The sequence below is a fragment of the Lathyrus oleraceus genome, chromosome 1, assembly GCF_024323335.1.
Source record: "Lathyrus oleraceus cultivar Zhongwan6 chromosome 1, CAAS_Psat_ZW6_1.0, whole genome shotgun sequence".
NCBI lineage: Eukaryota > Viridiplantae > Streptophyta > Magnoliopsida > Fabales > Fabaceae > Lathyrus > Lathyrus oleraceus.
In genome coordinates, this window is record NC_066579.1 from 83,900,119 (window position 1) to 83,972,207 (window position 72,089).

A 72,089-nucleotide genomic window follows, 5' to 3' on the forward strand; every position below is an offset into this window, starting at 1 on the left:
CAAATTTCAATGACTGGTAATCCTCCAGTGGTTGGTGAGCAAGATGGTCTGCTAGTATGCTTCCCTTGATCGCTTTTTGTGCAACATATTGGATATCATATTCTGACAACAACATCTGCCATCGAGCAATCTGTAGCGGTGTATTCGTTACTATATGATCTATTGATTAAATCATAAGCAATGTATACAATGAATATAGAGTCGCCACCGCACTTTTATTTATCCTAAGGACTGGTTAAAAAGCGAACAAAAACCTAAGAAGTTTTACACGTAGAAAACTAATGAAAAGATCAGAGATCGGGGTAAGGGGTAAATTACGCAATGGGAAGGTGTTAGGCACCCAATGCGTCCTAGGTACTCCTAGGGAGCCCTTTTCACACTTTGTTGTTTGAAAATTATTATTTGTTATGACATAAGCATTGTGCAAACATGAATGGGATGATGGGAAAAGAATGTACAAATTAATTATTTTTGTGTTCGAACGGATGAACCCGTTGCCTACGTACCTTCCATCAAAGGTAAGGATCAAAACGCCGTAGTTCGGCTAAAAATTTTCAAAAGTTAGTAGATTCAATTTTAAACACGAGCTCTAAGGTTTTACGTTACCCACGGGAGAAAACTCAACCTTAAGAAACAACAAGTCCACCATGTGAGAAAAGCTTCAACTTGCTAGAGAGGGGTTAACCCTATAATAAGCAAGGAAGACTTACAATTCAATCAACTAAGGACAAATAGGTGAGATTAATATCAACCAACTAGGGTAAATCAAACCTATAGCTAATGTATGAAAACTTAACAAACATGGACAAAGCCACAAAATCATTTGAATGGGTGAAGTTATTTGGATTATTTACAAAAAGGTCAAAGTATGATTAAAGTCAATTCAAAATGAAGTATTTACAAAAATGAAGTTTGGAAAAATCATGGACTTAAGGTCCAAGTTTCTAATTTGGAAAGAAGGTGAGAATGTTTGCACAACACTTATTTCAAGTTTTTAAAACATGTGTGAAAAGGTAGGACACAATGAGATGAATGGAAGGATGGGTATGTAAAACTTCTTAGAAGGGTCCGCCTCTTGAAATCATATGGGAAATGATTCAAGTGGGTCCTTAGGAATAGGCTACAAATGAGCAATAATCTGAACATGGTAATAGATGAAAATAAATAAAAGCGGGTACTGGATGCCACTCAATGGTCTTATACCTGTCTCCTAAAACAAGTAAGGATATCAGAAGCCACTCTATGGACTTACACTAATCTCCATCAGAATAAAACAGAAACAAAACAGGGAAGTCAACTGCCAATCTATCTGGACTTATGTTAACCTCCACAGTATGATCATAGGAAAACAAATGCCACATCACAGGGACTTACAATGAATCCTCACATACACAAGTAAACGCACTAGGCAATGGGTATGAGTGACCAATGAGGTCTTACACTCTACCCCTTCCATGTCATGGGAACAGATGCCACCTTACAGGGACTTATAACTGGTTCCTCAATGGGTAAGCAAACAATGTCACAAGGACGAATGACATGAACATGCACTAATGGCAATCAAAGGTAAAATGCACAATGGCAATCAAGTAATCATGTATAAATGAATCAAGTAATCAATCACATAAATTCAAGTAGCACACGCTATAACCATTCATGAGGCTCAAGCAAAAGGGTTTGACTATGAAAGTCCACTGTAAGAGGTAAGTGTCGCTCTTAACCTGGCCATTGAGGGGCTAAGGTGAAGCAGATGAAAGGATATGAGGGGTGTGCCTCATTGCTTCTATCTCAGGTCCGAGAGAGCATGTAAATATAAGAATGTGGGGGAGTTCAGAAAGATGGAACTCTTTCCCCAATTGACTCGATAGATCTTGGGCTTGGATCTCAATGCTGCAACCATGTAATGGGAGCAATGAGAAGACTCACTGAATAGTGGGAGATAGGCTACTTATCTCTACCTTCCACCAATTGCCTCGAATGAGGACTTTTCCTGCTTGGGACAAGTATAAACATACACAATCAATGCCTCTTAAGGGGGACTTCAGACAATTTGCCCGGCCAAATAACGAGCCGGGTCTCCAGACTACATGAAGAAGAAGGTTTTATACCTCAATGCAAGTTGCTATTCTAGCAAAGCAAAGCAAGTTCTTAAGAGAACTGAGCGGCTAAAGGGTACCTGGAAACAATCCAATAATATCAGCATCCCATTCATAAACAGATAACAATGTAAGAATCAATTAACAATGTACAAATATACAAACAATGATGTGCATAGCACAAGGCTCACATGGACCAAACACCCTACAAAACAAATTGGTTAGTGTATAAGTCAAGCGAAACAAATCCAAAATGTGGAGCAAATCTCCTTAATCATTATCTTTAACCTGAAAAGGCACAATCACACCCAAAGGTAAGTACTATGACCACTAGGACTAGCCTAGGGTCAAAAAGATGGAAAAATCCTAAAACAGCAGCCAATTCATGATGAAAACCAAGTAATATCAAATACAAAGGGATCCCAATTGGTCCCATATTCAAACTATGTTCCTATTTTAAATTATGCAACCTAGAAGGCAAAAGGTGCAATATTAAACCACACACAAGCAACCAGCAAGATCATATCCAAATAAATGCCAAAATGGCACCAAAAAATCCACAAAAATTATGTTCTAACCAGAAGACATTCAGCAAGCCACATGTTAATTTTCAAGTCATTTGGACTAGTGGATCAATAGGAATTAATTAAACATGGTACAGCATGCAAAAACTACATCAAATGAAGTCAAAAATTATACACCAACTTCCATCTAATGGCAAACAGCAATTGTTACCTTCAAAATTCATGGGACCAAAGCCAAAAGCTACCTTAACATGTTAAGAACTATCCTACAAAGTTTCATGTCCATTGGATTAATTATGAGGATATGGCAACATAAATGCTAAAGGTTATACCTATGGAATTCTAACATGCTAGGCAGCAAGAAAAAATACGAATCAATTTGAAAATTGATTGTAAAAAATCCACAAAAATTATCAATGATAGCTAACATGTCAAATAAACTTCCTGCAAAAAATTAGGGCCATTGGCCAATGGGAAGCATAGGAAAATATTTGGGGAATTCAGCATACCAAACTATGTCACATATATACATGTCCAACTTCAATAATTCGTATATAATAGACCATAGACTAAAAAATTCCCAAACCTATGTCAAAAAATCCAGAAGGATGTCTAGAACAGGTGTCTCAATTTTCACTTAATTAGGATGGACTATGTGAATTATAGAATTAAAATGGTAATGTGTATGGAAATAATGCACATTTTAGAACATTCTATGGCTAATTAATATTTATTCAAAGCACTATTTATTTTTCATTTTTATAAAATAATAGAGGAAAAAATGTGATTAACAAAAAAAATCATGGTATTTTTTGGATTATCTTTAAGTGTTATATGAATTTTTTAAGTTTCTAAATATTTATTTAATAATTATTTAGAATTAATTTAGGATTTTATTAATCAATATTGGAGCCAGTGGCATAATTGAAATATTTAAGCTACAGCCTAAAACGCCGCCGTTTCGGTTAGACTGGATGGACGGTCGAGATTGATTCTGGCCAGGAAAAACACTGAAGCGCAGGGCAAACGCGGACTGAAGCGGATCGAAGAGCATTTTTTCCAGAAATTTCCCTGTTCATCGTCTTGCTCAATGTGTTCTTCGTCTGGATTTCTAGGTTTTGAGCAAATCGTAACGGAAATGCATAAACTATGTACCGATCGGACCGGTTCTTGATCGCGAGCAAGGATATGGATGCGATTTCCTCTATAGATTAACATACAGCACGAATCGACAGCAAGAAGGAAACGCATCGAAACTTAAATTGACAATAACTCACTCAAATCGCAACGAAATTACAATCCAAAAGCTGTTATACAATCTACGAGCTACAATCTACAACATCCCTAACTCAATTTGACGAAACACAAGATTCGATTTCCAACCTTTCTTGCGATGCGATGCGGATTCGGCGCGATATGAAGCTTGAGATGGCGAAACAGATACAGAAGATTGCTCAGGAATGCGAACGGCGATAGATCTTTAGCTCCAGCACGCTCAAATCCAGAAGATTTCGTGGACTGTTCTTGGAAGGAAAGCTTTACAACAGTCACAAATTTGCCGCAATTTCTTCTCAATCTTGCTCAACAGGAATTGGATTTTACCTGCAAATTAGGAATCAACAGCCAACACACATACAGATTGAAGAAATTTGTGTGAAATGATCCAAAACTCTCTTATCGAAATTGGAGTGAGAATGAGGATTTTTGAGAATTCTCTTTTTGATTTTCTGTTAGAGTTGAAAATGATTGTGAAGAAAAAATGATTGTGAGAGAGTGATAGTGAGAGTAATTGTATGAGAATGATTATGAGAGAGTGTGAAAAAATTTTTGCAGAGAGTGATTTTTTGCTGTTAGCCTTTCTTTTTATATTTATTATTTCTGTTAGTAATTTTGCTTATATGTCAAAACACTAATCCAAGCATTAGCATAATTAATCAACATGAATTAGTAGGAAAATGGTTTATGTGCAATTTGGAGTTAAGCTCTTCAATGCTTAGAAGCAAGTTCAGCAGAAAATTAACACTTGAAACAAGTTGTAAATCCCCATGGGAAGCTAGTTGCATTGACCTTGTTTCCAAATTCTCATTATTTCCAAAAATGGACCATTTTGCCCCTCTCTTTAAATTGATTCACTTCAAAAATGGCATTTTGCATGGAGCCTTTTCCAAAAAAATCCAATTATGCAACTTTGAAGTACACATTAAATGGAGTTTGTGCATATAAAGAACTTGCAATTTGGATAAACCATGTGGTAGTTATGCCCTCCCGATTACGGGTCTTTTTGAAATTCATCTGACCATATCTTGCAAACCACACACTGGATTTTTGAGTTCTTGGACTTTTTGGAAAGGTGAGATCAAGATCTTCAACTTTCATGTTGGACAAAATTTGATTCGAAGCTTGTATCATGAAGTTATCTTGAGGGGAGGAACTTTCCATTTTGGGCAGCTGAAAATACAGGTTCATTTGCCATTTTGGGAAACTGTCTGCCTGAGCTCAATTCTTTCAATCTTGGTCTTTGAAATGCCAAATGAAGTTTATATAGACATGAATGAGACATTTTCAACCAATTCCAATCATCAAATCACTGATTAAATGCACAGTTGACCACAGTTGACTTCCGTTGACTTTTGGTTGACTGGGCCAAGTTCTGATGAATTCCAAGCCTTTTTTACTTGAGATATTGATTCCGAAAGATATCACAAGTTATATGAACTCTTTATGAATGATCATGGTGTCCAAATTCTTCAAGAATGGTCACCATCTATTGCTCAAGGCCTGATTTGACTGTTTTGGCCTAGTCAGCTTCATCTGCAAGCAACATGGTTAGATGACAATATTTTTGTACTTTTGGTTAGTAAACATATGAAAAACAATGATATACAATATGCTATACATGCTTGGTGATCAAGAATCACACTCACAAGGTATCCCACCCACTAGGAGGACAGCTAGGGTATGCAATGATCCTTGAGGCCATGATATGATATGATATGGGCCATGAGGGATCTTAGGGCCAAAATTGGGGTCTTACAGATGCCCCTATTTAAGGTCATTCTATCCGGAGAAGTGAAGTTTAGAAATCTTCATCTCGACGCGGTAGAATGGGCTTAAATAATAGTAATGAGACGAATTTTGGTCCCTAAGAGACCTCATGATGCAGATGTATGCATGCAAAAGCAAATTCTGTGGGGAATATGGTTCACACAGAAGAAAAGACGATCCATCGGAGTAATACACTCACCAGGAACAGAGACTCTAATAAGATTCTTATTAGGGGGTAATAAGAAAAAGAAATGCGTGAGCAGGACACGACTTTGATTAGGGAAAACAAAACTGACACAGCGTGACTGAGCACGACTCCGAGTGGGAATAATAGACATCGGACTGGAGAGCTTGCTGGGGAAGCAAAGGACCCACACCGGGGAATAAGGAACTCCAGAGGAAAATAATATCCATTGGAAAGACATAAGCTGACTCAACTTATCCATAAAGGATACTTCGGATAAAAATCCGGACTCGGACCAGGAAAAGACTCACATAGAATCTCCCTGCCGGGAAAAGCATATACTGGGGAATAAACACCCATATAGCAAAGGTAAAGATCACCAAAGGAAAGTCCGCAGGGGGATGTCTAACAAAGAGACTCTCCTGGGAAAAGCAACAAGAAATGAGGTGTTACCGGTATAAGGGTAACAAACTCAGGAAGAATGAATATCTAAGACCGGTATAAGGGTGAGAGATATCAATCAACCCACATCTGAGAAAGACCAACAAAGGTATAATACTCAGGAAAATCTGACTCCACAAGGGACCAAGGTCATAATAGGGAGTAGAAAGGAAGGAACACCAGGGATACCGAAGTATATAATAGGTGACCGACCGAAAAAGTGAATTGGTATATATGCCAAGACACTCATCATCCGAAAGGAGGGCTTGAAAAAGCAAAATCGACTTACAGGATGGACATTCGAATCCACAACGGGAAAACGAACCTTACTCAACTGGGGACACAAACCCAAAGAGCGCATGAGGTATAATATCCATTACCGGCAGACCGTGGATAAGAATACTCGCATGAGATATATTATCTATTACCGTCGGAACGTAGATAATAAACTCGCATGGTAAGAAACACCAGAGATACCGAAGTATATAATAGGTGATCTACCGCAAACGTGAATTGGTATATATGCCAAAACACACATCCGAAACACAACTGGTTAAAGGATGAATATTCGATTCTACAAAGAATACGAATCTTGCTCAGTTGGGGGAAATCAACACAGGATTCCAGCTAAAGAGCGCATGAGAAATATTATTCATTACCGGCAGACCGTGAATAATATACTCGAAAGGAAAAGACACCAGAGATACCGAAGCATATAATAGGCGACTAACCAAAAAGAGAGACAATCGTTACCAAGCATCCGGGTAAACGAAAGACAGCTCAAAGGGATAAATTGCAAGCATCCGGCAATTATCCAACACAAGGAAGAATATTCGACTCCGCAAAGGGAAATAACGAATCTTACTCGACCAGGGAAACACAAAAGGCTTCAACTGAAGAGTGCATGAGATATATTATCCATTACCGTCAGAACGTGGATAGTATACTCGCATGGAAGATTATCCACAACCGGTATAAGGGTTAACAAAGGATAAATCGACCGAAAGGAAAGACATCGGGATACCAAAACTAGGTATATAATGATGACCAATCAAAGGGAGTAACAACATTACCAACAAAAGGGTAAATGAAAGACTCACTGGGGATAAATTGCAAGCATCCGGCAATCATCCGCAAAACTGGGAATACATTGATAAACAATCAATGATCCGGGGAACAGATCACTAGCAAACGGTGAAAAGACCCACTGGCGACTTCAAAAGGATAACATTGCAAGCATCCGGCAATGATCCAGGAGACTGCTGGGAATACAAGTGCTTACTCAAGAGCAACTACCCAAAGCAGGAAGGAATATCAACATCGAATATTGAATGAAGATAACCACAAAGGAGAGATTAGGGTTTACATCTACCGAATACGGGGCAGAAGACCAAAAATCTAGCTGAGGAAACAAGAGGTTTAACAATACCGACTACTGGGTAAGAAACCAAAGACTCAGCTGAGGATAAAATTGCTAGCAACCGGCAATTATCCACATGTACCATAGGATACAACTCCGCTGGAGAGTAACAAAATCACAGCGACATAGGATTTACAACTACCGAATACGGGGTAGAAGACCACAAACTCCACTGGGGATATAAATCACCACAGGAAACAAAACTCTGTTAGGGATAAAGCCACAACAACAGAAGATCCACCAACAACCAGATCGAACCACAAAGGTTACCACTGCTAGGGGAAAAGAGATAGGACTTACGACTACCGGTATAAGGGCAGTAGCCATACTCTGGTGGGAATAACCACAAATTAGGGTTTACATCTACCGAATACGGGGTAGAAAACCAAAAACTCTGCGTGGGGATAGAACAAATCACAAATCCGCACGAGAAACCAAAAATGAGGTTTATAACAGACCACAAACTCTGTTGGAGAGTAGGGAATTAGGATTTACGACTACCGAATACCAGGTAGAAAACCAACAACTTTGGCTGGGGACTAAAAGGTATATAACCACAAGTTCTGCCAAGAAAGCCAGGAAAAATAGGACTTACAACTACCGGTATGAGGGTAGGGGCCACAATCGACTCTTGCGGAGGAATGAAAGGTATATAACCACAAATTCCGCCAAGAGGAAAGGAACAATAGGACTTACAACTACCGGTATAAGGGTAGAGGCCCGAAACTCCGCTGGGGAACAACCCACTGGGAAGCACGATGAACAGACGACAAATGTCAATTCAGGAAAGATCTGAAAAGACAGACTGAATCAAGACACGTCCTATGAGGATATAACTCAATAGGAACATCCCATCCCGATATATATGTTGGGAGGAAACGGAAGAAACTGTCATCCACGAGGAAATATCTCAGTGGGGAACTGCAGAAGGAAAGACAGACACTTTCTGCTTATGGGGCTGACTCTAAATGGAGAGATTTAACACCCGACATCTGCTTAGGAAGATCTATAACGATCTATATCACCCATAGCAGGAGAACAACAAACAAAGGATATATGGCACAAATGCAACATGGATATCTGAATGTTTTATGAATATGCATGAATATGCGTGATTTATGTTTGATGAATGCTGACAAAACAGACATTTTTAACACAACAGGTCCAGGGATTTAACGCTCGTTATTACACTTCCAGGGGAAAGCCAACTGGAAAGCCAATTCTGCTGGAGATCTATATGCTATAAAGCAAAGATCTGCGGGTACTGCTGGGAAGCAGAAGCAAAAGAATCAGAGATATCTGGAGAATACCAAATCTCTGAGCAATGGATCAACGATCATCCCAACTGGGGCACAGAAAGTCACAACAGGCAAAGAGCCACAAAGACAAATCTGTCGGGGAACAAGAGAATCTCAAAGTCCTGCAGGGGATCCTAGCAAACACTGCTATGGAAACGGATCCAACATAACTCCATTGGGGAACAACCCACTAAGGGAGCAAAGGTCACCCGGATAGAGTTTGGCTGCACAAGCAACTCTACTGGGGATACTGTCAACTACTCTCTTGGGGAACAACCCACTGAGGAAGGAAACGCACCAAACAAGTAAATTCTGCAACAAACCACTCTACTCGGGGCGAACACACATCTGACGGATCACATCAGCAGATTCTGCAACAACATCCGCTCTACTGAGGATCGAAAAGTAATCAGGAAATCAATCCAATCTCTGAATAAAGGAGCCATCAACCGACCATATCGGGGATTGAAAGAGGTTTAACAGGCAATACTGCCACAACAACCGCTCTGCAGACAAATGCTGGAGAGAGATGGATGAAAATACTGGGATATCAACCCAATCAACCACGAAGTAGGAAAATAAATCCTGCTCTGTTGAGAATAACAACCATTCTGATAGAGAGAAAGTAAACAACTCCACTCACGACTTTTCCGGGGAAAAGGTAAAGTACCGGGTATCAAACCACTGACTTACCGAGTCTTCCAAAAGGAAAGCAACCGTGCTGAGAAAACAGACAAATCCGCTGGCAACTGCGCTGGGGAGAGTGACAACAACTCTGCTCGCGACTGCAATGAGGATATCAATAACTGTTCTACTCGCCAAGGAGACAAATAAAGTCTGGGATAGCGACCCACTAGAGAAAGTGACGAGGCACCAAGGTGGCAAACCAATCAACCGCCGAATCTTCCACAAGGAAAGCATCCATGCCGGGGAAAACTGCTGCTGGAGAACAGACTGAGTCTTCAACAATACTCTGCTTGGGGAACAACCCCACCAACAACTCGACTTGCAATTATGCTGGAAACTCACTTGGGGAGAAATACGGGATACGGGGATATCAACCCACTAACCACAAATTTTCTGAACAACTGAGCAATCAAGCCGGGGAGAGACTACTGCTGGAGAACAGACCGAGTCTTCAATTCACAATTCTGCTTCGGGGAGTCAAAATCCACAGAAGCTCTGCTTAGGGAACAACCCCAACAACCAAATCTCTGCTTGGGGAACAACCCCAACAACCAAATCTGGAGAAGAAGGATACAAACCAAACCAGGAGTATGAACAATGTCTTACCTGTTGGAAACCATGCCACCCTTGGGAGAGCACTGGGGAATTCTTTGAGTATCCTTTTATCATTGTGAATGTTCACTTTGTTTAAAACAACAATCTTTGAAAAATTTTGTTTTTTAAAACAATGATATTTTTATCAATTAAAACATGCAAAACATTTGTTGAATTGAAACAAATAAGAGTGCAAATAATTGGATAAAAGCTCAAATTGATTTGATGGAATGGTAGTCTGCAAATGGCAAGACTCCATAGATCTGTACAAATTTGAAATCAGTGATATATATTGGAAGAGGGCTACATTGAACATAATGATCCTTTCTCTACCAATTTGAATCTCGATGTATTCGAAGCTTCAGTTGACGACGAATCGAGAATCCTCTGACGAAAAGACGGCTGGTAAAACAGAAAGTCTTATCAGGATGCAGTTACTTGCCGAATCCCTAACTTTTGCCTAGATTGCCCCAGGGTGAGGTACTCAATCTAGCGGGACGCAAATATGCTTTTTTTTTTTTATCAAGTCTCTAACTTTTGCCTGGATTACCCTTGCGGGTTCTCCACCGAGACGCTCATTTTTTGCCTAAGCCGCCCTTTCGGGTTTTCAACTTAGCAAGCTATTCTATTTTTCATTTGCATATACCTTTTTTTTTAGGCAAAGTATCTCTTAACTGCATCTGAATTCACAGGACGAGTGAAATCCTCCCCATCCATTGTTGTAAGCATCAAAGCTCCGCCTGAAAAGGCTCTCTTAACAACATATGGACCCTCGTAGTATGGAGTCCACTTGCCCCTGGAATCGGGTACGAAAGATAAAACTTTCTTGAGCACGAGGTCACCTTCTCTGAACACGCGAGGCTTGACCTTCTTATCGAATGTCTTCTTCATTCTTTGCTGATATAACTGACCATGACACATGGCAGTTAATCGCTTCTCTTCAATCAGATTCAATTGGTCATAACGACTCTGAATCCATTCAGCATCAGTCAACTAGGGACTTTGAGGGTATCATTTTTCTTTTTTTCTTTTGAAGAAATCTTGAAAAAAATTTGCTGATTTTTGATTTTTCATCTTTTTCCACCCTCTCTTCTTTCATTTTTTTTTTACATTACATTTGTAATGCCCCAGTTTTGACTATTGCTGGGTTCTCATGATACAGCTGAATGAGCTTCTTTTGTGCTCGAGAAGGATAGGAAATCTCATCAGGAATCCCCTTCAACATCATCTTCCTCGGCTTCGAATACAAAGAATTCAAGATTGGGAGATGGCGTTGGATCATTATGTTCAATGGGTTTAGAAATCCCTGCATAATGATTTTGGATAATGAAAAGCTTTTGATTTTAAACAAGCAAATCATTTATGCAGATGAAAAAGCTGTTTTATTTGTTTTTCAGGGTTTTCTGTGATCACTGATTTCATGCAAAAGCAAAAAGTGAAAACAAATGGAAAAACAAATATTTAACAATGCATTAATTGAATGAAAACATCATTGTATATATGAGCCAACAATGTCATCACTTCTCCTTTTGGCATGGGAGAAGGGTTTTAAACAAAGTGAGCATATTTACTCTGATCTATGGATAACTGTAGGAACATCCACAGCGACCCAATTGTGGCAGACACCGCCAGGAATAACAAAATTGTTCAGATCTTCTGCATCTTCTTCAATGATAGCAGCAACTTCCTCAGATTGCTCATCATACGCCCCAGAACAGTAGCCAATGCCAGCCCGGGATCCATCCATCAGAAGCACTCTGTCTGGAAAATTCCTCCTCGAGTTCACAATTCTCTGCTCAAGATGATCCATCAATCTCGAAGAATTGGCTCTGGTATAATACCGGCGAAGTGCGTCTCCAAAATAAATGAAGATCGCAGGGTCAGACCACAGGACGGGAGACCGGAACAAAACACTCGCTTATGCAATGATGCATGAAGTGTTTATGCATATGCTTGTTTTTTATTTCAAAGGAACTCGAGGGTTCTATTTGCAAACTTTGAAATATTTACATTTTGATCGTATATGAGAATATCTCATCAGATAGATCAGGTGAAAAAAATTTCCCGGTTTTTTCATGTTTGAAATTTTTTGCAAATAAACTCCTTTGAGTTCCTTGGAAATTTTCTTTTTATCGGATGACATAGATGCAGATGAATGTATGAATGCATGAATGCAACAATCACACTCAAGGATCAAGCAAAGCACACCAAACAAAGGTCGTGGGAAAGCTCATTGTATCCCTAATATCAATCATCCATTTTGGTGGATTTAGGTTTTCACCTTATCGACACCCAAGTTCCATTGATATTAACGGTACATGAACCGGCTCAACATCCCTAATATCAACCAGCCGCTTTGGTGGATTTTAGGTTTTACACCTGATCCGGGATCCATTGATATTAACGATGTTTGAACGACTCAACCACGAATCACGGGTTTGCTGAGAGTCACGAGCATGGAGTCTTGGTTAAGAACCACCCAAAGGGAGTGTACTAGGGTTTAAACCTGCCAGACATGTTCTATCAGAGGTTCTCATAATCATCGTCCCATCTCTCGGATATTATCGGAGGAACGAATACTCGTATTCCAAAAATATTCTCAAGAGAAACTCTTATGAGTGTAGTATCGCGTGACAATCGCATCAGAACTTACATCTGAACGACCTCCGCACTACGTCCTAAAAATAGGCCAAGATGGGTTTGGTAAACTAAGGTCCTTGGCTTCTAAGGCACATGATTGGAAGAATAATGCCTAACCACAAATAACTTGTGTGACATTATTAATCCAACATGACCTCCACCAAGTGAATGGACTCGCAAGTCAACTGGCTAAGGACTACTCCACACCAGTCGACAAGACTATGCCATTCTCCTATCCTAGAGTGCACTCGAGTTCGGGTATAGAACTCATCTCACAGAGATCACCAAAGCAAACAACATTTGTATATCAAGCAATTCAAACATTACAATCAATACAGTTATCCCAAATTGTACAAAAATATGTCAAATAACAAATAATAATATATCACAACAAGGATGAAAAGTAGGCAATACCACCAAGGACAGCTTTCCCCAGCAGAGTCGCCACTTTTCTGTAGCGGTGTATTCGTTACTATATGATCTATTGATTAAATCATAAGCAATGTATACAATGAATATAGAGTCGCCACCGCACTTTTATTTATCCTAAGGACTGGTTAAAAAGCGAACAAAAACCTAAGAAGTTTTACACGTAGAAAACTAATGAAAAGATCAGAGATCGGGGTAAGGGGTAAATTACGCAATGGGAAGGTGTTAGGCACCCAATGCGTCCTAGGTACTCCTAGGGAGCCCTTTTCACACTTTGTTGTTTGAAAATTATTATTTGTTATGACATAAGCATTGTGCAAACATGAATGGGATGATGGGAAAAGAATGTACAAATTAATTATTTTTGTGTTCGAACGGATGAACCCGTTGCCTACGTACCTTCCATCAAAGGTAAGGATCAAAACGCCGTAGTTCGGCTAAAAAATTTCAAAAGTTAGTAGATTCAATTTTAAACACGAGCTCTAAGGTTTTACGTTACCCACGGGAGAAAACTCAACCTTAAGAAACAACAAGTCCACCATGTGAGAAAAGCTTCAACTTGCTAGAGAGGGGTTAACCCTATAATAAGCAAGGAAGACTTACAATTCAATCAACTAAGGACAAATAGGTGAGATTAATATCAACCAACTAGGGTAAATCAAACCTATAGCTAATGTATGAAAACTTAACAAACATGGACAAAGCCACAAAATCATTTGAATGGGTGAAGTTATTTGGATTATTTACAAAAAGGTCAAAGTATGATTAAAGTCAATTCAAAATGAAGTATTTACAAAAATGAAGTTTGGAAAAATCATGGACTTAAGGTCCAAGTTTCTAATTTGGAAAGAAGGTGAGAATGTTTGCACAACACTTATTTCAAGTTTTTAAAACATGTGTGAAAAGGTAGGACACAATGAGATGAATGGAAGGATGGGTATGTAAAACTTCTTAGAAGGGTCCGCCTCTTGAAATCATATGGGAAATGATTCAAGTGGGTCCTTAGGAATAGGCTACAAATGAGCAATAATCTGAACATGGTAATAGATGAAAATAAATAAAAGCGGGTACTGGATGCCACTCAATGGTCTTATACCTGTCTCCTAAAACAAGTAAGGATATCAGAAGCCACTCTATGGACTTACACTAATCTCCATCAGAATAAAACAGAAACAAAACAGGGAAGTCAACTGCCAATCTATCTGGACTTATGTTAACCTCCACAGTATGATCATAGGAAAACAAATGCCACATCACAGGGACTTACAATGAATCCTCACATACACAAGTAAACGCACTAGGCAATGGGTATGAGTGACCAATGAGGTCTTACACTCTACCCCTTCCATGTCATGGGAACAGATGCCACCTTACAGGGACTTATAACTGGTTCCTCAATGGGTAAGCAAACAATGTCACAAGGACGAATGACATGAACATGCACTAATGGCAATCAAAGGTAAAATGCACAATGGCAATCAAGTAATCATGTATAAATGAATCAAGTAATCAATCACATAAATTCAAGTAGCACACGCTATAACCATTCATGAGGCTCAAGCAAAAGGGTTTGACTATGAAAGTCCACTGTAAGAGGTAAGTGTCGCTCTTAACCTGGCCATTGAGGGGCTAAGGTGAAGCAGATGAAAGGATATGAGGGGTGTGCCTCATTGCTTCTATCTCAGGTCCGAGAGAGCATGTAAATATAAGAATGTGGGGGAGTTCAGAAAGATGGAACTCTTTCCCCAATTGACTCGATAGATCTTGGGCTTGGATCTCAATGCTGCAACCATGTAATGGGAGCAATGAGAAGACTCACTGAATAGTGGGAGATAGGCTACTTATCTCTACCTTCCACCAATTGCCTCGAATGAGGACTTTTCCTGCTTGGGACAAGTATAAACATACACAATCAATGCCTCTTAAGGGGGACTTCAGACAATTTGCCCGGCCAAATAACGAGCCGGGTCTCCAGACTACATGAAGAAGAAGGTTTTATACCTCAATGCAAGTTGCTATTCTAGCAAAGCAAAGCAAGTTCTTAAGAGAACTGAGCGGCTAAAGGGTACCTGGAAACAATCCAATAATATCAGCATCCCATTCATAAACAGATAACAATGTAAGAATCAATTAACAATGTACAAATATACAAACAATGATGTGCATAGCACAAGGCTCACATGGACCAAACACCCTACAAAACAAATTGGTTAGTGTATAAGTCAAGCGAAACAAATCCAAAATGTGGAGCAAATCTCCTTAATCATTATCTTTAACCTGAAAAGGCACAATCACACCCAAAGGTAAGTACTATGACCACTAGGACTAGCCTAGGGTCAAAAAGATGGAAAAATCCTAAAACAGCAGCCAATTCATGATGAAAACCAAGTAATATCAAATACAAAGGGATCCCAATTGGTCCCATATTCAAACTATGTTCCTATTTTAAATTATGCAACCTAGAAGGCAAAAGGTGCAATATTAAACCACACACAAGCAACCAGCAAGATCATATCCAAATAAATGCCAAAATGGCACCAAAAAATCCACAAAAATTATGTTCTAACCAGAAGACATTCAGCAAGCCACATGTTAATTTTCAAGTCATTTGGACTAGTGGATCAATAGGAATTAATTAAACATGGTACAGCATGCAAAAACTACATCAAATGAAGTCAAAAATTATACACCAACTTCCATCTAATGGCAAACAGCAATTGTTACCTTCAAAATTCATGGGACCAAAGCCAAAAGCTACCTTAACATGTTAAGAACTATCCTACAAAGTTTCATGTCCATTGGATTAATTATGAGGATATGGCAACATAAATGCTAAAGGTTATACCTATGGAATTCTAACATGCTAGGCAGCAAGAAAAAATACGAATCAATTTGAAAATTGATTGTAAAAAATCCACAAAAATTATCAATGATAGCTAACATGTCAAATAAACTTCCTGCAAAAAATTAGGGCCATTGGCCAATGGGAAGCATAGGAAAATATTTGGGGAATTCAGCATACCAAACTATGTCACATATATACATGTCCAACTTCAATAATTCGTATATAATAGACCATAGACTAAAAAATTCCCAAACCTATGTCAAAAAATCCAGAAGGATGTCTAGAACAGGTGTCTCAATTTTCACTTAATTAGGATGGACTATGTGAATTATAGAATTAAAATGGTAATGTGTATGGAAATAATGCACATTTTAGAACATTCTATGGCTAATTAATATTTATTCAAAGCACTATTTATTTTTCATTTTTATAAAATAATAGAGGAAAAAATGTGATTAACAAAAAAAATCATGGTATTTTTTGGATTATCTTTAAGTGTTATATGAATTTTTTAAGTTTCTAAATATTTATTTAATAATTATTTAGAATTAATTTAGGATTTTATTAATCAATATTGGAGCCAGTGGCATAATTGAAATATTTAAGCTACAGCCTAAAACGCCGCCGTTTCGGTTAGACTGGATGGACGGTCGAGATTGATTCTGGCCAGGAAAAACACTGAAGCGCAGGGCAAACGCGGACTGAAGCGGATCGAAGAGCATTTTTTCCAGAAATTTCCCTGTTCATCGTCTTGCTCAATGTGTTCTTCGTATGGATTTCTAGGTTTTGAGCAAATCGTAACGGAAATGCATAAACTATGTACCGATCGGACCGGTTCTTGATCGCGAGCAAGGATATGGATGCGATTTCCTCTATAGATTAACATACAGCACGAATCGACAGCAAGAAGGAAACGCATCGAAACTTAAATTGACAATAACTCACTCAAATCGCAACGAAATTACAATCCAAAAGCTGTTATACAATCTACGAGCTACAATCTACAACATCCCTAACTCAATTTGACGAAACACAAGATTCGATTTCCAACCTTTCTTGCGATGCGATGCGGATTCGGCGCGATATGAAGCTTGAGATGGCGAAACAGATACAGAAGATTGCTCAGGAATGCGAACGGCGATAGATCTTTAGCTCCAGCACGCTCAAATCCAGAAGATTTCGTGGACTGTTCTTGGAAGGAAAGCTTTACAACAGTCACAAATTTGCCGCAATTTCTTCTCAATCTTGCTCAACAGGAATTGGATTTTACCTGCAAATTAGGAATCAACAGCCAACACACATACAGATTGAAGAAATTTGTGTGAAATGATCCAAAACTCTCTTATCGAAATTGGAGTGAGAATGAGGATTTTTGAGAATTCTCTTTTTGATTTTCTGTTAGAGTTGAAAATGATTGTGAAGAAAAAAATGATTGTGAGAGAGTGATAGTGAGAGTAATTGTATGAGAATGATTATGAGAGAGTGTGAAAAAATTTTTGCAGAGAGTGATTTTTTGCTGTTAGCCTTTCTTTTTATATTTATTATTTCTGTTAGTAATTTTGCTTATATGTCAAAACACTAATCCAAGCATTAGCATAATTAATCAACATGAATTAGTAGGAAAATGGTTTATGTGCAATTTGGAGTTAAGCTCTTCAATGCTTAGAAGCAAGTTCAGCAGAAAATTAACACTTGAAACAAGTTGTAAATCCCCATGGGAAGCTAGTTGCATTGACCTTGTTTCCAAATTCTCATTATTTCCAAAAATGGACCATTTTGCCCCTCTCTTTAAATTGATTCACTTCAAAAATGGCATTTTGCATGGAGCCTTTTCCAAAAAAATCCAATTATGCAACTTTGAAGTACACATTAAATGGAGTTTGTGCATATAAAGAACTTGCAATTTGGATAAACCATGTGGTAGTTATGCCCTCCCGATTACGGGTCTTTTTTGAAATTCATCTGACCATATCTTGCAAACCACACACTGGATTTTTGAGTTCTTGGACTTTTTGGAAAGGTGAGATCAAGATCTTCAACTTTCATGTTGGACAAAATTTGATTCGAAGCTTGTATCATGAAGTTATCTTGAGGGGAGGAACTTTCCATTTTGGGCAGCTGAAAATACAGGTTCATTTGCCATTTTGGGAAACTGTCTGCCTGAGCTCAATTCTTTCAATCTTGGTCTTTGAAATGCCAAATGAAGTTTATATAGACATGTATGAGACATTTTCAACCAATTCCAATCATCAAATCACTGATTAAATGCACAGTTGACCACAGTTGACTTCCGTTGACTTTTGGTTGACTGGGCCAAGTTCTGATGAATTCCAAGCCTTTTTTACTTGAGATATTGATTCCGAATGATATCACAAGTTATATGAACTCTTTATGAATGATCATGGTGTCCAAATTCTTCAAGAATGGTCACCATCTATTGCTCAAGGCCTGATTTGACTGTTTTGGCCTAGTCAGCTTCATCTGCAAGCAACATGGTTAGATGACAATATTTTTGTACTTTTGGTTAGTAAACATATGAAAAACAATGATATACAATATGCTATACATGCTTGGTGATCAAGAATCACACTCACAAGGTATCCCACCCACTAGGAGGACAGCTAGGGTATGCAATGATCCTTGAGGCCATGATATGATATGATATGGGCCATGAGGGATCTTAGGGCCAAAATTGGGGTCTTACACAATCCTACCAGTGAGAGCTGGTTTCTCGAATATGTATTTGATGGGATCCATTTTAGATACCAGCCAAGTTGTGTGAGTCAGCATGTACTGCCTGAGACGCTTAGCAGCCCATGCGAGTGCGGAACAAGTCTTCTCGAGTAATGAATATCTGGTCTCACAATCATTAAACTTCTTGCTCAGATAATAGATGGCATGCTCTTTTCTACCAGTCTCATCTTGTTGTCCCAATACACAACCCATGGATTCATCGAGCACGGTTAGATACATGATGAGAGGTCTTCCTTCAATAGGGGGTATTAGAATCGGTGGCTCTTGCAAGTATTCCTTGATTTTATCAAAGGCTATCTGACAATCCTCATTCCACTCCCCACCTTGATTCTTCCTCAGAAGCTTGAATATTGGTTTGCATGTTGCAGTGAGGTGAGAAATAAACCTGGCGATGTAATTTAGTCTCCCTAAGAAACCACGAACCTCCTTCTCAGTCTTGGGTGCAGGCATGTTCTGAATGGCTCGAACCTTGTCAGGATCTACTTCAATTCCCTTTTGGCTCACAATAAAGCCTAAAAGCTTTCCAGATCGAACCCCAAATGTGCATTTATTAGGATTAAGTCTCAACCTAAACTTCCTCAAACGCGTGAATAGTTTCTCCAGGTTGGTGATGTGCTCTTCTTCTGTCTGGGATTTGGCAATCATGTCATCGACATACACCTCGATCTCTTCATGAATCATGTCATGAAAGAGAGTCACCATGGCACGTTGGTATGTTGCCCCAGCGTTTTTTAAACCAAACGGCATTACTTTGTAACAAAAGGTGCCCCAAGGAGTAATGAATGTGGTCTTCTCCATGTCTTCGGGATCCATCTTAATTTGGTTGTATCCTGAGAAACCGTCCATGAAAGAAAACACGGAGAACTGAGCTGTGTTATCCACTAATACATCAATATGAGGTAATGGGAAATCGTCTTTGGGACTAGCTCGGTTTAAGTCTCGGTAGTCTACGCACATGCGGACTTTTCCATCTTTCTTCGGCACCGGTACAATGTTGGCAACCCATTGCGGGTATTTAGCGACTTCCAGGAAACCAGCGTCAAACTGCTTTCTCACCTCTTCTCTGATCTTGAGAGCCATATCAGGTCGTGTCCTTCTTAGCTTTTGTTTGACAGCAGGGCATTCTTCTTTAAGGGGAAGCTTGTGGGTCACAATGTCAGTGTCTAATCCGGGCATGTCTTGGTATGACCAAGCAAACATGTCGTCATATTCGTGGAGGAGCTCTATCAGTCTTGTCTTTACTGTATCTTGAAGCGTTGCGCCTACCCTTACTTCTCTCTTATCTTCTTCTGTCCCCAGATTGATAACTTCAACATCTTCCTGGTGTGGTTGAATAACCTTTTCTTCTTGTCTGAGTAATCTGGCCAACTCTTCGGGGAGTTCGCAATCTTCCCCCACTTCGTCTTCAGCTTGGTAGATTGGACAATCAAAGTCATATTGGACCATAGCAGTGTCGTTATCAATAGTCTCAGTGGTGTTTCTGCATGTTATGATTTATGCAGTTTATTTAGAATGTGCGTGCATAAAAAATTGATTGCCATTTTCGTAAATAGATCAAAACGAAAGAAAAAGAACAAAAATTTGAATGCAAAACGTCATTTCATTAATGATAAAAACTCTTGAAAAAGATAAAGGAGGCCCTACAACATGCCACTGTGCCTTGGGCAGAGCACAGGGTTTTGTCTAAAAGTGATAAAATTACTTTTGAAATATTTGGGGAACTTCCACAGCCTTCCAGTTTGTTAGTTCTTCATTAGGTGCGGCTTGACGCATCCAGCTGGACTCCCCCTCCTTGCGGTCTTCTTCACTGATCATTGCCACCTGCTTGCCAAAGATGTGGCCAGCGCTGGTGAATGTTTTCTCCACAGAAGGAATCTTCTCTTTGTTAGATTGGTTACCAACTTTGTATGATGATGGGTCATACCCTAAGCCAAACTTGTCTCGTTTCTCTTTCAATTCCACTACTTTGCCCCAGTCTTGTGCATCTTCACTTTCCATAACGGCTTTAGCTCCTTGCCATGAGGCCATGGAAGGTCCGGATTTCGGGACTTCCAAGGTCTGTTGAACGGACATCATGTTTACCACTTCCAGGGATTGGAATGGTGTCTCAGTGATTTCGCCATCCACCTCGATATACCGAAAAGATGTTAAGTGACTGACCAAGATATCTTCTTCTCCTCCAACCACAATCATTTTGTCATTTGTGATGAATTTTAGTTTTTGATGCAGAGTGGAGGTGACAGCACCTGCAGAGTGAATCCAGGGTCTCCCGAGTAAGCAACTGTAGCCAGGATGTATATCCATGACCTGGAATGTAATATTAAAAATTGTTGGACCGATCTTGGTTGGTAAGTCAACCTCTCCTATCACTGCTCGCCTTGAGCCATCAAATGCTTTTACGATTAGGGTGCTGGGCTTCATACTTATTCCTTCCACTGGCAGTTTTATCAAAGTTGTCTTTGGCATGACGTTCAATGAGGAACCTGTGTCTACCAACACCCTTGACAGTATAGTATCCATGCATTTCAAAGAGATGTGGAGAGCCTTATTATGGTTCTTTCCTTCAATCGGTAGTTCGTCATCATTAAAACCCAAGAAATTTCCAGTAGTCACACAAGCTATTACGTCATCAAACTGTTCTATTGTTATGTCCTTGGTGATATGAGCGGCGCTCAATACCTTCAACAGCGAATTCCTGTGTGCTTCTGAGTTGAGGAGGAGAGATAACATGGAAATTTTGGAGGGTGTTTGGTTTAGCTGGTCCACCACCTTGTAATCGCTTTTCTTGATTATTTTCAAAAACTCCTCAGCCTCCTCATGAGTGACACTAGCTTTAGGAGACAGGTGCATGTCCTGCATCCCCTGATTAGGAATGGGGATCTGGACAGCAGCCTCCTTCCCTTTAGCTCTCTCAGAAGTATCAGCAGTTCTTGGTGCGAACACTCGGCCGCTGCGCGTCATTCCTGCTGGCCCCACAATTGAAGTGACATTTGGTTCGTTAATCATTAAAGGTTTATCTTCCTGCCCCTGCTTAAAAGCTCTGGGCTGATATATCCATGGGACTGCCTTCTCATCTTTATATTCGAAAGGTGCTGGGAACTCTATCACCAACGTATTTATAGGTATTTCTACTCTGACCTCATCATAGGGGATATCTACCACGGCTATCTCTTCCTGGCGCTTGCTCTTGACATGGTAAGTTATCTGCAACTCGCCTCGATCCAGCATTCGTTGTATAAAACTCTTCAACTCTTCATTATTCTCTTCCTCAACCATCTCTTCCAGGATCAAACCACTTTTTAGCAATTGTGCTCCTATCATGGTGATAGGGGTTTGAATCTCTTCAACCTTACGGATCAGTTTGCCTCCATCACTCTCCTCAAAGGCACTGACGGAAGCATCCTTATGCGTCGGCATAGGGTTGGTATTCACGTTCGGGCGTCTTGGAGTGAAAGAAACGACCTTGGCTTCGATCAAGTCTTGTACTCGATTCTGAAATGCGAAACAGTTTTCCAAGGTATGACCAGGTGCTCCCATGTGAAATTCACAATGGGCATTAGCGTCGTATCCAGGTGGATATGGAAAAACAACTGGTTTCAACTCCCTCAATGTTAGAAGGCCCTCCTTCTGCAGATATGGGAATATCTGACTATAAGGTACTGGTAGAGGATCAAGTTGTCTTCTTGGAGGTCTTGGCTTGAAATGTCTTGGTGGTGCGGTATTTTGTTGATGATGATGTTGTTGATGTTGTGGTTGATACATTTGTTGTTGCTGCGTCGGCTGTTGATAAGGTATAGGTACCACGGCGGCGACTTGACCATATGAAGCTTGTTGCTTCCCTTTGTAGTTCCTGGATATAGCGTTTGTTTCCCCTTCTCTTTTCTTTGGGAATCCTCCAGAATATTTCTTTGGTGCGCTAGATGTTGTCACTGCTCCAGGAATTTTTCCATCCCTCAACCCCTTCTCTATGCGGTCTCCAATCGTGACGAGATGTGCGAAGTCAGATGCGGCACTGCTCACTAATCGATCAAAGAATGGGTCCTTCAAGGTGTCCAGAAATATACCGGTCATTTCCTTCTCAGACAATGGTGGCTCTACCTGAGCAGCCAACTCTCTCCACCGCTGGGCATATTCTTTGAATGACTCACTCTCCTTCATAGCCATCCCCTGCAACTGCATTCGGTCGGGTGCCATATCTAAGTTATATTTGTACTGACGGAGAAATGCGTCAGCCAAATCCTCCCAACTTTGAATTCGGCCTTGTTCTAAACTCATATACCATCTCAGAGATGCTCCACTCAAACTGTCTTGGAAACAGTGTACGAGTAGTTTGTCATTTTCGGTATGAGCAGCCATTTTCCTGAAATACATCACCAAGTGACTTCTTGGACAAGTTTGTCCTTTGTATTTCTCGAAATCAGGGGTTTTAAATTTAGCTGGGATGACTAAATTCGATACCAAACGCATGTTCATGGCAGAAGCACCGAAGATGTTGTTTCCTTCTATGGCTTTGATTTTCTTTTCCAGGGCACGGAGCCTATCTGCAGCAGGATCTGAAAGTATCTTGGGCTTTGGTTGATCGGGCATGTAGAATGCATCATACTGGTCATCTCCAATTTCGGATCCATGATGAGTAGACGTATCAGAAGGTTCTGCACGGTCTCCATCTCCTTTGCCTCCTACTGGTATCTGAACCAATCTCTTCTTGGTGGGGATGTAACTTTCGTCTTGGGGATTCGGACCTGGCGTGCCATCATTCCTTTTTTCCCTGGCTTCCTCCTCTTCGCTCCTCTCTCTCTGAGCGATTGCAAGCATCGTCTCCAACAGCTGATCCATCTTCTCCTGGATCGTATTGATGTCTGTCCTCATGGTAACCTGGTTGGCCTCCACTTGTTCTAATGTCATCTTGTATTTGCTTCGCGTCTCGTACCGGTGTCGATTAGTCAGTGTGGCTGGATAAAGGGTAAAAAGGTTGGGTAAGTTTTGATTTTTATGAAGTGTGATGCATAATGAAGATGCGAATGTTATGCATATTTTATTTCCAGGGATTCATTCGAGTTTCATTAGTCGTTAGTAATTCGAAGAAACAAAGAAAATACTTATAATAGCAATAATGGAGTAATTTTTTAAACGTCATTCATTCCAATACATAACATAGAGATCCAAAAAGGTCATAGTTCAAAAGTACATTTGTTAAAGGAACAAAATACAAAACATAAGCAAATTAAACAGCCGGCTTTCTGGCCTGAAGCTCTTTTAGTTCCTCATTGAATCTCTTCAACAACCCTTTGCAGAGTAGAACGAAATTGATTATGGCTGGAGGAGTGCTATCTTCTTTCAACTCTTCGACTGCGTCTCTCAACCTCCAGGGCAAATCTTTAGCTGCCCAATTACAGAATCCTACTAGCCCATCGAGTTTTGCACGAAACTTATCCCTGTCCCCTTGTAAGAAGTCTATGGTCTTCTTAAAGGATTCATAATCTTCAATCACATAGTCTCTCTCTTTTAACCATATGGAGCTGTCCTGGCGTAATGACTCTAGCTGGTTCTTCCAATAGCTTACAGACTCCCTGGCATCTCTTACTTCTCGACACTTTTCCTCCCATACCATGGGTGACACCCTAGAAGCTTCAGTGGCTATTTTCTTGAGTCGGCGCTCCTGATCTACTTCTGCTTTTGCCTGACGAACAGAATTGGTTAGTTCTTTTATCTGAGCCCCAAGTGTATCCCTTATTGTCTTGTTCTCCTTTGTGGCTAGATGCCACCAACGCTCATTGTCTTGACATTCTTTCTGAGCTTGTCGTAGTTGACCCTTAAGAGTATCCAAACAATGATCATCCTGTTCTAATCCCACTTTGATCTTCTTTCTCTTATGCTCTTCCTTGTTGAACTTTTCCACGTGAGCTTGAAGTTGCGCTTCTTTTCTCTCAAGCTCCCACTTCATGTTATTTTTCTCATTGATGGTTTGTTGGAGTTTTGTTTGAAGCTCTTCATTCTCTTTTTCTAGCTTTGCCATGGTGGCCTTGAGTTCCTCCATTTCTTCAATAGGGACATGGGTGAGCTTAGGTTCAGGAAGAGGTATAGGTGTCCGAATGACGAATGGCATTTTAATTATCTGCACCCTTTCCTTTACCCACTGAAAATATGGTTCTTTTGTAATCCCATTTGCTCTCCCTAACTCAACTTTTCCTTTTCGATTGACATTTTTCCAAGCTTCTTTGATTCGTTGGAATAAGCTAGGATTCTCAGCCCCAAAGTCAAGTAACAAGAAAGCTTCCAAAGAATTTGCTTCTGGAGGGCCTTCCATTGGGTAACCGAGTTGTCTGAGTGATAGAACTGGATTAGCATTCACACATCCTTGAGTTCCAATGAGTGGTAGATTTGGGAAATCTCCACAACTGAATATGATGTCTGCGTTGATATATTCTTTGGAGTACCAAGATAGATCTTCAGATCGGAGTGATCCCAATCTCTGAGGCCAACTGATATCTGTCTGTTCATCCCAAGCACCTGTCTTCGGAAGATGTTCTAGAAACCACTGATACAATAAAGGAGCACAACAAGCAATCAATCCCTTCTTCTTAGTATACCTATGACTTATGTGATAATACACATCGGCTAACAAAGTGGGTACTGGGTTCCTAGTAAGGAAAACACAAATGGCAGTCATGTCTACGAAACCATCCATATTAGGAAACAGGACGATGCCATAGATAGCCAATGCAATAGCAGAGTAACAAGCATCCCAACTTTCTGCCTTCAATAGGGTATGAGCTCTTTCCAAAAGAAAACTTAGTGAAAACCCTTTGGTATTTCCTTTGGTCTCTAAATTGTCTTTTGCTTCTTTTTCATCCATGTGTAGCGCACTAGCAATGTCCTCGAGGGGAAAAGATTCATCTGTCCCTTCAAATAGTGACTTGTCCTTCATAGGGATCCTAACAAGACGCTCGAATTCTTTCAACGTTGGTGCTAGCTGGAAGTCTTGGAATGTGAAGCATCTTAAAGGTAAGTCATAAAATTGGGCTAAAGTGATCAAGGTTGTATGGTCCACTTGTTGATTGAGGATGCTGAGCAAATTGCCATAGTTCTTTCCAAAGTTGATTCTGTATACAGGGTGCATCTGAGAGATCAAGCTACGTAAGCTCCTTAGATCGGGATCTTTGAACTTGAATGAGTAAATGTTCCTTTTGCTTGATTCCATGTTTCTTGAATTCCTGCAACTCATGATACTCAGATTCCTTGGAAATAAAATAATATGAATGTTATGCTATGAATGATGTTATGCATGTCACATGTAGGTTGATATACAGGTCATGAGAGCGGGTATTCTTGGTTTCTAAACAAAACCCTTTTGGTAGAATGCTAAAGGTAAGAAGTTCCCAAAGTCATCAATCAATGTTTAAGAAAGTTATTGTCATGATGAAAACTCATCCGCTAACAACATCCCTAAACAGAGTCTCGTTTGGGTGAGGCCTTCGTATAGTCCCAAAGAGGAAGACTCCTAGTGGGTCCATACTAGACAATTCTCGAGTCCAAGGTTCTAATAAGGTTCTCAGAGTCATAGATCGAGGTTGGGAATACCACTGTAAGGTAGTAATACGCCCAAGGGATCTCATCTGATTGGGGCTTTCGTATTACCCTAATAAGTCAGAGACTTTTCAGGTAAATACTACATAACCACCGGATATAATGGGTTAAAAGGTCCCTAGAGTCATTGATCCAACTTGAGAATACTATCACCGTGACGAAAACTCGTCGGGCAATAATATTTCAAGAGAATCTCCTCTAGGCGGGGTCTTCGTTTCTTCCCAACAAGGAAGACTCCTTGTGGGCGCCCACTACGCAACCACCAACTTAATCTTATGGTTTTTCTCAGACTCGGGTGGAGAGCCTACCTCACAAAGTATCATCAACCAGAGCACCCCCAATAAGACATAGTCAATAAATCACAATATAATAATTATGACAGAATAATAATAGCATAATAGAAAAATAACAGACAAACAAACAAGATTAACACACAATACAAAAACTGAACTAGATTAGGCTTCACTCTCTTTTGCTTGGAGCTAGTCCCCAGCAGAGTCGCCATCTGTCGCATCTCGAAAAATGCGATTCCTCGTGATGGTCGCGGAAAAAATTATGTTTGAACAGAGTCGCCACCGAACTTTATTTATCCCAATGAAGGAATAGGAAAATATCGATAAAACCTTTAGGAAATGGAATAATGGTCATCGCAACCATATTCGGGTTCGGGAGTGGATTACGTAAGGGGAAGGTATTAGCACCCCTTACGTCCGTTGTACTCAACGGGAACCTTTTAGTTCTGATGTGCGTTTCGTGTGTTAATTTATGTTTGTTTGTTATCTTTGGGTTATAAAATATTGAAAATAGAAATGGATGAGAACCTCATAAAGGAGAAAGGGGGGGTTTTTTATTAGTGTGCTCGCGAAGATACAGCAATCTCCTGCCTACGTATCCTTATGGTATAATAAGGAAATAAGAGCATTCGTAGTTCGGGGAACTACGGTTGGTTGGTGTTTTTTAGTGAACAATTGTTTAAATCGCATCCTAAAGGTTAAACGTTGGCTTGTCTACTCTCGGCGGAGGCTTAAGCACTGGTTTGTTATGCGCATTAGAAAGGATTAAATAGTGTTCTTTTTGACAGGAGTTTTGATCACGCGAGGGTGACAAGCTGGATTAATATGTTGGATATTTTGTTTAACTGGTTTCGATCGCACGAGGGCGAGGACAGATAAATTTGATGTGTTAAGACATTTTTGTTGGATGACAATTACTCGGATAGTCGAGTAAGACAACTCGTATCCTAATAATCGGGAAAGGGAATAGAAGACTCTAGACCACTTTCTTTTTCATCCTTAATTATAGAAAAGGGATTTGATAATAATTAAAGTGTCTTGAACGGATGACGAATACTCGGATAATCGAGTAAGACAACTCGTATCCTAAAAATCGGGAAAAGGAATAGAAGACTCTAGACCGTTTTCTGTTTCATCTGAATATTTATGAAAATAAGGTTGTATATGGTTGACGTATTTTAGAATGAACGACAAGTACTTGAATGACCGAGTAAGACAACTCATATCCAAGCATTTGAGAAGAGGAATTAAAAACTCAAGACCATCTCCTTTTTCGTATAGCTTTGATTGATTTATTAAGTTGCGAAAAAATGACAATTGTTCGACTGACCGGGTAAGAGAACTCGTATTCAAACAATTGAGGAGAGAAGTTGAAAACTCAAAGTCATCTACCTTTTCATTTAGCTTATTGTGAAAATATTTCGATTTAATCGGGTTTGGAAGTTTTTGGAGGAATGACAATTATTCGACTAACCAAGTAAGAGAACTTGTATTCAAATAATCGAGGAAAAAAATTGAAGACTCAAAGTCATCTCCCTTTTCGTTTTTTATTATAAAAGAATCAAATTTATTTGTTCTTAAGTGAATTAGAAATGACGACCATTTGACTAACCGAGTAAGAAAACTCATATTCAAATAATCGAGGAGAGGAGTTGAAAACTCAAAACCACCCCCCTTTTCATTTTCAAATGAAGTGTTGTTTAGATGTGATTAAATATTTTAATTTAACTTTCGATGTCGGATCGAGGTTTTAAAATTTTGCATTCTTGTGAATGAATTGAATTTATTTAGTGAATGGTCTCATTGTAAGAAGGCCCAAGAGTAAGCCATGTGAGGTTGATGGCGATGCTTTTTCAAGCGATCGACTTACAAAGGCATTTAAAATGGGCTCGACTTTGAATCGAGAAGTTCTATTTGTTTTAAAAATTGGTTTGAATTGATGGCATGAGAATTATAATCTTTTTGTATTTTTAAGTCTTTATTATTTTTAGGTACATTTTAAGATGAGATGAAGAATGTACAATGATATAGCATAAAGCGAAGTAAAGTAAATACACAAAAATAAATAAATATTAGAAGCGGGATTTAAAAGAGTTAGATGTTAATTGCGGAAATTAAAAATTAGAGTTAATCGTTAAATGTTAGGTGTTAGTTGAAATCAACATGAAATAACAAGAGAATTGTAATAAAATGTTAAATCTAAAACAAATAACTAAAGTTTAAACAATTAACAAAAGTATCATTAAATTAAAACTCAAAATAATATTAAACAATCAAAAATCTCAATTCTAAACTATTATCCAAAATATTAATTTTAAAATACTAATAAAGATTAAATTCTAAAATCATTCTAAATTAAATTAAAATTCTAAAATAATTCTAAATCACCTTATAATTCTAATTAATTTACAATCATTTCTAAAAAAAAAAGAAAACTAATTAAATTCTAAAATATTAACAAAGATTAAATTTTAAATCATTCTAAATTAAATTAAAATTCTAAAATAATTCTAAATCTCTTTATAATTCTAATTAATCTATAATCATTCCTAAAAAAGAAATCTAATTAAATTCTAAAATATTAACAAAGATTAAATTTTAAATCATTCTAAATTAAATTAAAATTCTAAAATAATTCTAAATCTCTTATAATTCTAATTAATTTACAATCATTTCTAAAAAAGAAAACTAATTAAATTCTAAAATATTAACAAAGATTAAATTTTAAATCATTCTAAATTAAATTAAAATTCTAAAATAATTCTAAATCAACTTATAATTCTAATTAATTTACAATTATTTCTAAAAAAAGATCTAATTAAATTCTAAAATATTTTCAAAGATTAAAATCTAAAATTATTCTAAATTAAAATTAAAAATTCTAAAATATTCTAAATCAACTTATAATTCTAATTAACATATGAAATTATTCTAATATAATCCTAACATTAATCAAGATAGTGTTCTAATTCTTTAAAGAGATACTAATTAATCCTAAGATTATATCTAATACATTTCTAATCATGAGCCTAACAAATGGACCAAAAAAACAAAAAAAAACACAGGATGGGCCTACTGCCACTTACTAAGCCCAATACAGGGGGTGTATGGACAATGGAGTGGGTATGTGAGATAGCAAACTCACTTGGGCTTGTGAAAGCCCGAAAATGAAAAATGAATAAACAGATACCCTAATCCTATTGCATGCATTCAACATCTTCACTAAGATGAAGATCCGGTAGCGACGGCGAATCCGGTCGCGCTGAGTCTCGTCACCGGCGACGGAGACTCGAACCTCCGTGATGCTCTCCGCTTCTACTCTCCTCCACCGCCGTGACTACGTATTCCACAAACCAATCCCCGACGCCGGGTTGCAACGATATCAAAAAAACGGATTAAACGCGAAGTAGAGAAAAGTCTTACTGATTCTGATATGGAGGCGTTTCGATTCGTGCTCCCGTGGCTCCGGTTTCTTGCTCTTCCAAGATTTCACTGAATCGTGATGAGGAATCGACTGAGATGTACTGAGTGCTCGCGTTGGTGTGGGATTCCGCTGAATTCGCCTTGCCGTAAGTTTCGTCTCCACCTATGCTCGGTGCTTTTCTTCTTTCTTTTGTTCTGTTAAGCGTGTGTATTCTCTTGCTGTTAACTTGTTAGGGCTTTCAGAAAAAATTGCTTTTGTTCTTGCTGTTGTGTTTATGTTGTTCTGGTTTAAGGTTTTTGTTTTTTTGAGAAAAAAAATTGTTTTGCTATGTTGTTACTGTTTAGGTTTTGAGAAGAATTCTTACTGTGTTGTTTTTTCCTGTTAACCTCTCCTCCCCAAATTTATGAAGACCAGATTAAGTCTTAAGAAACTCCTTGCTTTTTTTGAATTTCTCATCCCAGATTATGTGGGATTTGGTTTATTCTGTTTTAAGTTATTTTCAAAAGCGCTTTTTGGATGTTCAAGTTAACCTGCTGTGTAAAGTTTCAAACTGAGTAATTTGTTTAGTTATTTTTCAGTTTTTTAAGCGCTTTTGAAAAGTGCTTTTTAAAATAAGCTATTTTTGTTTTCTGCAGATTACAGGTTTGAAGAGACTTTGATGGAATGGAAAAGTGGTTGCTCCAAGCTTCAAGACAGCATGTTTTTGCACCTAGGACCAAAGGAGTGTTTAACCACTTAGTAAAAAAAAATGTAATTATTTAGCCAAAAAATGTAATTATTTAGTTTTATAATTATAGCTCTGAGATATCTAATAGAATTAGGAACCTGTTTTCCACTTAATCAAAAAATAATGTAATTATTTAGTTTAATAAAAAATTTAAAGACAAAATGTATTTGGATTATTTGGAACCTTTTGAATTAAATTTTAATTATGTAATTATCTTTTAAGCTTTTTTTCAAAATTTAACTCAACATTTATTTATGCTAATCAATTTCTACTTTTAAAAACAACAAATTTCTAACTTAAGTATAATGACTTAGTTTTAAAAAAAACAAATTTCTAATTTAAATATAATGACTTAATGTTAAAAAACAAATTTCTAATTTAAGTATAATGACTTAATTTTAAAAAAATAAATTTCTAATTTAAACACAAAAACTAAGTATAGTAATTTAATTTTTTTAAAAAACACAATTCTAATTTAAACACAAAAAATCTAAATGTGGGACTTTTAATTTTAAAAAAAAAACAACACAATTCTATTTTAAATACAAAAATATAAATATGGAACTTTTAATTTAAAAAAAACACAATTCTATTTTAAATACAAAGATATAAATATGGAACTTTTAATTTAAAAAAGACAATTCTATTTTAAATACAAAAACCTAAATAGGAGACTTTTAATTAAAAAAAAACATACATGTTTCTAAAAAATGCAAATTCTAAATATGGGACTTTTGAAGCAAAGAAATCTCATGGATTAAACCAAAATGGTCGGACAAAATTGGGGTATGACACATGTATTTTGGGACTCAGAGCTGCTATAGACCTAAGAATCAAGTTTTTGAGTGTGTACGGAGACTCAGCATTAGTAATCAGTCAGATCAAAGGAGAATGGGACACTAAACATCCGAATCTCATCCCTTATCGAGAGCAGGTGTTGACGTTAATCCTACACTTTGAAGAGATTACGTTCGAACATATTCCACAAGAAGAGAATCAGTTGGCGGACGCATTGGCTACCATGTCATCCATGTTCAGAGTCAGATGGGACAGTGAAGCTCCCATGATCACCATTGAACGATTAGATGAACCAGCATATTGTTATGAACTTAATACTGAGGGAGTATAGGAGAAACCTTGGTTCCACGAAGTGAAAAGATATTTAGAAACTCAGGAATACCCTGAAGGGGCATCCATCAATGACAGAAAATTCCTGAGAAAGTTCTCCGCTAAATTCTTTTTGAGTAATGGAGTATTATACAAACGTAATCATGATTCGACTTTGCTTCGCTGTGTGGATAGAAAGGAAGCAGAAAAGATTATGGAAGACATGCATGACGGTATTTTTGGAACTCATGCTAGTGGACATACGATGGCCAAGAAGATTCTGAGATCAGGGTATTATTGGTCTACCATGGAAGTTGATTGCCACCATCACTCCAGAACCTGTCACAAGTGCCAGATCTATGCGGATAAAGTACATGTGCCTCCTGCTCCATTAAACGTGTTGACAGCCCCTTGGCCCTTTGCAATGTGGGGCATTGATATGATTGGAGAGATTAAACCTACTGCTTCTAACGGTCATCGTTTCATTCTTGTTGCTATTGATTACTTTACAAAGTGGGTAGAGGCAGCCTCATTTGCTTCTGTTACCAAGAATGTGGTGGCACGGTTCATCAAGAATAGTCTTATTTGTCGATATGGCATCCCTGAAAGAGTTATCACGGACAATGGCACAAATTTGAACAACAAAATGATTACTGAACTCTACACGCAGTTCAAAATAAAACACCATAACTCTTCTCCGTACCGGCCAAAGATGAACGGCGCCGTGGAGGCTGCTAATAAGAATATCAAGAAGATCATACAAAAGATGACAGTAACGTACAAAGACTGGCATGAGATGTTACCGTTTGCTCTTCATGGTTATCGCACTTCAGTACGCACTTCGACAGGGGCAACTCCTTTCTCTTTAGTCTACGGAATGGAAGCCGTCTTACCAGTGGAAGTTCAGATTCCCTCTCTAAGAATCATGAAAGAGGCGGGCTTAGATGAAGATGAATGGATTCAGACTCGACTCGATCAGATAAATTTGATTGATGAGAAGAGACTTGCGCCTGTCTGTCATGGGCAGATATATCAGAAGCGCATGACCCAGGCATTTAACAAAAAGGTCAAGAGACGGGTGTATCAAATTGGAGACTTGGTAATAAAGCGTATCATTCTACCACAATGTGATTCTAGAGGCAAATGGACTCCCACATACGAAGGACCATTTGTGGTTAAGAAGGTATTCTCTGGTGGAGCCATGATACTTGCTACAATGGATGGCGAAGACTTCCCACATCCCGTGAACGCAGACATAGTTAAAAAATACTACGCATAAAAGAGACCCGCTAGGTCGACGTACCTAGGCAAAAGTAAGGGCATCCCGGCGAACCAAAAGGGTTCGGGCAAAAATTAGGGATAAACATGTAAAAATGTACACCCGGCAAGTCGAAAACCTGAAAAGGCGGCTTGGGCAAAAAAGGGTATCCTGGTGGACTGAAAACCTGAAAAGGCGGTCCAGGCAAAAATTAGGGATTAAAGCGTATGACTATGTCCCGTTCTCGGTCAGCTTCACCCAAGTCAAAGGGACTGAACAAGCCAATCATTTTTATCCGACAGCAGGAGATGAGAGGCTTGAAGACATAATGACAGTAGTGGAATTAAAATCAATAGGACTTTTTCTGCATAGCTTTCTCTTCGTTTTCTTGGCAATTTCCTCTTACTAGGATTTTTGTCTCCTTGTACACAAATTTCCTGTTTATAGGCCCTCTTTCAAAATCAACACAATTTTGTTTCCAAAAAAAAATGCTTTTGTTTTACTTTCTCTGTTTTGTTTGCGTAAACGTCCATTGATTTAGATTGAATTGATATATGCATTTGAATATGATCGATGTTTATCAAAAATACATGCATAAAACGGAAATAGCAATTACAAAAGACTTCAGGATCAAGGAGAAAGTCTAACCATGCGTTCCAATGAATTCGGTTGCTAACTCTATTCCCCAACAAAAACCAGCTATTTCCCAGAAGAGGTTGGCATCACCAGACAGACTGGTCATCTCTTCCATCCCCAGCCAGGCTCTGTTGAGTGTTTCCACCATCAGACAGAAATCAAGTATCCCCAGCTAAGAAAGGGTCATCAATACAAGTCTCCAACCAGAAGATGGGGATTTATTTTCCCCAGTGGAGTCGCCAGGAAAAACTTTTCAGACGCATAATTCATTCATTACATCATTTCACAGCATACGCATGCATACATTGTTCGCATTTATTTTCATAAGCATAAAATATCTCATGCATCATGACATGGCATGAAGCTAACTTTATTTTTCAGGTTAATTATCCTCCGGATACAGTCAAAATAAAGATCCATTCAGACGGACATCTTTATCGATTACATTTACATCTTTCAGATATAATCCACATGAACATCCGTTCAGACAAGCACTCTGATATTCTCCTAATGGTGGCATCTTTAAGCCCATCCCAGACATTTATTGCAAATACAACATGTACAAATATTGTCAGATATAGCCTAACGTACGGTTCATTCTGATTCAGCCTAACGAATGGTTCCTCCAACTGCTCCAATACGGTCTAGCGTACGACCCATTTGGATATTCATCCCCTCGGATACGATCTAGCGTATGATCCATTCTGATCTTTATTCCTCCGATACTACCCAGCGTACGGTACATTCTGAAACGTGGTCTAGCGTACGACTACCCTTTCATCCTCAGATACAACCCGATGGACGACTCATTCTGCAACTCGGATACGATCTAACGTACGATCCATTCTGATCTTTCATCCTCAGATACAGCCTGATGGACGACTCATTCTGCAACTCGGATACGATCTAGCGTACTATCCATTCTGATCTTTCATCCTCAGTGAAGTCACCGCCTAAGGGACAACTCACTCTGCTATTCAGATACGGTCTAGCGTATGATCCATTCTGATCCCTTATCCCCAGCAGCGTATGACACACTCTGACTCCCCAGCGAAGTCGACAGCCTAATGGATGACTCACTATACGGTCTAGCGTATGACCCGGTATGACACCCATGTCTTCAGATATCGTCTAATGTACGACGCACTCTGAAGCTCTCATCATCAAACTTCCTGGATGGCATCTTTAAGCCCATCTCCATCAAGACTAACTGTTGATTAACAAGTGAAAATTTTGGGGCATTCTAAGTGTTCAATAATCTTCCACCTCCAGACCATGAATGTCGTACATACCATTCTAACTCTCTCGGTTCAAGAATATTGAACAGGGGCAGCTGTCATACCCCAAAATTTGCCCGTTAATTTTGCAAGATATTTTTCAAGGCACTCCAACTCATTACTCAAGGCATTGATCTTAAAGGAACAAAGACCCAGCACACAGGTGGTCAAATCCAGAAAATGGCTTAAAATGGCTTGCTCGCTAGGCGAGCAAAATCATTCGCCTAGCGAACTCTTCGCTGCACCACTCGCCTAGCGAAGCTTGTGAATACTAGAATTTTTGGGCTTCATTCTGAGCCCATTAGGTCACAAAAACTATTATAAATACCAAGGACCTCATTCAGAAAAAAGGAGATCAGTCAAGACAGAAGGAGACGAACAGAAACCCTAGCAAGGAAACCCTAACAGAAGCAACCAAGCAAACCCTGAAGGCTAACCAAGAGAATTCAGAGCAACCCTAAAGGAAACCCTGAAGACAACTCATCTACACAAAGGTTACCTCCGCCCAACTCAATCCGACACCAATTCTAAGAGTGATTTGCCAATTCAACGTTGCAATTCAATTGCAAACAGGTTTGCACTACCATTACCGCTTTATGCTCTTAATTTACATGTGGCATTATGATTGAATTTATAAAAATATCTTAAGTTTTGCATGTGGATTTAAGTATGCATGGATGTCTTGAATGTTTTACCATGTAATTGCTGTAATGGATGCCATAGGGTTTGGAGCTCGCTGAAATCGTACTGTTCTTAAATTCAAAACCCGCAGTCGTTCGCTACCACATCGCTAAGCAAACCTGTAGAGAGTGTTCGCTAAGCCCTCGCTAGGCGAGGCAACAACGAACGTGACAGTCGCTGACTTTTCTGTTCTGATCTTTGCTAATCTGACATGTTTTATCATAGTCATGCGTTGTTTACCTGACCCTATTACTGTTGTGATTCCTTTTGTTAGGTGCAATCCTCGATTGCACTCTGATTTGGTATTCTGACCTGTTTGCTGAATTTTGTAAGGGTTCACATACTCCCGGAAAAGGTAGCTTGCTAGGTATTCCACTTTATTTGTGGGATACCCTTGTGGAGATTCATCCTAATTACCTAATCGATTATAATATGGAGATTCATCTTAATTACCTAATTGATTATAATATGGAGATTCATCCTAATTACCTAATTGATTATAAAATATTGCCTTTGAATATGTGATCTTGGCCCTCTCTTTGTTGCCTTACGGTATTACGGTCATGTCCCGCGAATGTGGGGATACACTTAGCAAAGACCCTTCAATTAAATCATGATGTCCCTATAAGATAAATCATAGTCCCTCGGATGTTACCTGCGAATATATGATTTTGTCCCTCGATGACCCGTCGCTGTAGCCTACGGTTAAATGATGATCGTCCCTTCGAATGCTAAGGTATCCTTACAAGTGTTGCCTTCAATGACCAATCGATGACCCTACGATGACCCTTTACATCCAAAGGATAGAACTACTTACTTCTCAATAGTAAGGACAGTTTTACCCTCATAAGGATAGGAAATGCCCATAAAGACCTTGGGTAGGTATAACTCCTAAATGCTTGCTCACAACTTAAACTACTTTTCACACCTCACACTTTTCAAAACCTCAATTAGAAAATCACCACTTGGCATACATTCGTACTAGAATCATTGCCAAGTTATATTTTTCTAAACAGCTTTCAAAATTAAACGAGATAAATACTTTGTATACATTCGTACAAGAATCATTACCAAGTTAAACTCTCTTTTCAAAACATTTTCTAAACAGCTCTCACACACTTTTTCAGACAAGAAAAATAACATAAGTAATCAAGCAATTAAGAGCCCATGGATAACCATGGATACAAAGGGTGCTAACACCTTCCCTTTGTATAATGTACCTCCCGAACCCAAAATCTAATTAAGGTCTTTCCTGTTCTTTTCCACCTTTCCTTATGGGATAAAAGAAAAGTCGGTGGCGACTCTTGCTATCCGCGACATTTGCTTTCCAAAGCAAAAACACACAAAGTCAGTTCACCGTATGACAGGGGTGTACTAGATGGACAATTGCCTTCCTTTAGTTTGCGCTTTGTGCATGTGGTCTTGCTTTCCTTCCTCCAACTTACTTCTCAAAAGTTCTTGTGTGTCCACTACTTTGAGTTGCTCGAATAGTTGGTCTAGATGACTTATGATTTTTCTTTTGACAGATTTGTTATTTTTCTTTTTGTGTTATTTTTATCATTGGCCTTGTCAGATTTGTTCCTCTTGAATTTTTTTTGTTTTTTTTTTCTTTTATATTTTTATAAACTTTACTTTTTTTATAGTAATATATCGTTTTAGCTTGACTATTAAAAAAATAAGAAAATAGACCCCTAAAAACTTTTTAGAAAGGAGACTATAATCTAAAATGGTGGATAATTAAAGTGACATCAAACAACTTTAATCAGAAAAGTTCCTTCAAAACAAACTTTTACCCGCATAAATAGTCATCTGCATAGTACTAAGGAGGCCAAATTCGTCCTATTGAAAGTGTCAGCTTATTTAATGGGTACCCTAAAGAACAAAAATAAAGAGAGTATGGTAGTACAATAATAGTATTACCACTTTTCAAATCATGTACAACACACAAGTTTATCTATATTGGTGAGAAAAGAGAAATCAAGGTTAGTGAATAATTAATACTCAACCCAATCACTGAACTTCTGACTGCATAATCAATGGACATCTAGTAAATAATGAGTAAGATAGGATAGTGAGGTAAGTGATCAATTAATTATGATGATAATGATATTATGAATATATTCCAAGTAGGAGAGAGAGAAAGGATTACTTTATTTATATATTTATTTTATAGTATCTAATTTAATATTGATTCTATATACCACAGTCAAATCAAGCGGTAAACTAAGTTTTAAAAACATTACTTTATTGCAGTGATATTGTTATTATTTTAATAGTTTCCACATATATCTTAAAATAAAAATTTAAATAATATTATAAAATATTATATAATAACAATATTTTAAATAAGGTTATAATTAGAAAAAATAATATATCAAAAATTAAATATTCTTTATATGTGTATGTAGTGGTGTATGTATTTAGAAGAAAAAAAGTATAGGTTCTAATTATTATATTTTTTATTACTTTGTGTTATTATTAATAGTACTAAATAGTACTGGGTGTCTGCCACAATGCAAAAAATTCCAGAGCCGTCTCTGCATATTCCAGCCTGTACATTTGATCACCTTCCTTGCTCTTTCACCGCCTCAATCTCACCGTCATATATATATATATATATGGATCATGCTAAGATTGTTCCAGGGCCACTCTTCAAGAATACAATATAAAGAACTTTTTTTTAAAATTAATTATTTTAATTTTGAATACATTGAATACTTTAAAAAATTCTTACCAGTTTAAATATTTAAAGAATACCTCTAGCATCTCTCTACATATTAATTTGTTTTACTTTATAATTTGTTTTCATTAAACACATAGCATTGATTTCTTTACTGTTGGTTCTCGTATATTTTGTTTTACTCTTTCTTGTTTAATTTTTTTAAAAAAATTACGTATTTAAAAGTGGTGTTGTGATATATTTAAAAATTACGCATTACATACATAAACTAATTATTTATATATTATTAATTAAATTATAAATGTAAATAATACTTTATGTTTAAATTCAAATTTTTAAGCGTATTTTTTTCTGTTTTTTATTATAAATCATTTTAAGAAAAAGTACTATATTAAATTATAAATTATTTTATAATACAATAAATTATTAATTTTTTATATTAAATTATTAAATACTTGTTCTTTTTCTGTTCAAATCTTTAAATTTATTAATTTTCACACAATTAATAAAGGATAATTTTGTAAAATTCTTGAAATTTTTACTCAACTAACCCACTTTTTCAAAAAAAACCTCAAAAAATTCACTTTTCAGATTAATTCTCAAACTACCCCACTTTGAAGAGGTGGTGATATATGAATTGGCGCCTGCTGTCTAAGTTAAAGAGGTGACGCCAATTGGATTGACTTATGCACATGGTGCTGCCAATCCAATTGGTGTCCATATTTAAAAAAGGAGATGAGGCGCCAATTGGTCTGACGCCTTTGTGTGTTGTGTAATTTTTTTTAAAAACAATGTACGTTTTAGATAAAAGTCGAAATCAGACCAATTGATATAAATATTAATATTAATATGCGTTTACATACGAATATCATAAAGACTAATGTCGTTGATTAGGATGACCTAACCGACCTCCGGTACCACATCCCTTAGCTACCCGAACGCGTGGCTCTAATCCATGTTGATGATTCACCCCAGGTGTTTGAGGATTTAAGGACCCAGGAACATCACCACCACATGCAATGAAGCGATATCGACATAGTTAAGTTCGTGACCCATGCTAGAGTAGTTGGACTGTGTTTGAGTTATTGGAGGGCGATCAGGATGATTGAAGGGAGATATTGGTGTGAATGATGCGTCGAGGAAAGGTTGAAATGATTGTTATGGTGTTTGGTAGCCATATGGTTGTTGCATCATCCATATGGTTGAAATGATTGTCATGGTCTATATGAAGGTTTCTTTGGTCTGTTTAGCATTCACTCCATGGCCTTACATGTTCATCTTTTGCTTGTCTATGTTCATTTCAAGCTCATTTCCATGGCATCATAACTTCCATTTGATTCAATTCATCCTTAGCACTACATCTGATCATATCCTCATGCTTAGTCCATGTCTAACCTATTTCATCTGGCCAATGCCATTCATATCATTTGCATTATCATTGTTGTTTGGTCCATGAATCTTTGATTATGACCTAGTTCATTATACATCTTAGGCCTTGCTAGAGTTTTTGTTTCATGTTTGGCATTGTTCATCCAAGTTATGGTCATGTTCATTGATCCATGATTAGGTATTCATCAAGTTCATCACTTAGTATATTCCATGTCATTTTCATTAGTGTTTGGTCCATGAATCGTTGGATAGGTCATAATCATTATCCATTTTGGTCCTTAGGTCTTGATTCATTCAAAATTTGTGTCCATTGATTCATGTTATCATGTTCATTCATTTTAATATCTTTCATATCCATACAATTCATTTCAAACAGTCAATGCATTCAAATATCAAATATCATTTTATACAATCACATTTAAAGTCCATACATGCACAAAGGCTACAGAATTGACCATTTATACAATAGTTGACTTTTGGTCAACATTTGACTTTTTGCGCGACAACCACAACATTTAAAAAAAACATTTCTAACTGATTACAACAATCAAACTGATATCATTTGGTCCAAACATCACTTCCTTAGCATCCTTATCATTTTTTACTCGCACCCATCCACGTAAGGCATCGAGTATCTCAAAACTTCTAATTTTTTCGCCTTCAGGTATGTTTCCGTCTAACCAACGAACCAACTCGCCCTGTAGTTGCTCGAAACAACAAATGTTCTACAAGAGCATCTCCATCGGAGACTTGTCTCTCGAATAAATCAATTTTCCATAGCGGCGACGAAGACGAACCATGTCTGCAATATAATGAAAAGAGATGTGGAAAAATGAATCACACAACACCTCTATTTATTAAAAAAAATACGCAATACACAAAGATACCAGATCAATTGGCGTATCCTCTCCTTTTTTACACATGAGCGCCAATTGGATTAACAACACCATGTGCATAATCAATCCAATTGACGCCACTTCTTTAACTTTGAGAACAAACGTCAATTCATCTAGCGTCACCTCTTCAAAATAGAATAGTTTGAAAATTAATCTAAAAAGTGAATTATTTTAGAAATTTAAAAAAAAACTAGATTAGTTGATTAAAAATTTCAAAATTCTTCCTAATCAATTTTTTTATAACAATTTCATAATCCCACTTTTATATTAGATATTATAAAAACACTGCATCATAATCATAATATATAAGATATTACTAACTTTTAAGATATTAGTATGATATCTCACTCCACACTTAACAACCACGTAGCTCCAACACCATGGTGTGGTTTTCAAAGAAGAACCATTCGTGTGGGTCTTTTTTGAGGGGTCCTTAACATTCAAAATATTTATTTATTCAACCCCACGTTTTTCTTTCCTTCCCTAACCCTTCTCTCTCTTTTCCCTCTACTTAAATCCTCCTTCCCCTCCCTCCTTTTTCCACTCATCTCATCTAACACTTTCCCTCCCACACAAAACACTAATCACACCTCCGGCTCTTTCTTACTATCATTACAAACTACACCCCCTCTTACCAAGTGTCCAAAACAACATTATACTTTGTTTCTTAAAATCACCAAAACAAAACAAATAACACAATGGTTGATGATTCACCTTCTTCACCTTCACATTCATCACCACCACAGTCATTGAGTTGTTCAAGTGATGAAGAAAAGAGAGGAAAGAAAAGAGAAAGAGATAATAACAAAAACACAAACACAAACACTAATCACCCAGTTTACAGAGGAGTTAGAATGCGGACGTGGGGAAAATGGGTTTCCGAAATAAGAGAGCCAAAGAAGAAAAACCGAATCTGGCTTGGAACTTTCGAAACAGCCGAAATGGCGGCGCGTGCACACGACGCAGCAGCACTTACCTTAAAAGGCTCATCCGCATTCCTTAACTTCCCCGAACTCTCAACTTCACTTCCTAAACCAGCTTCCAACTCACCAAAAGATGTTCAAGCCGCCGCCGCCAAAGCCGCTCTTATGGTCCCTCCGCCTCTCTCACCGGAACCTTCTTCTTCCTCCTCTTCCTCCTCCACATCCTCCACCTCCACCTCCTCCTCGACAATAGAAGATCTGGTAGAGATTGTTGAACTACCGCGACTCGGAACATGTTTTGAGTCACTCGACCCGAGTAACGAGTTAGTGTTTTTTGACTCAGTTGATTATTCAGAATCATGGTATCATGGCATTTATGATCATGAAGAAGAGAATGGTTATGGTAGTGGATGCAACTTCAACATGATATCAATGCATGACCCAGAAAACACGGTTCTTTCATTGTGGTCTTGAACAACTGTTCTTAATGTCACATACCCTTTTTTGATGTGTCTGTTTTTTTTTTTTTTTTTTTTATTTGAATTATTGCATATAGTAATACTTTTATTACTTTAGTAGGGGTCCTTTGGCAATTTTTATTTCAAGGGGGCTAATATATATGAATATGAATGTAATTTTTTTGTTATTTTTATGTGGTTAACATATTCTCAATTTTGATCAAAATTTTTTATATAATGAGATGTATATTTATGGAATTTATAATACAAATTGTTATTTTACTTTTTTTTCTCCTTTTCAAATCATGTACAACACACAAGTTAATCTATATTAGTGAGAAAAGGGAAATCAAGGTTAATGAATAATTAATATTCAACCCTATCACTGAACTTCTGACTGCATAATCAATGGACATGTAATAAATAAGGAGTAAGATAGGATAGTGAGGTAAGTGATCAATTAATTATTGATGATAATGACATTATGAATATATTCCAAGTTAGAAAGAGAAAGGATTACTTTTTCTTTATATATATATATATATATATATATATATATATATATATATATATATATATATATATATATATATATATATATATATATATATATATATATATATATTATAGTATCTAACTTAATATTGATTCTAAAACCACAGTCAAACCAAACGGTAAACTAAGTTTTAAAAGTTATTTGATATTATATTGTTATTATTTTAATAAGATTCCACATATATCTTAAAATAAAAATTTAAATAATATATAAAAATACTATAGAATAATAATAATTTAAATAAGGTTATAATTGGAAAAAATAATATATAAAAATTAAGTATTCTTTATATGTGTATGCAGTGGTGTGTATTTAGAAAAAAAAGTGAAAATTTTACTCAAATATTCCTGTTTTTCAAAAAAAATCTTAAAACAAAAAATTCCTAAACTACCCCAGTTTCAAAAAAATATATATGTATGGTATAGGTGTCAGATCAATTGGCGTCTACCCTTAAACAATAAGTGGAGGCGCCAATTGGATTGTCTATAGCACATGGTGCTGCCAATTCAATTGAGGCAAATTGGTCTGGCGCCTCAGTGTAATTTGAAATTTTTTGGTTATAAATAGATGTGTGATTCATCTTCCACATCTCATTTCGTCATATTGCAAACATGTTTGGTGTTCATCGTCGCTATGGAAAAATGATTTATTCGAGAGACAAACCTCCGATGTTGATACTCTTCTAGAACATCTGTAGTTTCGATCAACTGAAGAGGGAGATGGTTCGTTGGTTAGATGGAAAAATACCAGAAGGGGGAAAAATTAGAAGTATTGAGAGACTCGATAATATATTTGGTTAGGTGCGAGTCAAAACTGATAAGGATGCTAGGGAAATGATATTTGAACGAGATGACATCAGTTTGATTGTTGTAATCAGTTATAAATGATCTATTTTAAGTTTGCTTATGCTGTAGTGATGTTTGTTGTTAACCTTGTTGTAATAAAAAGATAATGATATATAAAAATTCAAGGTTACAAAAATTAAAAGGAGATATTATTTTATGATGCAGATGTTGCTCATAGATTGGGACAAATGTTCTTATTGTGTCCTGGTTGACGACATATACTACATATTTTTATCATTTTATCAGTCGTATCCATTTCTATTCTCATACGCATGTTGTTTGGTCGCCCTTTTTTCTTTCTTCGCATCTCATCGTTGTGCCAAACTATGTCACCTTCATATGGAGACCAATATTCCTCCATTGGTAGCACTAAGAAGGTTTTGTTATACACATTCATGACGGTAATGACCTTGTAAACATTAGATAGATGGTTGTAAGCGTCCTGGCGAGTATGTGTGTATGCCGCAATGACATGGGAGCAAGGAATACGGAAGGCCTGGAACTTTCCACAATCGCACAAACTTCTGTTTAGTTTGATAGCATAGGATAAATTTGGCATCCCCTCATTGTGGTCCATTGTTTCTTGTACACTGAAATTTTACCTATGATGGTCAAAGATTGTAATCGCGTGTGTGCTAGCTTTGATACTTTCCTCTTTCATCACTTTCATACAACATTCATTGAATATTTGATCTGACATTAACATTGCACTCCATCTTTCACCTCTGGTTGCGAAGGTAGAAGCCAACCTAAAATAGGTTGTCATGACCAAAGCGGTTATTGGTAGATTTCTAATGCCTTTGAATACGCCGTTCATGCATTCCACAAGGTTTGTTGGCATGTGGCCCCATCGACAGCCTCTGTCAAATGCCCTTGTCCACTGCTCTACTGGTATGTTATCCATCCATCTTCCTGAATCTGCATTAGACAATCTAATTTCATCACGATAATATTGAAATGACAGCTGAGTTAGAGCATACCCATCATTCACCACTCTTTTGCGAAGGTTCTTATCTTTGATTGCACGCATGAAGTTTTGTGTGATACGTCTAATGCAATAGACATAGGTAGAAGGAGGATCATGCCATCCGTTATCATGGTTATTGTAAGCACTCTCAATGGCAGTATGTGTATCTGAAATCAAACAGAGATTGGCTTGTGGAGCAACATATACTCTGAGATGTTGAAGAAAGCAACTCCAACCACCAGCGGTTTCACCTTCAACTAGAGCAAAGGTAATGGGAAAGACATTGTTGTTGTCGTCTTGTGCAACAGCCATAAGCAAAGTACCCTTGTATTTTCCGTATAACCATGTTCCATCAATTTGAATAATAGGTTTGCAGAATGCAAAACCTTTGATGCACGATTCAAACACTCAAAAGAGGTAGTGAAATATTCTATTTCCAGCAACACAGGTTCCGTCTGGCGTAAATGCTGGCAATGTCTCCATAATTGCAACAATTCCTGATACGTATGTTTTTAGGGCCCATAAAAACCATGACAATTCTTTGTATGAATCCTCCTAGTTGCCGAATACCTGTTCAACAACCTTTGTCCTTGCAATCCACGTTTTCTTTTAAGATGGAGTATAATTATATCTTGTGACGATATGAGATATTATTATACTCACCTTCACTGATGGGTCTTTGTTAACAAGCAGCAAAATGTCTTGACATATCAATGCAACGCTTAATTTACAGTGATCTTGTTCAACATTAGTTGCAATGCAACTGTGAGGTGGGTCTATAGGAGCTATCTCCCAAGATTCTCTTCTCTTTTTGTGAGACACAGCCAACCAAAACTTGCAAAGGATGTTACAATATTCGATGACATACCTTTTCGAATTAGTGCATTTCATAGTGAAATCAACAGAGTTATTCATGTGAAATTTTTTGATAGCTCGCACACATTCTTCTTTAGTGCGGAACATGTCTCCCACTTTTAACCCACCCTCTGATCATAGATACGGGTTATAAAAAACTTGGTTGGATGTTTCATCGTCATGCAGATCCATGTTTGTCATATGTTGAGGCGGATTATATACATGACTTGGAGGTAACGGCGCTGGATGATCGCCATCTTCAATGTTGTTGTTCAACATATGATCGACCTGTGTCTCAGTCTCTTCTTCATCATCATCAACGATGTTGACTTCTGCTTCTGCTTATAGGTCGGCGTCATCTGAGTTTTCTGAATCAAATTCATCAGATTCAACTTGATTAGTTATCTGAGATTGCTGAGATGGTATACTTGGTTGAAGAGTAATATACAACTCAATAGAGTTGCAACCAAAATGTTCGTGACTAACAAACATATATTCAACATCTTCATCATCCCGTACCTTCAGCGGGAAAAATTTGCATTGACTGTTCTAAAAAAAATGGATTTTGATATTTGATCTGTGACACAAGATCAGATCCTATGCAGGATTCAATTCGTTTTTTCAAATGCAAGAAATTTGAATTTCTCTTGATTGTAAGTCGGATAGTATCGGTGTTTCGAAAACAAAATCCGTATAAATCAGACTCATATGTCTCACCATTGCAGTGAGTATTAATAGTATATTTTGGTGCAGATGACATTGTAATATCTCTTGTGCAGATGAAAAGTAATTTTTTGTGTGCAGATGAATTTGTGTTGATTGTTGGATGTAGATAGTAAGACACTTAAATAGGTAAGTGATGTGTGAAACATGCAAAGCTAGAGGTAAGTGATGTGTCAAACATGTAAGCTAGAGGGAAGTCGTGTGTCAAACATGCAAGCCCTAGCGCCAGTCCAATTGGCGCTAGCTTGTATTCCTTGTACATGAGCGACAATCCAATTGGCGCTACCTTGTCTTCCATGTAGACCTCGTAACTAAGCATGCAGAGTCATGCATGCGCCAGGCTAGGTTAAGATGAAGTATGCATGCAAGCCTAGGAGGCGCCACTTTGATTGGCGCTAGCATGCGACAATTGCACATGGGCGTTAAACCATTTTGCATGAGCATACAATCACCATTATCCATGCATTCGTACTTTTGCATGTCACACCTTATAAATAGCCAAACAAGTCTCACATTTTTTCCTCACCAACAATAACTTCTTCCTTAACAACAACAACTCTTTCATCTGCAACAACCACCGCTTCAAATATTTACTCCGACAAGATGTCTCTCCTCACAATGGGTGAATCTCACAGAGGCACTGTTGCAAACATAACAACCTATGTAAGTGTTTAATTTTTCTATTACTTGTCTAGAATAATTTTTAATAGCAATACTTAATTTGTTGTTTATCTTTTATAAAGTAACGTATTTTGTTGTTTCTTTTATACGATGTTTCTAGGTTTCGAACTCGGGTCTACGAATTTGTACACATGGACCCGATGATTCAACCGTATATCGAACTCGCCAGTTTTGGACATATAAGCAAAATAATGTCTTGGTCGATGGATAATAAATTTATTCTTGCGTTATGGAAAGATGGCGTCCCGATATACACACATTCTGGTTTCCAACCGGTGAATGTACCGTGACGTTAGAAGACGCCTACATGTTATTGGGACTGCCTATCGAAGGTAAGGCGCTAAATGGTAAAACCAACTATGCGAATTCAATTTGCATGGACGTCTTGGATGTTGATTTGTTAGATGATAACTCGAGAGGTCAAGGTATACTCCTTTCACGCCTTAAGGCATATTATAACAACTTACAGTTAGATGAGAATTCTACCGAAGAGGCTCGAATAATAAAAACTAGGTGTTACATTATGCTTTTAATTGGTTCATTTTTATTTCCCGAAGGTAGTGGTTCTAGTATGCATGTTATGTATTTACCTTTACTAAGACATGCAGATAGAATAGGAAGTTACAATTGGGGGTCCTCTTGTTTGGCTTATCTTTATAGCTCTTTGTGTAAAAATGCACACAAAGACACATCTACATTTTCTGGATGTGTTGTTTTGCTCCAAGCATGGGGTTGGTCCAGAATACCATCCCTAGTGACCGTCAACAACAACCCATTCACATTCCCGTATGCACAAAAGTAAGTTCTTCAAAATGGACTATATTTACTTACTTACCGATTATTATCTCTAAATAATATTTTTACTTTTGGGGCGTAGATGGTTGGCACGTGGGGTGACTTATAACAGATGTCCTAGACACTATATTACCCAGTATGACAATCTCTTGGATCACCTTCGACCGACAGATGTATGACCATTAACTTAATTACTTCGTCATAATTTGTTAATTTCTTTTACCAAATTTATAATCTAATATATGTTCACATTTCAGTTCATTTGGCGTCCATATCTAAATTTGGATCATGACCATGAAATCAACGAACAAGACGCAGCCGTTTGGACTGCATGCACACCGATCATAAGATTCACCACTGTGGAGATACACAATAGTGATCGTGTTAAATTGCAATTCGGTATGCTTCAACACATCCCAGATCCCCCGACAAACCTAGGAGAATGACATTTATGCAAAGTCAACGACTAATGGAACTTTAATCCATGGTAAAGCTTCGCTAGATTTGAGGTGTCGCAAATGGAAGCACCGCAAAGACCATGTCTTAACAGACGTTGTGATGCCAACTGAAGAAAAACCAAGTCGTAATTATATGGCTTGGTACAGATCGATTGGATTTGAGTTCACCGCCGATGATATGTACCTATACGACCCACGTTAGGCAACTTACACAACAGAAGGCTCAACATCTAACCCTTAACAACATTGTCAGACCGGCTACTCACAACCCCCTATCCATCAAAATTTCCGATCCACAAACACACAAACATATAACCCTAACATGTCATACACCCAACCACAATACCAAGAGCATACCCCGTACCACCACCAACAACTAGATCATCATCAAGAGACCTAACATCGGTATGCACCCAACACACCACCCTACCATAGTCGCCTTAGCCAAAACACTCAACGATCATTTAACACCAACCATCCCTCCTCCTACCATAGCCAAGAAGTCCAAACATCTCAAATAAAACCTTCAACAACCATATGTCTACCAAACACCACAACAATCATTTCAACCTTTCCTCGACGCATCATTCACACCAATGTCTCCCTTCAATCGTCTCAGTCGCCCTCCAACAACTCAAACACAACCCAACTACTGACATGGATCATGAACTCAACTATGGCGGTACTCCTTCGATGCATACACAAGACTACGCTGATTTATCTTACTATCTCAAGCAATCTCCTGCAGTTGGTGGTGATGCTCCTGGACCCTCAAATACTCAAACACCTGGGGTGATTCATCAACGTAGGTTAGGGCCACGAGTTCGGATAGCTAGGGGATGTGGGACCGAAGGTCGGTTAGGTGATCCCGGTCATCGACATTAGTCTTTTTTGCGCAAACGGATATTAATATTAATATGAATTGGTCCGATTTCGACTTTATCTATCACGTACAATGTTTTTTAAAAAAAAATATGAAACACACACAGGTGTCAGACCAATTGATGCCTCCCTTAAAACTTAACACATAGACGCCAATTGGATTGACAACACAAGGGGACCTAGCCAATCCAATTGACGCCTCCTCTCTAAGTTTAAGAGAAGACGCCGATTCATCTGACGCCTCCTCTTCAAAGTGGAGTAGATTGAATTTTTTTTTGAAAACAATGTTATTTTGAGAAGTTTTTTAAAAAACAAGAGTATTTGAATAAAAAAATTCAAAAAAAATATAGGTTCTAATTATTAGGGGTGTTCAAAACCAAACCAACCCAATAGGAAACCGCAAACCAAACCAAACCAAACCAAAACCGCAAAAAACCGCATTTGGTTCATTCTCTAACAAAACCGCACGGTTTGGTTTGGTTTGCGGTTTGTATTTTTCAAACCGAACTAAACCAAACCAAACCGCATTATGTTACAACTCAAACTTCAATTATCCCACATCCAATCCAAAACTCAAACTTAGTATGCCTTAACCTTACAATTAAAAACGATTTTCTCTTACTCACATTTAGGATTTCAATTTCAACCTTCTTAAATCTCTTCCAGTAGTATCGCACATTCTTCTCATCTTCTTTACCATGTACGTTTCGCTTTTTCTACTCTAATATTTCATCTCTTATGTTCTTTCTTTTTTATCTTTTATGTTACTATTTTCTCTTCAAATTACGTTTTTATCGCACATTTCTTCTCAGTCCCACATCTCATATGTTCTTTTTTTCATCTTCTCTAATCTCTCTTCTCATATATTTTTTGTGTTTTATTATAATGTCTTTGATATTATTTTATTCTACTATTATACATATCTTTTTTATTCCATTTTTGTCTAATCTAAGTTTGTGTATATTGAATGCGAAGTTTTTGTCTAAATATGATAAGTTTTTATGTTATTTAGTAATGTATGAATGACTAAATACAAAGTTACGTTGTTCTCTATAGGTGTATGTATAACTCAATAAAAATATTGTAAAAAACCGAACCAATCCAAACCGCATTGGTTTGGTTTGGTTTGGTTTGTAAAAGTCAACCGAACCAAACCGAACCGCATGCTTTTTTCTCTTGCGGTTCGGATGATTTTTATCGTCAAAACCGCCCAAACCGCACCGCGAACACTTCTATTAATTATTATTATTATATTTTTTATTACTTTGTGTTATTATTAATAGTACTAAATAGTACTGGATGTCTGCCACCATGCAAAAAAAATCCAGAGCCGTCTCTGCATATTCCAGCCTGTACATTTGATCTCCTTCCTTGCTCTTTCACCACCTCACCGTCATATATATACATATTAAACATTAACTCTTATAAAGTTTTGTTTTAGCTTAAAATGAATATTGTATACTTTCTTTTTTTATAATTTGTTTTCATTAAACACATAGTATTGAATTCTTTACTGTTGATTCTCGTATATTTTGTTTTACTCCTTCTAGTTTAATTTTAAAATTTTCTTGATATATTTTAAAAGATGAGACATAAGACAATAGATGTTGCATTACATACATAAATTAATCATTTATATATTATTAATTAAATTATAAATGTAAATAATACTTTATGTTTAAATTCAAATTTTTAAGTGTAATTCTTTCTGTTTTTTTTTTATTATAATTCATTTTAAGAAAAAATACTATATCAAATTATAAATTATTTTATAATATCAATAAATCATTAGTTTTTTATATTAGATTATTAAATATTATTATTCTTTTTTTGTTCAAATAATTAAATTTATTAATTTTCACACAATTATTAAAAGATAATTTTGTAAAACCTAATCAACTTGTTTTCGTATAACAATTTCATAATTTCACTTTTATATTAGTGTTAAAAATGGTAATAGATGTCTATCGGAATAATGATCACCGATAGTTAGTTGTGACGATTAGTGATAGTTTATGGTGGTCGAAATGATGGTTATAATAGTAACTAATGGTGGTGATTAGTGATCGGATTAGTGATTGGAAGTGGATGAAATGCTGATTGACGATAATCATTGTGGTGGTTCATTGTGATCAATCTGGCGGTTAGAAGGAGAGTCATCTTTGAGGCGTGCAAGGCTACTACATATGACCTAAAATCTATAACGATTAAATCTTGACTAAATAGAACCTCATAAAATATTTGTCAGAGTTAAACCATGATTAAATATAATCTCTAATTTGTTTTTCCACGATTAAAATGCGACTAATCTACATAGGGTCTCCAAAAACTTGAGACTACTCTAGGTAGTAGTGACTAAAGTGGTGATTAGAGGTGGTTAGAATGTTGATCATAATGATAGTCATGATGGACCATCATGCGAGGGAAGCATTTATATTAGGTTAAATACTCGCCTAAATGTCAAAGACTCATCCAAACAAGTGAGAGACACACCACATATTCACACAAAACTATAAGGCAATGAGTGTATGAATCCTTTCACTTATAAAGTGTTCGACCTCGATTTTTCTAAACAATGTGAGACTTACACAACTCACACTTGTTTCTAAATAATCTTCCCCTCAAGAGTGTGTCAATCCACTATGTTTCCCATCAAGTGAAAGCTCTTTCGTCCATATATTTGTATCATTGTTGACAAACACCCTTACCACGTCACAAACATTTCAACAAGACACGTCGCCTGATCGCCACCATGTCATAAAGACTTTCGGTACAAGAAGATTGTCTCTTACTCGAACAAACTCTGATATCACTGATGGATAATCATGAGAGAGAAACATTCACATTGGGTTAAAGAATCACCTAAAGGTCAAATACTCACCGAAACAAGTAAGAGAGATACCACATATTCACCAAAAACTTTACGAAAATGGGTGTATGAGTTCTATCACTTATAAAGTGCTCAACCTCCACTTTTCAAGGAATGTGAGACTTACACAACTCGCACTTGCTTCTCAATAATTTTTTCAAAAATAAAACTCACAAATTTATTATTCAACTTGCAATTTTTACAAGGACAAAATTACAAACTCTTCCATACAATTGTTATTTTTAGAAGAAAGTTACAAATCCTTCAAACTGCAATTTTTGAATAAAAAATCGTAAACCCTCTCTCAACTACAATTTTTGAACGACAAAATTGAAAACCCTCTGTCAACTATTTTTTGAATGGAAAATTTGAAAACTCGCTCTCAACTATAATTTTTTAACGGAAAAATTGCAAACTATTTGAACTATAATTTTTGGACAGAAAATTTGTAAACCCTATCTAAACCCTCACATGATACACCACTACCAAAAACCCATGGCACTCACAAGGCTACATTTAATGAATTTGTGTTGTAAATATGTTGTATGATCTCATATCCTTTTACTTTGTTGCATACTTTGTATAATGTTGCGATTCAATTTTCTTTGTGGTGTTAGGTTATGCCTCTCGTCAGAGTTCGTGTCATTACGCTAGAATTTGCGCCCCCTTGCAATGCAATTTGCAATTGTGTTACTATTCTCACCTTTCATCATTCTTCAAACATTTTCAAAACCATTTTCAAAATCGAATCAAACCATTTCTTATTTCCGCAACACGAATCAAACCTCGATCAACATCGAGTGTATTTTCTTAATCAAAATAAATTAGATACCTATTATCTTATTTTTACAACAACTTAGATGAAAAAGGATCGATTGGGTGTAGACCTTCTCTTTCTCCGAGTGTTTAGAAACTGATCTAAAGCTCCATGTTCGAACAATCGTCTTACGTATTAAAACACAATAATTAGTTGAATTCAGTTGTTTCTCTTATAGAAGAAAAAAGATTGATTGGGTGTAGATCTTCTCCTTCCCCGATTATTTGGATACTGGCTGGAGAGCTTGATGTGAGAATAATCGTCTTCCGTTAATAAACCTTGACTTAATTTCGCCACATATTTTTTCACAATAAATTAGAAGAAAAATGATTGATTGGATATAGACCTTCTCCTTCCCCGAGTGTTTGGACACTATTGCAGAGCTCCATGTCTGAATACTCGTCTTTCTACTAAAAACAATATCCAACACATCAAACTCTTTTCTCGCCCCCGTGCGATCGAAAACCCTTTTCATTAATGAAAGATGCTTCTTCCATTCCGAAACGATGCAAACAAAGTCGTGTTCCTACCATGCGCAAGAAATTATAACACTTTTCGCTCGAATACGACGAGAACATGAATCTGTGAGAATTCAGATTGTGTTGCCCATTTTGATGCGATGTCAATGTTCACTTCTCCATGTTTTAGGTAGCAAGTAATGTTTTCCGTTCAAATGTGACTAGTACCTAAAATCGACCAACAAACAAATATTTTTTACCTATAACTACGTAGTCTTGAGTTCTCCATCGCACTTGGAGATACGTAGGAGCGAGACCCGCAATCTCGTCAGGCACATCAATAAAAAAACTTTTTTTGCGACCCCTTTCATTTTCTCTTTGAACTTTTAATAACTCAATGAAAAACATTCGAAAGCTAACACTCAATCACAAGTTTAACTAAAAGGTTCCCGTTGAGTACAACATATGTGAGGGATTCAAATATTTTCCCCTCGCATAATCGACTCCGAGCCTGAATTCGGTTGTGACGGTCATTTTTTCCCTTTTAAGAATTTTATCGATATTTTCCCTTTCCCTTTTTGAAAATAAATAAAGTTTGGTGGCGAATCTGTTATCTCGGGCGTACGAGCGCTCGTGGTCATTTTTTCCCGTCGCGACAATATGCAAAATGTATATGAGATAGGACCACAACCTCAAGATGTACGACGAGTTTGACATTTTTGAACTCAGACGAAGAAAATGAAGACAATTGTTTAGGACGAAGGTTGCGTTGTTGAGCGACTGAAATTGTGAACACAAGAGGAAGTATGGTTGTTGATGACAAACACGCAACATGTTTTAGGTATATTGGGGATGAATGCACAACTAGAACCTCCATTTTATAAGCTTTATGTTTTGACATTGCAAGGAAGAAGGCATCAAGGTAGAGTTAGAGTGTCTGGGGAAGAACAAATTCTAATGAAATTTGTTGAATTTATATTATCAATGATATTAATATTATTAAATTATTATTATTAATGAAATATATTGTTTGTAAATCATTATACACTTCATCACAAACATATTACAAATAGTGTCATGTTATTAAAATTAGAAATTTGATTTAAAGACTAAAATTAAAAAATAAAATGGATGAATAAAAAATCAAAATTTAAAATAACTTACCAAAATTAAAAAAAAAAGAGACTGCAATTAAACTTAAAAAAAAAGTTTAAATCAACTAACTACACAACAATATAATATAACTAGTACCTCTTAGTGAGTTCTTAATTTCTTAAACAAGGGAGTTGTCAAAAGTACGAGAAAGCTAGAAGATATTAAAATGCCACGTTGATCACGCAACAACCATTCAAACCAAGCATTTTAACCTTTTACAATAATTGTTTACAAAGATACGTACTAGTAATTATTTGATAAAAAATATTTCATTATTACGTGGAAGCATATTTGAAAGGCACATGATACACGTGACCTTTTTGTTGTTAGTAGCAATCTAATTTATCAAGCTTTTTTAATTATTATTTATTGTTGGTGAGTACTTTATTAAGGTTATTAGTCCCTCTCCTTAAAGCAAATAATAATGGCTACGTATGAAAAAAGTAATGCTACAGTATATTACATTTTTACCCTTTTCTACTTCTTTTGAAGATGTACTAACCAAGATTAATTGTGGTATTGTGGGGTTCAATTTATGACAATGTTTTTATCATTCATTTCTTAGCTGTTGTTGCGAGTTGCGACCGTGTTATGTTGGATTTTACAATGCTTACAAAGACTTGCAATCTTTATGTTTGAATTTTAATATGTATATAGATAGATAGAGAGAGGGGGAGAGAGAGAAATTAAAATATGTAGGTCCAAATCTATATGTATCTTAAAACAAAAAAGAAGAGTGTTTTGAAATACGTGTTAAAAGAGTATGTTCTTAATAGCTGTTATTTTAATAATAAAAAGAGAAATGATATTCTTACATCAAAACCTACACCTACATCCATATTTCATTGTCAATACGGTCAACTGTAAAATATTATAATAATATATATTTTTAAAAATAAAATAAAAAATATTATTTTATTATTTTTTTAATTTTTAAATTAAATGATATTCAAATAAAATTGTGTGATTAAACCAATTTTATAATTTTATTAATCAACTTTTTACATTGTATTAATCAATTTTGATGACTTCTCAAAATTTATTTGAACAACTGAACGTTTATTAACCAACTTCATAATTTTATTAACCAATCTTTTACTTTTTATTAACCAATTTTGACGTACTAGTAAAAATTATTTTTAATATCTGGACGTGTATTAACCAACTTCGTCATCTTATTAATCAATTTTTTACATTTCATTAACTAACTTTATTTTATTACTTTAAAGACACTGTTCACGATTACTGTTTATGAATACTGTTCATGGGTACTGTTCATACACTGTTTATATATTGTTCATAATTATTATTTTTTAATTAAAAAAAACATTGTTCACCGTATAAATACAGTGAACAGTGTATACGATTTATGGATTTGATGTAAAAAATGGTGTATGAATAGCATAACTGTAATAAAAACTATGTATTTTCTTCAAAGTCTACGCAAAATATCTTATTTAATGAGTTTTGACTGCCGTATTCTTTTACTTATTTTATAGAAAAAATAAGAGGTGTTTTTTGTATCACCATCTTCCTTTACTAGTTTGAAAATAGATTTAACATTTATAAAAAACAGAAAATGATAAAAATATTAGTTTAATTCAAAAACAAAAATAGTATTGTTTTGATTATTTTTAAAAATACATGTTTTCTTTCACGTTCTCTCTATCACAAATACTCAAGAGTCTTTATTTATTTTTAAAAACGAACATAACTCTTTTAAAAATGCAAATTAAAAATATTTTTTGAAAGTAAACAATATATATATATATATATATATATATATATATATATATATATATATATATATATATATATATATATATATATATATATATATATATATATATATATATATATATATATATACTCGTTAAAAGAGACTATGTAGGTTGAGAAAACATAAATAGTGAAAATAAAAAAAATAAAAAAAATGACCACAAAAATTTAACTGAAAAATTTCAAATTGAAGAAAAAATTATGATCGTTGTCAAATGATAACTATATAATAATTTTATGTGAAAATTGTTACGGTGCATTGTTGGAATTTGGAATCATCAGGTTGGTGAATAATTGAGTGTGAAGATGAAAAGAGTGAGAGAGAATGAGAGAGAGTAATTGAGGGTGAAAATATGAGCATTCTTTATTGTACACCTATTCAATAATATGTAGTTGTGGACAACGCTTCTCCCCATAACTCTTTTGGCGAGTTCTTTTCTTTCAACATGCTTTTCACCATGTTCACGATAGATCAATTCTTTCTTTAGGCAACACCGTTTTGCTGCGGTGTATAAAGTGACATTACCTTATGTACAATGCCCTCATGATCACAATATTCCCTAAAATCATTCGAGGCATATTCGTCTCCACCATCAATTTTGAGAACTTTAATTTTGTGTCCGTTTTTCCTTTCAACCATGGACTTGAACTTCTTGAACAACTCAAGTACCTCATCCTTTCTCTTGATTATGTACACCTATAATTTTCTACTATGGTCATCAATGAATGTGACAAAATATCTATTGTCACCAATGGAATCAACTTGCATCGATCCATTCATATCTGAATACACCACCTCAAGGTGACACTTGATTCTAAAACTTGCATCCTTGTTGAATTTTCCCTTATGTTGCTTCATTTGCACACATTCTTCATAAATTTCAGCCGGTATGTTGATCAATGGAAGCCCGGTAACCATCTTGTTCCTTTGCAAGGCATTGAGATCTCAGAAATTAAGATGCCCAAGTCTATAATGCCATATCCACTCTTCTCGACTAGCCATTGTAGCAAGACACCTATCCTCCATAACCTTCAACTCAATCTTGAAAGTTCTATTGGGAGTAATAACAATTTTTAGGACCAAAACCCGCTTACATCCATAACGCGTAGAGCCTTGTTCTCCATATGAATCTTGTAATCCTTCTCAAGTAATTGGCCAATACTTAGAAGATTACAATTGATTCCGGGAATATACAACACATCTTTTATCAAAGAATTTCTACCATCCCTTCTCTCGACCAATACATTAGGGATCCCTTCCGCTAGAGTGGTATCATCCGCGAACTTAACCTTGTTATTTTTGGCATGATTGATTGTAACAAACCAACCTTTCCTCCCTATCATATGCGTTGAATATCTAGAGTCTAAATACTATTGATTATTGCACTACATAGCTTCTTTCAAAGTCACCATGCCATTTCCTTCAGTATGTAACCGATTAGCATAAAATTGCAACCTGTTACACTTTAATTTTATAGTGTTTTTAAAACTAATGTTGATCTCTTGCAACTTGTTGATATTGCATTCAACTTTTGTGATAATACCAAAAATGTGTTCTCATCATCAAACTCTTATCTTGCAACTCTAGCTTCATCTTGTTGAGGTTCTTTCTTGTTGCCATTGCACTCTCTTGCAAAATGACCAAGCTTTTGATAATTATAGAACTGCATACTGCTCTTGTCAACCATCCTTCTTCCTCATCTACACCTTAGAATGCCACCTCTAGAGTTGTTTCATCCAGCGGCCCAATTTCCTTTGTGTCCACCCTTTTGGAATGTTGAATTCTTGGAATTTCGACTCTCTTCCACCAAAATTCTAAAAGTTCCCTCTACCTTTGTTCATGGGCCACTTTTCCTTGTCATTCTTGTCTCTCTCATTGAAACAGGCTTGCAAAGCGATCTTTGTCTTTTCCTTATCAACATTCCTTTCCTTCATTATCTACTTATGTGCCTCATGAGAGTTTTACAACTCCTATTTTATCATCGAAGCAAGATCCTTCGATTCCTCAATCGCAACTACCACACTGTCAAATCTTGGTCAAAGAATGCAAGGTTTTTGTGATAACATATTTCTCTGTGACTGTTTCTTCTTACGCTTTTACTTGGTTCACCAACTAATTAATTCTCATTGTAAAATCGTTGATGGTCTATTTATCCTCCATTTGAATCAACTGAAGTTGTCTTTTGTCAGGTTGTAACCGCATAACCTTCGCCTTGTCAACCCCTCCATACGCCTTCTCCAAGATTTCCCACGCTTGCTTCGAAGTTGTGCAATCACCAACTTTCTTAAAATTATCTGCATCAATACATTGATGGATCAAAAACAACACCTTGTAATCTTTCTTCTTCTCTTTCTTATGCGTAAACCTTTGTGCATCTGTTGCATCTTTTAAAAGTGGGGTTACTTTATTCTTGATCACTTCAAGAACATCTTGATAGTCAAACAAAATCTTCATTTATTTGCACCACTTGTCGTAATTATTCACACCAAGGATAGGTAGATTTGTAGGAATTCTTTTATTGGAGACAAAAGTCATGTTGCACACTAGGTGTTTGATGTATCGAACTAGTCTCTGATACCAAATGTTGGAACTTAGAACCACAAGGTTAGTGAAAATTAAGTGCAGAGAGGGAGAGAGGGAGAAAGGGAGAGAGAATGAGAAAGAGTAATTGAGGATGAAAATATAAGCATTCTTTGTTGGACACCTATCCAATAAATATGCAGTTGTGGGCACTATTTCTTCCCATAACTCTTTTGGCAAGTTCTTTCCTTTCAACATGCTTCTCACAATGTTCATGATTGATCGATTCTTCCTTTCGGCAACACCGTTTTACTGCGGTGTATAAGGTGGCACTACCTCATGTACAATACCCTAAATTATCACTCTCTCTCATTCTCTTTCACTTTCTCCCTTTCCACACTCGATTATTCACCAAACTTGCGGTTCTAATTTCCAACGTGTATAGACTACACTCAATCACCCCTAAGATCCTAATACATTCACACTCTTTAAATTAAATATTCAACTATTCCTCAGAACACTCTAACACACGAATATAAGAAAAAAAGTCAAATATAAGCTTAAAATACTTTTGACTAGTGCAACTTATAACAAAGCACTAAAGTCCATTCTATAACATTGACCTCCCTCTTTCTTACAATACTAAGTGATGTGAACATTCTTCTAACATGTATATTTTTAATCATTCTCAACAATATCAGTAAACCGTATGTATACTATTGATTTGAGTAGACCTAGATCAATAGTTAGAATTGTGGAAGTACGATGACAAATCCTTCGAAAAAACGGTGTGCTTGTAATCACTCTAATGATAAAGTCGGTATATGGTTAAGGGCAGGTAATTTTTAGGACTGGATAACGCATAGCTATGGCATATCTAAAATCTATAGCTTAAATTAAAAGTACTAAGATTTACTTAAGTTATTAAAGTCGTATTCTTGCTCTAAATATACATAAATACCTTGAAATGTTTTTTTTTACTAGAACTTAAATACAATGTACAAATCCTAAAGCAGGTAAAAGAAAATACGAATTGAAATAGAAGTTGTCAAAAGTTCTAAAAATAAGCTTGTACAAGATTTTTCTAAAAGATAGTTAAAAGTGGTTACAAGCCACATGATATTCACAAAGTTAATATTTAGTTTTATATAACTAAGAAAAAAAACTTGAATTGTTAGGGGATTATGCACATATTTAAACGGGCGCATGACTTTCTCTAGTAGGTAAGGCACCGTATAAAGAGAACCATGTATGATCCATATTGAGTAAAAGAAAATGTCATCTTGAACATGTGTCGCTTAGAGGTCCTCGTTGGGGATGAAGAATAGGTATTGTTCTAGTGAGTGATCCAACTGGTCTTGATATGTATTTACAAGAGGCATATCTCTAGTAGGAGCAAAAATATTTTTATGTCGCAACTTTTCTTCATATATCTAGTCATGGTTGTAATATCCTAAATCTCACTAAGCATGGTTATCATATAATGTTTGGAAGTAATAATCATTAGTGAATGAGATTAAGAGGTTAATCTTAAGTCATAAGCCTATTTTTCCCGTAATGGTGATTAGAATATCATTAGAGATGTCTAGAGTTGATAATCTCATGCCTAAGGAAGGATAATGGAATAATTAGTAAATTCTTTCTAATTGCAATGGTAAAAGGAAAATTGTAAAGAATTATTCATTCTTAATATTTGTTGATCTCTCTTGCATTGTTGGTAAGAAAAGAAGAAAAGAGAGAAGAGAGAAAGAAGATGAAGAGAAAGGAGGAAGCTCTCGAAGGAGATGGAAGAATCATAATTTCATCTCTTAAAGCTCAATTAATTAAAGTGGAACTCTAGTTTAGTCATATATTTGGAAAAATTTCATGAATTGGCGGTTAAAGTTTTTGTGATTTTTCTTAAGTTTGTGAAATAGTTGGATGCCAAGAAATTGTATCTTGCATGATCATAAATGCTTGAATTCACGTGGCATGTCTAAATCCTACACATAATATGTTTTGTTTGTGAAATTGCATGTTGTGTGTGATTAGGGTTGATGGGGATGGTTTGGAAATGATATGTATGTAAATTTTTTGACATTTTTCATCCTAACCACTGTGGTAATCGATTACCCCATATTGGTAATTGATTACGGGCATAAAATTGGATTCTGAGTCAGTTTTGATGATTGGCAATCGGTTTCCACATATTGGTAATCAATTACCACTGACTGACATGAAAGTTTAGTAGCACTAAAAATAGCGTATCTTGAGTTTCGTAACTCGAAATGAGACGTGGTCGAATGCGTTGGAAAGCTAGTTTTAAGACTTATCCTATAGTGATTCATACGACATAATATGCTATGCTCTTATGATTATAATGATAATAGTATGAGAAATCATGATGAAATGAAATGGACATGGATCAATCCTTAATTGGTCGAATAATCTTGAGAACCCTAATCGGGTGATAATCGTACTAGACTCTTAGTTGATTCAGATGTGATAGAGAAAGTCTAGTTGGTTTGGTGAATGAATGTGAGTAACCTTAGGTTGTATTGAGTTAACCTAGGTTGTGATGCTCTATTGAAAAAGGTACCTCGTTGTGTACCTATGAGTGAATAGTCACTTGAGATGAATCAATCCATCTACGAGAGTGCGCGAATGGCATGGATGTTAAACGATAGTCTTAAGTGTGAGTTTAATTGGATTTGTATGGAAATATATCATGATAATGTGATTATTGAGAGTAATCACGTATTCAGGAATAACCTTTATTCATACTTGTCCTGAGTTCAACTCTTATGTAAAGTAGTAACCGGGAAAGACGAATCACATAAATGGATACCGTGAGTCGTGTCTTGACCCATGTAAAAGGTGATTACCGAGGAAGGTTAATCCATCTAGGATGAACAACTGTGGCTCATGTCTTGACCCATGTAAGAGGTTCTTTCCAGGGAAAGTATTCTGATTAATGTGGGAAGTATGTGACCCGTATCTTGGCCCATGTGAGAGGCACTTGTCGGAGAAAGACATTCCTCACTAAGCGGACATCTGTAACCTGTTCCATTTTCCTAGACGTAGGATAGGCCGGGGAAAGATACTTTTTGTTCTTATTCCAGAGTAGTGGTTTAGTGGGTCATTTGATCCCAAGTTCATTTTGTTTATGTATGAAGCGATATCCCATGGATACTCAAGATTCTACTCTATCGTGTGAACATATACACGTAGGATAAAGTTGAATATTTTAAGTTAGAGTATCACATATAAACCTTGTAAAGCCGAGTGGACCTATAAGATAGGGAACTTCACTGAGATATTATAATCTCATCCCAATCATGTTGTTGTTTTCAAGTAAGTTGTACGAGTTGGACAGTTGGAAAGAAGGTTGAAGATCGAAGTCTTTGATGTCTAATGGATATGTATCACCGTGTTTTTTTATTAATTTCATTTAGGACATATGATGTATTAAATATTATGTATTATGTACCTTGATGTAATACAATTTTGGATATCATTTAGACGATGTTTGTTTCACTACAAAATTTCCAACACTTTAGGTGATACTCGTTCTTCCTTATACGTGTGCATTTTCAGTATTATTCTTAATGTCCTGGTAGATAGTATTGGCGTGATCAACCTAATTCTATGTGCGTGATGGGTGGGATTAGGGCTGAGCGATAACGAGGACTCTAAAGGTCTAGTAGTGCTTGTATTCAAAGTGTAGGGTCATGCCTTAAGTTTAGAAGTAAGGAGGACCGGTGGATTTGATTGATGCACCAACGAAAACATCAAGAGTTTGTGATTCAGGTGATGTGGCAAGTGGAGGGTGGTGCACAATTCAAGCCATATGATAGGACAAGAGGAGTCAGAATTTTAAGGGTTTCTACCATATGAATTCACCGGAATTCGAAATTAGTCTGAAACTTTATTAGCACAAGATTGGCCCACTGACATGGAACAAGTCTTGCAATTAATTCCATATAGTGAAGAGGAAAAGTAGTTTTTGCCACTCGTACACTACGAAGCTCAAAAACTAGGTGGTAGACCAGTGTCCCAGAACGTAACCAAACAGAACATCTTGAAGGAGTGGAAGTATTTCAAAGAAGTATTCTTGGAAAATTACTTTCCTATTGGCTTGAAGACTCGAGAGGTGTTGAAATCCAACAACTTCTTCAATGGTCTATGGCGGTGGCAGAGTATGTGGAAAAGTTTGAGGGCATGACTGTTTATCCAAGAAATTTATTTATACATCGGACGAAGTATAGAAGGTAGAACAATTATGCTCAGTCTTAGAAGGGAGATTAACTTCAGTGTAGCCCAACAGATATTCAGTGTTAATGTAGAGCTATTACGACAATGTTATGGTGCCCAAGGAGGATGAAGAAGTTTCAGACCGAAGGAAAGCAAGTTTGTCAGATCCATAGAATTTTTGATAGAGTTGATCAACACTTGAAGCTAAGAGGATTGCCATCCAAAGGAAATAAAATGAAGAGTACGTGACCAGTGTCACCCCTACAATATAACAATTATAATAGATTGTATTTTGGGTAATGTATATTGAGATCTTGAAGATGTTATCAATGCCAAGAGAATGGGCGTGTAACAAAGAATTGCTCTAATTTGAAGATTCTTCGAGTATAAGGTGAAGCATAGAGAATTATGCCTTGAGTACCAGGAAGGTAGGTGATAGTAGTATTTGGTTACAAGTATGTGCATTTGGTTATCTTTTGTTGTTGTAGTTGTGGAGTATCACACTCTTATGTTTGAGCAGGAACATTTTGTGTTATGGGATTCCAAATATGTGGCGAATAATCAAGAACGAGCCATGCCTAGGTATAGGACTAAGTGTGGATCATGAAAAGGACTACGTCGGATGAACTCGTAAGTTGGTGGAAAGGGTTACCAGTTGTGTGTCGTCCAGATACGTAACTACCTTGTGATGAAACAAATATTGGATGTTAAGTTAGGAAGGGAATTCAAGTCGGTAAGTAAAGGCGGGAATAAGCCAAGCCAACTAACAAGGGCCTACAACCTAGCCCACACAGGCCCGGGTCAGGCCATGCTTTTTCTTAAATAGAAAATGCCTATTTATCTAAAGAGGTTAGGCCATGGGCCGTAAGAAAAGCCTTTCAGGCCTATAAAGTCAGCCTATTTAAAAACAATTGAATTTTTTTATTATTATTATATTATATTTTGTACTTTGAATTAAAATACGAAAATAAAGCTTATTTATCTTGAGAACTTATGAAAATATGTTGAAAAAACATTATGAACAATGTCATAAGTTGTTGTCATGAGTTCTCTCCAACAAATAGTATCACCAAATTGATGATAATAGATAAACTTGAATGATTCAATGAAAACAAACATTTAATCTCATTGATATTTTAATTCGTTACTCTATTTAACATTAATTGAATTTATTATTTATAAATGTTCAAATGAAGTATGTTTTAAATAGGCTAGTAGACTAATCATGCCTTCGAAATGGACATGCTCAGGCCTAAAAAAAGCCTATGATAGGCTACAGGCCAAGCTTAGGCTTTTAATATTTTAGCGGGCTAGGATTAGGATGGAAAAACCTAGCTCGACCCACCCTATCCCCACCCCTATCGATAAGTATGTGGAAATGTCAAGGCTCATCATGAGTGTCCATTATTTGGTTTACAAGAGTAGGAGAGGATTATTTGGAAGTCATCTTGTTGTTTATATTCCGAAGTAGTAATTGGGTTGTATTAACCTGGAGCTTGACGCTCACATATTGTTGGAACCAAGAAAACCCCAAATTATATTTTGTGTGCCATCGCAGATGTGCAAGGCTGAGAAATGAGATGGAAACGTAATGCAAGTTGGAGCGATATAATTAGCCTTGAAATTCCTATGCATTTATTGCATAGTCGATCACCTATAGAGATACCAATGAAGTTAGATATTTGGGGAGCCAGCCTATATGAACTGTACCCAGTCTGGGTAAGTCTTGGATGTGTCGCTCTTGTGACTAATGAGAGCCAAAATGAGTGAAGCTGAAAGAGACTTACCGTGTGGTGATCTCGATAAGATCGGTCTAACATCTTGTTGGTGTGTCGATAAGGTATGAGTGGATAGTCATAGTATGACATATGGACGGTTCACTCAGATACACGGCCTTAGAGGTAGACCCCCATCTTAGTGGTACTAGATGTATACAATACTACCATACCCCATCAACAGGATAATTGAGTTATCCTCCCATGTGAGATTGGGAATGGAATGTTCCTAAAGTTCAACGTGTAACTTAGATTGAATACTCGTAAGAACAAGATCAAGAATTCCCATGATATAGAGCAAGGCAGTCAATGATCTGCATGCCATACTAGTTTGTCGAGAATTACTTGTGTAGTCCATAGCCTATGAGCTACGTAGGGAGGTTACCTTCCCGACTCATTTTATATGTAGTGGATTATGCATAGCTAGCTCATGTAGGATGTCTATGGGATATACAAGGTTCTGAGTCTATTCTTATAAGGTACCTTTAATGGTAGTAGTGATGTGAGTAATTTAGGAGTTATATCATTAAGGACTTCTCATTGTCTGATGAAGCTTAGAGTGTTCCAAGCATATATGGATAATTTAGGGTTTACGTGTGATTCCTGCATATCTATCATTTTGGAAAGTATTGTCATATTATCAACCTTTGTGCATCACAAGAAAGTTATTATATCAATAGATGTCGGTAGATTGTTAGTGCTATTTTAGGCGGTAGTCGCTCTGGAGGGGAAGGTGTTGATTTTCCTATGGATGCCCGTAAGCCAACCAATAGTGTCTATGAATCAGATGTGTTTTGCGCCAGATTGAATAAGAGTAGCGCAATGGAAAGTGTTAGATGGAAGATCTCAGTAATTCCATCATGGAGAATCTTAGAGATGGATGCTCCTAGGAATGGATGTAAGACAATTTTGCACCAAGTAGACGATATCTTATTGAAGTCGTGCGGAGGAGTTAAGGCATCGAGTGTGTGTGTGATATAATATGGATTAGTAGGCCAAATGAAGTATGTTAAGATTCTTAGTAGCCGGATTGTAAGGCCTATCACAATTGTTGGAGAATTCATAGAAGAAGGGTTAACGGTAACACCGATAGGTAAAGCATCAGTGTTCGGCAACACAAAGATTTTAGAGCATTAGCTATCCAACTAGAATAATGTGTAGTGATTTATGGAGCTTTGTTAATTCAATGCATGGAAGCAGAGGTCGCAGACTTTGGGAAAATCCGTGACCAAGTAGATCAGAGTGGCCCATCAGAAGAGGTAAGTTGTAGAAAAGTTAGGAGTTAGCCAAGGATTAGAAATAGAAGGATGGTTGGACAAGGAAGGACTCAAGAAGTCACGATAGAATGAAGGATGCCAATAAGGAAAAGATGGAAGTTCGAGTATGTCAAGAAGTTATGCAATTTGGTAAAGAGTCGCAACCAGGAAAAGTCAATTTTTAGTTAGAGTCAGAGATGCAATAAGTGTTTTCACCCCATTGCTTAGAAAAAAATTCAAAGACAAGTTTCAATTCAAGGGGGGGGGGGGGGGGTGTAAGGGAGAATGTAATATCCTAAATTTCTATAAGCATGATTATCATTCAATGGTTAGATGTAATCATCGTAGTGAATGAGATTAAGAGGTTAATTTTAAGTCCTAAGCCTATTTTCCCATAATGGTGATTATAATACCATTAGAGATGCTTAGAGATGATAATCTCATACCTAATGAAGGATAATGACATGATTACTAAATTATTTCCAATGGAAAGGTTAAAAGTAACATTTCCAATGTCACTATATAAGTCAAATTTGTGAAGAATTCTTCATTCATCATATTTGTTTATCTCTCTTGCATTGTTGGTAAGAAAAGAAGAAAAGAGAGAAAATAGAAAGAAGAGAAAAAAGAGGTAGAGAGAGGACGGAGCTCTTGAAGGAGATGGAAGAATCATCACAATCTTCATCTCTTAAAGCTTAATTCCAGGTTCTATTAAGGTGAGGTTCTAGTTTAGTCATAGCTTTGGGAAAATTTCATGAATTTGGAGTTTAGGGTTTTTGTGATTTTTCTTAAGTTTGTGAAACTACTTGAATTCCATGAATTTGTACCTTGCATGCTTATGAATGCTTGAATTCATGTTGCATGTCTAAATCCTACCCATAATATGCTTTATTTGTGAAATTGCTTGTTATATGCGTGGTTATGGTTGATGGGGGACGGTTTGGAAATGAATTATATGCAAAACAAACTTGGCATTTTTCAGCCTAGCCTCTGTGGTAATCGATTACAGGCATAAAATTGGATTCTGAGTCCAATTTGAGGACAAGTAATTGATTACCACATACTGGTAATCCATTACCACTGACTGGCATGGAAATATAGTAGCATTGAAATAGTGTATCTTAAGTTTTATAACTCAGAATTGGATACGTTCGGATCCGTTGGAAATGTAGTTTTAAGACATATCCTATGGTGAATCATTCCACATAATATGCCATGTTATCATGACTAGAATGATAATATTATAAGAAATTATGATGAAATTAAATTAAATGAACATGGATCAATCCCCAATTGGTCGAATCATCATGAGAACCCTAATTGGGTGATGATCGTACTAGAATATTAGTTCATTCAACTGTGATATAAAAAATCTAGTTGGTTTGGTGAATAAATGTGAGTAAACTTAGGTTGTATTGAGTTAACCTAGGTTCTTATGCTCGATTATGAAAGGTACCTCAGTGTGTACCCATGATCGAGTTGTCACTTGAGATGAATCATTCCATCAATGAAAATGCCCGAATGACATAAATGATGAATGATAGTCTAAATGTGAATTTAATTGGCTTTTCACGGAAAGATATCATGATAATGTAATTTTTAAGAGTAATCACGTATTCGGGAATAATCCCTATTTGTGCGTGTCCCGAGTTCGACTCTTATGTAAAGTAGTGACCAGAAAAAATGAATTACATAAATGGATACTATGACTTGTGTCTTGACCCATGTAAGATGTGCTTGTCGGGGAAAGTTGATCCATCCAAGATGGACAACCGTGACCCGTGTCTTGACCCATGTAAGAGGTGTTTGCCGGGGAAACTATTCCGATTAATGTAGGAAGATTGTAATTTGAGTCTTGACCCATGTGAGAGACGTTTGCCAGAGAAATACATTCCTCACTTAGTGGACCTTTGTGACCCGTTCCATTTTCCCAAACGTAGGATATACTGAAGAAAAATTTCCGATGTCACAGAGATCCATGACACGTTCCATTTTCCCATACGTGGGATATGACGGGGAAAGATACTTTGTTGTTCCTATTCCCTAGTAGTGGTTTATTGGGTTATTTAGACCCAAGTTCATTTTGTTTCTGTACGAAGCGATATGCTATATATACTCAAGCTTTTATTCTATCGTGTGAATGTATACACATAGGATAAAGTTGAATGTTTTAAGTTAGAGTATCGCATAAAAACCCTATATACTCGAGTGGACCCATAATATATGGAACTCCATTGAGATCTAGTAATATCACCTCAATCATGTTGTTGTTTTCAGGTAAGCGGTAGAAGTTGGAAATTGGCAAGAAGGCTGAAGATCAAAGTCTTTGATGTCTGATGGATATGTTTCGTCGTGTCTTTATGTTTATTTCATTTAGGACATATGATGTATTAAATCTTATGTATTATAAACCTTAATGTAATATAATTTTGGATGTCATTTAGACGACGTTTGTTTCAGTACCTTATTTTTAACGCTTTACATAATGGGATTCTAGATAATATTATGTGGGTTGCTACAATGGTCCCACCTACACGCATCCATGAAATGTTGCTAGATCCATGGATGCATTTAATATACATTAATCACTAAACAAGATGGTTAGTCGTATTTTATCTAGTAATTCAAGACTGTTTGTGGAGGTTCACCTTCTCGTAGATAATGGTAATGACAGATCTATGTTGTCGAGACTTTTTCCATATCACAGACTCATACTCCAAGCTTATTTCTAACCAATGATCGAATATTTTTCTGGTATCAGTTGTAACATCCCAGTGGATGTGTCAATTTTATTGTTGAATTATTAAAATTATCTGATAGAATCATAACTCTCAACTATAATTTTATTTTTTTCAATATTTTTCTTTGAGAAAAGAATATTGTCTATTAGTCATTGGTTCCTTAACTACTCCATAGCGTTAAGTGCAAGATCTTTGAAACTAAACTAATAATATAATAAATTCATAAACGATAAAATATATAAGATAAAATGTGTAAAATAACTTAATTTATTTGAATAATTTAAAAGTTGCGGAATTTATAAACAAAATCATCTTACTTGACATAGAATTGTGGCCTATAAAATTTCTACATCATTCCAATATTTATGTGAATATTTTGTGAGAGATCCCTGTATTTTGTGGTACATGGATCCCCATGTTTGGTATAATGTATTATGCTTGTAATCATTTTCCATTGACTATATAATATATGCATATATGTTAGATTGTGGTTTCCATAATTCCACCCCTCTTTCAGTTATTGACACTATTTTTTTGTAAAACCCAGTATCTAGCTCTATAACTAACTAACCTAGAGGATCAATTAAAATGTCCACTAGATGGGGAACTAATTAAAGGAAAAGCAAAGTTTTGTACGAATTAACACAATATTAAAGTGGTTGACATCTAGGAAATTCAAATCTGAATCCTAAAAAGGACCGTATTCTTAGTTCCAAGCTTTCACCACCAAGTCATTATATTAACACAAAACATGGCTATAAAGACTAATCGTCCAATTCAATTGTGTTTTGATTCAATATAGAGTCTCGATGACGGTTGAATTGTAATTTATTGTGTCGAAGTAGGTTGTTCGACAGAGTAAGGAAATATCGAACCACCTAGTGTGTTGAGATGTATTAGTGTGTTGAAGTATCGAACCACCTAGTGTGTTGAGATGTATTAGTGTGTTGAAGTGTCGAAGCATGTTGCTTCACACATGATTTTGACTTATGCATATTTTAGTAGTGTTAGTTATTTTGGGCTTTTATAGTTTTAGATTTTGATTTTAGATCCAAGTTAATCTAAATCTATAAATAGAGGGAGTAACTCTTATTTTTGTAATGAGGTGAATAAGTATTCATAACATTGTATTCACAGTATTTTGCAGTTGAAAAGTAAATAAGAAGTTTTCCACAGTTTGTGGGTAGAGAAAAACTCTGCAGAATTTTATTACTCTTCTTCTTCATCGTTCTTTACCCTCTTTCTTTCTCCATTGTATTTTCTTTTCATTACTATTGTGTGGGTAATAACAATCTTGTTCATAAAGATGAATTGAAATTCTCCATAGATTTTGACAAATTTTCAATAGTAACCAGGATATACTCAAGTAAACTTGATAAAGATTCACCTGACTCAGATTCAATTGTGTATGCGTTCGTCTGACTTGTTATCAACTAATCCTCTACCTTTTCTTTTTTTGATTTTGACTGAAACTTTAATTATATTTAGACATAAACAATATCAAAAAATGTATATAATCAAGTTAATTTAGTTTAATAAAAAAATATTATATTAAATATCCCAAAAATGTTAAATATATTATAATCAAGATTTTTTTTATAAATTTTAGTCCTTAAAAATTTTGTTTGATTTTAGTCCTTGCAAATATTTTTTATTTTATTTTTGGTCCTTTCTCATTTATTTTAATCCTTGCAAAATTATCTTATTTATGACTTGTCATTAATAATAAATAGAATATTCAATTTTTATAATTAAAGAGACTAAAATAAAATAATCTACTTATTATAAAGATTAATTTCAATATAAACTAATTTTACACTACTAAAATGATGTAATAACGGTAAATATAATGAAATAAGTTTATAATCTATTGGATTGATAAAGAGAGAATGAATAAAGTTAAATATTATAGAATACATTTCATTTTATTCTGTTATTTTTTATTATCTTAAAATATCAAAAATATAGAGTGATATATATATTCCGTACTCTTTTCCATTTTTACTCTGTTGGTATTGTTTTAAAATATCTAAACATTGTTTAAAACAAAACAACAAACACCAAAATAAAATAACATTTATTTAATAGTTTCAAAACTAAATAAAAAATTACAAGAATTAAAATAAAAAAATAGTGTATGTATAGATATTGATTACATATTTAAACCTTAACTTCACTTTATTTTATATGTGTTACAAAATTTGTCATTGCATTTTAGTAATTTTCTTTTATATTGATTCCTTGGCCATACCACTCTTTTTGCCTGCCGTGTTCAAGGGCACACATCACATCTTTGTGTACTACTTGAACAAATAGTTCAAAGTTTTTAGACTTTAGCACAAATATTGATCCTAAAAGGTGTCTTTTGTGGTGTATATAATTTAAGTTTATAAGAATATTTCTTAACCTCTAATCCAAAATTATTGCGAGGAAACATGGTAGCTGGAGTCAATAACAAATAGTGGCTTTTGTTTCAATAATAGAGCACTAGCATTAACCCATTTTATCATAGCATCTGTTCAATTCACCTTTGATTTCCTCGTTCATCAACATGGAATTTATTTCTAATATCTATCATTATGGAATCAAACATTTCATGACCCCATCACATATAGCTGTAAGATGTGATGCAAAATTAATGGACCCATTGCTTTGAATATCATCCTTGTCTTCTAGTATAAGTACTTGCATGTATTATTTTTAGATGGTTGGAGATTGGGAAAATCATTTGATTAAAAGTATTTGATTTGATTGAACTGCTTAATCGACCCATTGTCATGAAAATATATATAGTGACATTTATTTTATTATTTCCATAATCATTAACCATAAAAATATGTAAAACTATCGATTTTATATTAGTTTGAGTGGATCCGAACTTGAATTAATTTTTAAGGAAATTATTTTTTCCTGTGTTCTACATTGTGCCAATAAAAGGTTTGCCAACTTTGCAAATATACTCGTTGGAACATTAATTTGTGAGGAAGAGACTCTACTCTAACGCATAGGTGCATTATTTTTTATTTCAAAACAGCATATTTTTTTAGTTGTGAGTTAAGCACTAGAATTTGGGCAGCAATAATCATTTGGATAGGTCCATATTTAGGATTGACAACAAATGATTTGTTTTCGTTTTCGTCAGAAGGTGAAGGATTGCAAAATTTTAAACGTTATTTAGTTGACGGATATTTGGAGCATATGGTCGATGCGAAACGTCTGTATGTTTAAAGGCAGTGTACCGAATTTTGAGGAGTGCTTGTCGACTATCAAATTTAAAGCTTAGGAATCGTTACGTGTTGGTAGCAATTCTAAATCTTGTTGTAGCTTTTATGATTGATATACTTCCTCCGACATTGTTTTAAATTGACTGGTTAAACTGAGTTTTATTGTATGGATTTCGAGTATCTCTTGTACTCGATTTTTTACTTAT

General features: G+C 36.3%; 1 protein-coding gene and 1 long non-coding RNA gene across 2 annotated transcripts; both read left to right on the forward strand.

Annotated features, from left to right (window-relative positions):
• Nucleotides 1-29,886: 29,886 nt before the first annotated feature.
• On the forward strand, nt 29,887-31,201 carry LOC127117532 (uncharacterized). The gene is made up of 2 exons (XR_007801986.1): nt 29,887-30,406; nt 30,897-31,201. It is a non-coding gene; the product is annotated as an uncharacterized LOC127117532 (long non-coding RNA).
• A 10,119-nt stretch (nt 31,202-41,320) lies between these two features.
• Nucleotides 41,321-42,581, forward strand: LOC127117543 (dehydration-responsive element-binding protein 3). Its single transcript, XM_051047600.1, has one exon. It carries the CDS (start codon nt 41,611-41,613, stop codon nt 42,307-42,309), a length of 699 nt encoding a protein of 232 aa, XP_050903557.1. The 5' UTR covers nt 41,321-41,610; the 3' UTR covers nt 42,310-42,581.
• Nucleotides 42,582-72,089: the final 29,508 nt, after the last annotated feature.

Coding starts and splice junctions, on each gene's coding strand:
- LOC127117543 (XM_051047600.1), top strand. CDS start 41,611: ATGGTTGATGATTCACCTTCTTCACCTTCACATTCATCACCACCACAG.